The 70750-nt window shown below is 39.1% G+C and overlaps 3 protein-coding genes across 5 annotated transcripts in view; all 3 read left to right on the top strand.

Moving 5' to 3' along the window:
* Positions 1-24606, top strand: part of ALS2 (alsin Rho guanine nucleotide exchange factor ALS2) — a 37469-nt gene extending 12863 nt beyond the window's left edge. For 2 of the 3 annotated variants that reach the window (XM_082285385.1, XM_082285384.1), the window contains exons 9-34: positions 630-806; positions 2884-3055; positions 3444-3624; positions 5305-5370; positions 7814-7976; positions 8773-8904; positions 9138-9266; positions 9579-9649; positions 10003-10069; positions 10358-10560; positions 10704-10769; positions 12156-12254; positions 12763-12927; positions 15081-15192; positions 15494-15571; positions 15681-15814; positions 17708-17896; positions 18144-18261; positions 18800-18957; positions 19697-19819; positions 20314-20490; positions 20885-20930; positions 21440-21501; positions 22119-22268; positions 22524-22620; positions 23883-24606. In XM_082285385.1, coding sequence (XP_082141511.1) covers positions 630-806; positions 2884-3055; positions 3444-3624; positions 5305-5370; positions 7814-7976; positions 8773-8904; positions 9138-9266; positions 9579-9649; positions 10003-10069; positions 10358-10560; positions 10704-10769; positions 12156-12254; positions 12763-12927; positions 15081-15192; positions 15494-15571; positions 15681-15814; positions 17708-17896; positions 18144-18261; positions 18800-18957; positions 19697-19819; positions 20314-20490; positions 20885-20930; positions 21440-21501; positions 22119-22268; positions 22524-22620; positions 23883-23921 — 3174 coding nt within the window. In that variant the 3' untranslated portion in view covers positions 23922-24606. The remainder of the gene's footprint in view (positions 1-629; positions 807-2883; positions 3056-3443; positions 3625-5304; positions 5371-7813; positions 7977-8772; positions 8905-9137; positions 9267-9578; positions 9650-10002; positions 10070-10357; positions 10561-10703; positions 10770-12155; positions 12255-12762; positions 12928-15080; positions 15193-15493; positions 15572-15680; positions 15815-17707; positions 17897-18143; positions 18262-18799; positions 18958-19696; positions 19820-20313; positions 20491-20884; positions 20931-21439; positions 21502-22118; positions 22269-22523; positions 22621-23882) is intronic. The other variant, XM_082285386.1, reaches the window with a different exon arrangement.
* A 6932-nt stretch (positions 24607-31538) lies between these two features.
* Positions 31539-53099, top strand: MPP4 (MAGUK p55 scaffold protein 4; the record flags this gene model as incomplete). Its single annotated transcript, XM_082285441.1, has 21 exons — positions 31539-31572; positions 32124-32245; positions 33177-33254; positions 33955-34035; positions 34590-34721; positions 36762-36843; positions 37967-38052; positions 39057-39128; positions 39565-39761; positions 40863-40927; positions 41712-41729; positions 42750-42788; positions 43521-43541; positions 44775-44789; positions 46266-46307; positions 47107-47277; positions 48041-48121; positions 49215-49308; positions 50130-50238; positions 51782-51916; positions 52908-53099. The coding sequence occupies 21 exons, from the start codon at positions 31539-31541 to the stop codon at positions 53097-53099; spliced, it is 1866 nt and encodes a 621-aa protein (XP_082141567.1).
* A 1579-nt stretch (positions 53100-54678) lies between these two features.
* TMEM237 (transmembrane protein 237) lies at positions 54679-70492 on the top strand (the record flags this gene model as incomplete). Its single annotated transcript, XM_082285239.1, has 12 exons — positions 54679-54911; positions 56947-56978; positions 58413-58469; positions 59784-59897; positions 60279-60393; positions 60949-61109; positions 61737-61860; positions 62846-63037; positions 63960-64033; positions 64523-64616; positions 65773-65894; positions 67768-70492. 12 exons carry the CDS (start codon positions 54679-54681, stop codon positions 67833-67835), a joined length of 1386 nt encoding a protein of 461 aa, XP_082141365.1. The 3' UTR covers positions 67836-70492.
* Positions 70493-70750: the final 258 nt, after the last annotated feature.

The raw sequence follows: 70750 nt of genomic DNA, 5'->3' as shown, positions 1-70750 counted from the left end.
GCTGAAACTTCCAAATACTTCGTAACTCTGTTTTTATTCTAAACAGTTGTTTCTAGCGTTTTTAGTTTGGCCGGACCACGACCACATTTGTTGTTTCCGTATTTCCAGAGTATTGGCAGTGGGTTTTCTCTTTGTTTTGAACTTTTCATCACATTGAGTGAATAGGAAAATAACAACTTTTGGGTTAGACCACAGCCTTTCCCATGTTTTCTTGTGCTCGTCTTAATAGAAAACTAGCTGCACAGTTTTTCTGCTTAGGCCTTATGCAAATTAATGTACAGCAGATTAACTGTCTCCCAAGTTTATATAGATTTCGTGGTTAAATGTAGAGGGGAGAATAGTGTTCCAACTTTAATCAAGCTCACTTTATGCCCATTTAAAAGTAAAACTGATTTGTAACTGAAAGGCAAAAAAATCAGCCATTAGAAAGAAAACTGAAAGACTTTTCAATATATGTGCAAGGAGTTTATTTGTTACGAGACACTGAAGTTGAAAATTTGACCAGTTATTGCAGTAGATTATCTAGGCAGGTGTATTATGTACATGTGTGACTAGAAGAGTTAAGTACTTTTCTCTCCTTCTAGCTTTGGGTGACGATTTTTAATGTCTTCCTTCCTCCCAAATTTTAGGTGTGCGGTGATGGTGTTTGGACTACAGCAGCAGGACTAGATTATTCCCTCTTCTTAGCAGATGAGAAAGACTTCCAACCTGGATTATATTACAGTGGCCAGGAGACATCAAGAGAAAACAATATGAATGAAAATAGCTGTGCTAAGAGTCCAGCTTTGTTACTAGCCTGTAGTAAGGTGAGTGTTACTTCCTTTAAGTCAATACAGATCATACTGGTGCTCTTCGGAAATAGCACAGTGCTGATGGCTTGATGAGCTTTAAGGTTGTCAAGCCACATTATTGGTTCCTAGTAGTCACATGAGGAGTACAGCGGGTGGAGGGCAGAGAGGAGGCCCAATTAGTATTGTTCTCTCTCCTGCCTGTTTCTTGGCCTTCCCTTCTGTTTGAGGGACAGGGAGGTATTTCGAGTGTGTTTAATCCATTTCCTTCCATGTGTGCATGCTGCAGAAATGTGCTCTTTTATTGTGCTCTGTTTGACCACAGTCTTTGTGTTCAGTCTTCACTGCTATCACTTCAGTTTTTTGTTGTCTCTCAACTGAGGCCACTGGCTGCTCTGTTCTGTGACTCTATTGCAATATTAGGCCTCCTGTTTGTGACTGGGCAGAAGATCCCTGTGAGTTCTGCGCCATCTGCTTCCCTACCCCTCCCTTTCACATGAGTGTAAAGGGGGATCTGAGCAAAAACATGCATTTGATGTTAATGGGAGGCAGGAGGTGCCCCTGCACAATTTTTTTCATGAAGTTGAATCTTACATGTGCCTTGAGGTTGGCATGAGGTAGGAGTGTGTACTGTGACTGCATGTCCTCTTCCAAGTTGTTTGCGTATGGTTTCAGACCAGCATGAGTTTAAGGTAACAAAAGGGAAATTAACAAAAGGTGAGGGTAGAAGAGAGTGTGTCTGCCTTAGCTCCTCTGGGTATCACTGCATTGAGCAGAATAGTTTGGGAAGTGTTTTGAGGAGAGACAGAGATTTAGACCCTGGGTCTGTGTCTGTGCATGCAGACACACACACACCTGTATTCCTTCTGTAAGATTGTTGCTAGCCATTCCCTTCTCTTTAAAGGTGACTGGTAGGCTCTTGCATATGAGAATTGGTCTGTGGGTTGCTTGTTGAACAACTTTGGCTCAGTGTTTCAAGGGAGCACTTTATTTAGCAACCAAGGAAATAAAAGTAGAGCCCAAACTCTGAATTACTCTGTGGCATTGCATGTGAACCAAAGTTAATGAGGAACCACAGTGCATCAGTGGCACTTGTGCACACCTTAGGGAAGAATTTTGCTTTGAAGTACTGTGGGAAGCAAATACCTACTGTTAGTAATATTGCAGTATCAATAAGCTGGACTCTTACCAATAAATAGACATATTCCTGGTCCAGAAAGGACCTGTTCAGATCAGTCATAATTGTAATAAAGGCTTGTTCTTCTCTCTTCGTATTTAATAGGAGAAGTAGCTGATGTAATGATGCTATTTAATAACATTGTTGATATAAGCGTATTGCAGTTCTAGAAGTGACTGAATGTGGTGGGCTGTTAAGCCCGTGATTCTGTATGTTCGCCTTGTTCCCTCCTTAGCCTTGGCCACTCCCTCGGTTACTCCCTATTTGCTTCTGTACCCCAACCCCACCCAGGGACCGCCCTTGGGCCCCTGGCAAAACCACCCTGCACTCAGACCACGCTGTCTCTCTACCTCTGAACATCGTGGGGGCAAGATGTGATTAAAGCCATCTCAAACCCTCATGAGAGACCCTCCTCTACCTCCTTTACCACCACTGCGTTGTAACGCTGCTGGCTGCCAGAGCCACCTTGTGGGGCTGTCCGAAATGGACTCCGGGATGTGGTTGATCACATGGCCCTAGGAAACCCTCGCTGAGCTTTCAGGCCACAGCAGCCTGCTAGGCAGAGTCCAGCGGTTACAACAAGCGGTGCACCAACGTGAGGCAATATGTGCCCTAAGGTCACTATCTCTTAAACATGGAATGGTTGCATGAGCCACCTTAAAAGGTGGTCTGCTCATTGTCTTTAGGCTCTGTCAGAATCAGGAAAATGAACAGCAGTGGCTATAAATGTATCTTCAACTTTTGTCATTCTTGCATTAAGCCAGTATTGAATGGGTTGTTTGTAACTGAAGGTAATTAATACTATCACTTAGTGCTCTTAAAAATACGCGTTATTTGCATTACTCTATTTTTAAATTGGAGTGTAAAAAGAAAAATATTAAAGCTGCTGTTTTTTCTTTTCTCTTTTTCATCTTTCAGGTAGGGTACATAAGCAATGTGATAGCTGGCGGTGACAACTGTCTGGCCTTAGTAGACAAAAACGTAATGGGATATATTGCCAGTTTGCATGAGTTGGCTGCTACTGAGAGAAGGTTTTATTTCAAACTGAGCGAGATCAAATCTCAGGTCCTTAGACCTCTTTTAGGTTTAGGTAAGACCTTCTTTTAATGTTTTCCTTGATATTGTTTCCCCAAAGTTCCACAACAAATTTCTGTTATGCAAAATTTATAAGTAATATTTTGTCAAGATAAATCGAAAGTCTTGCTTTCTCCCCTGTTTGGATGAGGAGGTGAAGGACAGTTGCATTTAGACAGTGTACATTCTGTTACTATTTGCACTTTCCTGACGGTTTCACCCGAAATACCTTCGTTATGTGCACTGTATTTAGTCTAAAACTGTTGAATTTCTGATTCTGAATAATGTAGCCATGAGGTGAAAGTGCTGATAAAACATCTAAACAGCACCATGTTGTGATTCTCTCTGTTAATGGGTGCTGCTCTTTCATAAGGTAAGCTAAATTGCTTTCTGGTCTGTTACAGATAATTTGGGCAATGCAAATACAATCCAGTTGTTGCAGGAAATGGCAAGCAGGTTCAGCAAGCTGTGCTATCTCATTGGTCAACATGGAGCTTCTTTAAGTAGCTTTCTTCATGGAGTAAAAGAAGCCAGGAGCTTGGCCATCCTGAAGCATTCCAGTCTCTTTTTGGATAGTTACACTGAGCAAGTATCCAATTCCCTCTCATCTTGAGTCTCTGCAGGCTTAATCTACTGACTGCAACAAGCCCTGAGTTAAGGGAAAGTAGGTCATAAGGAAAGCTATGTAACTGTTGTATTGTTGTGATTTAGAAATATATGGAGAGTTTTACACAAACAAATACATTTTGTAGTGAGATGTATCTCCAGGTCTTCACCAGTGGAGCACATGGACAGCATCAGCTTCCCTTGTGTAAAACTCTGGGTACAGACTCTTCTTTGGTTGCTGCCTATAAGCCTAAATATTTATTACTTATTAAGAATCTTGTAGTATAATGTGATAGAATTACCTAGGCTGCTAATTAAAGCTACCTTTGGGGGTTTATTGTGGTTACAAAATGCTTTTTCAATAGTCATTAACTAAAGGTTGTCTTCCAGAAGGAAATTCTTCTGTCCTCGTATCTGCTAAACAGCTGTCATTGCACCTGTCACCCAAAAGCTGGAGCTGCTTTAGTACTCAGAATTAAGTTTCAATTTTCCTGGTTATTGTTTTTATTGGCTTAATGCTTTTGGGAGAGAAGGTCTATGCAGTCAACCTGTTTTCTGTCTTTCCCCTCAGTAACTTGTAGTTTCTGGACAATTTTATTTAAATATGACAGAAGTCTCATCATACTTAATACCTACAGGGTTTTGTGAAAAATGGCTTAACAGAGAGTCTAAAAATGTCATATCTGAATGTAGCCTTGGTTACCAGATATCTGAAAATATCTAAGGAAACAAAATTTCAAGATTATCAACTTCAGTAGTTATCACTTTTGTTATGCAGGAGCATTTTGAATGGACAACTAGTTGCAGTTTCTTTGAACACAAGCACAACAAATAACATTTTTGCTGGGTCAGTGATGAACTTATGCTGTATCACCCTAAAAGAAGCTTTCATCTCTGTTTATCATATAGATTGTTCATAATTCTAAATATGTATTTTCTCATTTTCTTACTTAGTCTTCAACTCGAATTTTTCTTGTAACCTGAATTTTCAGAATTGGTTCTCATAACTCAGAATAGAAAGTTTTAATTTCTTCTGCCTCAAAGACTGAAATACCTAATCTCTATTCTCATTACTGCTTGTCTTCTGCTCTTCTCTTTTGCTCCCTAATGCCTGCATGTTTTTGTGTAATGCCATGAGCATCTCTCAAGGATCAGTCAGGCAACATAAGTATAATCTGTTAAATGGGCTAAGCAGAGACCTCTTCCCTTAGAGAAAGGTGTTGGGTTTTTTTCTTTTTTTATTTTCTTTGATGGTGATAGGGAGAAGTCAGAGGTAGAATGTTGAATAGCAGGAAAAGAGAAAATTCCTATCTTGAAATTTCCATCTTAACTATAATTAGAAGCTAGCAGTACTAAGTGGGTGGAACAGGTGGTTTATTCTGTACATGCCCAAATCAGAGAGAAACAAAAATAACATTAATGTAAGCCCTCTGCATTGTGCTAATGGCAGCAGAAATGTGAACTCTAGTGATGCATGTTCAGTGTTCCATGTGGAAGGTGAATGCCAGGTGTTCAGTAACACTGTTGGTCAAGTACTATAAAACTTGTATAGTAAAAGATATTACAGATGTCATTATAAACTGTTGGACATTACAACAGTTGCTACTTTCAGGGATGTTTTAATTTTGTAACTGAAGATCTCTTTCTTCCCTATATTAGGTATTGTACTTCAGTAACAAACTTCCTCGTAATGGGAGGATTTATGCTCCTTGCAAAGCCAGCAATGTAAGCAAACCTTTAGCATTTTTTGGACATTTTTATCAATTAGCAAAGAACTGTAAATAATGGAGTTTGTATGTGTGTAGTAATGACCATGCGGAGACTTGGTCTCAGCATACTTGAGTACACTAATTCCTTTTCCTTCAGATGAAGAGAAAGTTACCTTAACTGTAATAAAAATTAAGGTTAAAATGCTGCTGAGTTCAGTTACTTCATCTTGAAGGTGGAGAAAGGAGGAAAAAAGCTTGTTACTGGAAATTCCTTCAAAGAAATATAGAGTTCAGATAATTATTTTTTTGAAAACTTTAGTTAAATGAGGTTAAATATTTATCATTATTCAGTGTTAGTATTTATTCTTTCAAATGTTGCTGTCAAGAAAATACAGAAGAGAATTAGCTACAGTAGATAATGTGAATTCACTTTCATTTGAATTCTTTAAGTTTATGCAAGTGCTTTAAAATGATGCAAAAATAACATTTCTGCAAGTGCATCTTCTCTGCCTGTCAAGGTTTCTTTGCTCTATTTCATGCATAGATGCTGTAAATGGGAGGAAGGAATTGTATCTTAAGGCCTGAGACAGTACACTTGAGGTTTCTAGATCATAAAGCTTTTTTCTCATTTCAGTAGTATTTTTGTCTAGGAAATAAAGTAATGACGCTGGATCTCTCACCCTACTGCTTTGAAGAAGTTGTTGCACTGAGGGTAATTTTTAATTTGTCTGTGGAATTGCTGCCTTTCCTTCCAAAATTACAATTTCTGTAATCTGGGAGTAATTCCGTTAACATTTATGGACCACTTTGAATGCAGTGTAAACGACAATACTGGAAGTTCTTGGAAATGCACGTACCTAGGACGAAGAATATTCTGCACTCGAGGACCAGTGCCAAAGTCTAAATACAGAATCTCCCTGCAGAGAGGCACTGAGAATCTTTTTTCATTGGTCAGGATTTTTAGGGTGACTTAGAGGAAATCTTGGTTCAAGTATAAGCTTGTTAGTATTGCCCATGCTGAATTCATCACATCAGTTGTCACTGTTGGGTGTCACAGCTTCTCCTACTGCAACTGGGGTCTCACTAGGTGAATAACACGTCAGGGAAGAGATGATGTGCAAGTTTTGTCCTGTTCCTTGCAAAGGGAAGTTGAGTATCTACTGCTAATAATGAACTCCCCCCCATTCCTTCCCTGAGGGATACTGTCTTTAGTAAATGGTTAATGGTGTCAGTCCATCTTTTATGGATGTTCAGCAGCATGAATGCATTAGGTGTAGTCCTGACTTTAAAAAAGTGCTAGCTTTAATGGAAGTCTCCATAGTTGGCAGGTTTTTGAGCATGTCCTCTAAAAGAGTAGACAGGTTGTACTGAGTGTTGTCTGTTATTGTTTGGCGCTTTTCAACTGAGAAACTTCCATGTGAGGATCTCAAAATTAAAAATAGCAAGCTGTCCAGGGACATAAATTTAAAATTGGGAAAAACATTCTCTCTTCTTTATTCCTAAGGCTTGTTCAGTAACAGACTTCTTAAATACCATTAGCAGAGCAGGACAAGGTACAGTATTTTGTGTGAGATAACATCTCAGTAACCATGTAGTGTTCTTAGGGAGCCTTCTGTGACCTCTGATCTGTTTTGCTGTCCCTGGGGCCTGCTCTCTCAGCTTCACCTGATTCTTGCAGCTTGTGGTTTAAATGCTTCCCAGCTGGATGTGTTTCAATGCATGTGTCATATGTGCCAGCACCAGTGAGCACACACATATGGCAAAGGAGAGGGAAAAATAGGTGTGCTTTCCTTTTAATGAAGAAATCCTGGATTTGTGTGCTAATGTACTGTCTTCAGAATCATTTCCCTCTTCTTCTCTGAACTAGATTAGTTCTCCCTCTTGGAAATCAGACTGAGGATTGAACAGATTTCCTGCCTTTCTCTGAGGTAGGATGTAATTTTTGTAGTTAGGGGAAGAACTGGTCTGTTGCCTTGAACAACAGGAGGGGGAAGAAATTATTTCAGTATATTTAGGGAAGTGCATTAGAGCAAAGCTAAGATTCTTTCAGGCCTTCTTGTATAAATCAACAGTGTTAGAAACTTATTACTTCAAAAGCAGTGGGGAAGTCTTTCTACCTGTTTGTTCTTTACTAATCAAGTGGTAAAGAGGAAAAAGGTGTTTGGTTACACTCCAAGTGAGCAACATAGTCAATTTTCTTCAGCCAGTTTGACTGAGCATATGAAATTAGAAGTAAAAAAACAACTCTTGTGTTGCAGTTTTAGCTACACGTCTTTACTGCTGTACTTTCTCAAACTGCATTGTGAATAGATGAATAAGCAGCATGCATTTGCCCTTATAATTTGTATTGGTTTATGATAATCCAAAAAATTATCTGGGCTCATTTACATAAAACATCACTGATGTCTGTCTTTTTTTCTTCTCTTGTCCCTCTGTTTCCCCATGGTCCCATCATTTAGAGACTTCTTGAGTAAAAACCAGGAGCTGTTACAGAAACTGTCTGAGAAGAATGAGGAAAACCTCCAGCTAGTGGAAGTTTTGAATGCTCTGTTTTTCATGCCATTTGGACGACTTCATAATTATGCCAGAACTTTGTTAAAGCTTGCCACATGTTTTGAAGTGGTAGGATGGCTTTTTTATCTATAGTTCAATAAATACACACATGAAACTTAAATCTTGGAAGTAACTGTGTGAAGCAAATGCCAGGTAATTAGAAACAGCTTATTCCTCAGAGGAGCTACCTCAAACTTGTATTTGCTGCAGGGAAGATAAAAAGATCTTGTAGATTTATTTGCACAATCTTACACCACCTGCACAGAGCACATGACACGTAGAAACTTGTTACCCTGCCAGAGCTTGTTTGTGTGCCTCAGTGCTTAATTGCAGATATATTGTTTTGATGTTTGCCTGTTGCTTTTCAGTTTCATCTGGCATCGTTGCTGTAGCTAACCCTTGCTGTAATACTCTACTAAAAACACTACATATATATTAGGTAGACTTTTACCACCCATTTAGATGTATATAATTGCTTTGTTTTGAAATAAAAGATGACTAAACAGGAATGGTAACTGCTTGTACATTTAGCCCAATATAGTAATTTAGAATATTGTTCCGGCAATTAGGAGCACTACTTCTAGTACAGCTTGTTAAGCTGCAAGAAGGTAGATCATGTAATTGTGTATTAATCATTCTCCTTGTAACATTCAGAGACCTTCTCGTGATTTTTAAAAACTTTCAGCACATGAACAGAACATGTCACCAAGAAAATAACTCTGTCTGCTTTGTTTAGTACCCAGACCAACTGTCATGCACTTAGTGCTGATTTAATAAAGCGAGCAGTTGTATTGCAGCTTAGTTGGTGGTGTTGGTACAGGCATTCAGAAACGCCCTCAGCTCTGTCTTACCTTGTGCCCTACAGGCATCTCCAGAATACCAGAAGCTGCAGGATTCTAGTTCATGTTACGAGAGCCTTGCTGTCCATCTTAGCAGAAAAATTAAAGAAGCAGAATACACCCTTGGCTTCTGGAAGACCTTTCCTGGGAAAATGACGGTACAGTGACGACTGCCAGTCCATTAGCAGCTTGAATCTATTGCTCTTAGTGCCTGTGTCTATTACTAATGCTGCTGTCCCAGTTGCACTTGCTATTTTTTCCACTTGGTGTTGCTGTAGTACCCTTTCCTTTAGAAAGGTTGGGCCTTTACTGTGAAAGACTAAAGCACCGACCTTAATCACAATCAGTGAGAAGTGAGATTGTGTCATTTTGCTTTTGACCCCTCCTGTAGGACTCCTTGCGGAAGCCGGAGCGGCGTTTGATCTGTGAGAGCAGCAATCGGGGGTTGTCCCTGCAGCATGCAGGAAGGTTCTCTGTGAACTGGTTCATCCTCTTCAACGATGCTCTGGTGCATGCTCAGGTAAGCCAGCTTGGAGCCAGGAACAAAACCTTTTCTCTGCTTCAAACAACATTACTTATTTTTCATACAGTGAAGTTTTTGCAGTGTAAAAATAAATCTGAAATTATGTGCCTTTTTAACGTTTGATTACATTGCCCTGTGGCTGGCGTGGTTTCTGTTGGCTGTTTCTTGGATCAGGGTGGTAGAAAGAGTCCCTAATGCTCAATTTTTCCTAGTCCTCAAAGAAGGGGAAAAAAGAAACCATTTAGAAAAAAAACAGGGCAGGATTAATGGATCAGTAACTGCTGATGTTTCCCTTCTCCTTTCCTACAGTTCTCAACACACCATATTTTTCCCTTGTCCACACTGTGGGTAGAAGCTCTTTCAGAAGAAGCTGGTAACGTGTGAGTATTCTTGTGATGCTGAAATAGTCTAATATTTTGGGAGAGAAGATGAGCTTTTTTTAACCAATTATTGTGAATTTGGAGTGGAATACGATGATTGCAGCACTGTCTACCCTTTTTTCTTGTTTCAGAAAATGTTGTATTTCTAGGTCTTAAAAAAATGGTGTAAACATTGGAAAGAATAAGGTGTTCGAGGGGGAAGCAAGTCTTCTTTGCTGCTGCTTCTTTTTATTGCTGACTTAAAGGGAATGCTAGCTGGGGTAGGGAAGAGAAGATACAATACTGATGCTTTAAGAAACCTTGGGTTTTCAAGATGGAATTTCACGGATTAAAATACTTTTCCCCCCATGTAGGAACGGGTTGAAGATTACAACACCAGAAGAACAGTTTGTTCTTGTTTCTTCAACACCACAGGAGAAGGTGGGCATATCTACGAATTTGACACTACTTCAGTGATGCCAATGAGGCTTTTTCCCCTACCTGTGAATCCAAACTGGGAGAAGGATTGCTGAGTATTTCCCAAGAATGAAGTCTTTCTGCAGCTGGGTGTGCAGGCTGGCTGTATATGGTGCCTGAGGGTAGCAGTGCTGCAGTGCACAGCACTGTGCTGAGCAGTGCCAGGGACAGGACTGTTCTTGCTGTAAAGGTGAGAGTCAGTACAAAGACAGGTGTTGGCTGAATTCTGTGATGAACCACTTTCTGTTTCAGACCAAGTGGCTGAGGGCAATAAGCCAAGCAGTGGATCAGGCCCTTAAAGGGACTTCTGACATGATTCTATATGGAGCTGGTGGGAATGTGCCAAGACAGGAACCTCCTATTTCTCGCAGTGCCAAATACACCTTCTACAAGGACCCTCGATTCAAGGATGCTGTTTATGATGGGAGGTGGCTTTCAGGAAAACCCCATGGAAGGTAAAAGCACTGGAATGGAGTGGTCGAAACCAAAATGAAGTGGTTGCGGTAACAATAAGTAGGCTCACTCACAGAAGGTATTTGGAAAGTGCAAAGTGAACTGATTAACTTACATATTGGCATGGGCTTGTATTTTTTTCCAGAGGGATCCTAAAATGGGCAGATGGACGAATGTACTCTGGGACTTTCCGGACTGGGCTGGAGGATGGGTAAGATATTCTCAGTACTTGTGGAGCCGGGTAAGAAATACTTTTTGTTGTAGGAGAAAACAACAAAACCTTTTTAATTAATGGTTTTGCAGTCAATTTTACTGACCTTTCTTACAACATAGTGATGCACCTTCTCTAGTGTTTTCTTTGCTATATTTCTGGTAGAGCAAAGGTTCAGTAATCTAGCAAGGAAACAAAATCATGACTCGAGACTTCAGGGTTTGGGTGAAAACTAATGAGAGTATGTGATCTTGATGATGAAGATAACTCTTACAGAGGAGACTGAAAGTAGGCTGAACGGAAGTTGTAGACATTATCATGTTATCTGGTGAAACAAATCCAACCACTTGAAAATAACTTAATGTATTATGCAGCTTTGAACTAATCTGTGGATTTCATTGCTAAGAATCTGCTTAGAGCACTGTTGAGGCTGAGAGATGAACTTATTTCCAAAGGCATTTTTATATGCATCTTGTGAGCAGACATGTCTGTACTGGGCAGGATAAAAATATGTGGGGAGTCCTATTGGCTTCCAGATGTATTTTTAAAATAATGGGTTGGAGGGGAAATTGAAGTGTGGTCTGACTGCAGACAGCTTTTTAAAATTCCTCTTGGCTATTGGTATAATGTCAAACTATAAAACCAGATTAGAGCTTTGGTCATTTGTAACTAATCCTGGAGATTTTAGGGTTGTTGGAGATGGAAATGTTGCAAACAAAGCCCAACCAGGAATAAATGCATTAGTATTTAGCTGTAATTGCTGACATTATCAAATGCGTGTACTTGTATTTCAGCATGCATGTTATAGTCTCAGCACTTAACAGTAGTGTCTTGTTGGTTGGACATGCCCTCTAGAGAACCTTCAGAACTGGATTTTAATCTCCTCAGGAGATTAAAGTCAATAAATACAGCTGTGTATCTCATTCTTTTCAGGCATGCTGAAATTGTGAATAATTCCTTTACACTAAGCATAATTGGAAGCTAGCATCTTTTAAAAAAATCTTTTCTGTAGCAATACATGTCCTCATCTTTCCCTGGAAGAGAGTGTACTTGAGTTATCAAGAGGTGAAGAAAATAATAAAGGTAGAAGCAGTCTTAAGATTTGAGAAGGCTTATGGCCTGAGAAAAATGCTGCAGTGTGGTGGCGAGAGGAGTGCTTACAACATGTCACAATCAAACAGGAGAGAGCAGTATGGACTAAATTGACCTAGTGATGCTGGAATACTTGCTTTCTCTTACAAAAAATATCATCTGTGACTGCTGTAGTTAGAGATGCACTGAAAAGGAGAGCATTCTGATTTTAGAATGGCTCTGTGATGTGTATCTGCTCCGTTAATGAAACGTATCGGTGTTACAGCTGCTTGTGTTCCATCTCTGCACTGGCAGGTATGGTGAATACAGAGTACCTAACAAAGCACTGAATAAAGAGGACCATTACGTGGGATACTGGAAGGAAGGCAAAATGTGTGGGCATGGAGTGTACAGGTAACATGTGGCACATGTGCTACTGTCATTGCAGAAGGGAGAGCAGGGCTGATGCTCTGACCAAGACTCTGTGTGTAGCTTTGTTACATTGCAGACTTGTGGTTAGCGTGGCTTATTTTCTGCTGTGCTCACAATGCAACTTGTACGGGGGTCTGTTATTAATGTCTGTTCTAATGTTGCTGCCACCTTGCATTAAGAGGGGATTCTTTATTCTGAGAGATAAATATCACCTCTAACGGCCTTGCTTGTTGGGCAGAGGATGGCTTTAAAACAACAAAGCATCCAAAGACTTGTATTAAAGGATCACTTTTATCCCAAACAGACTTCAGCTGTAGTTGCTGCTTGGTGTGGTTGTAATGCAATTCCTAGAAGGAAAAAGAGAGGGTTGATCTGTTTGGAGGAAGCACCCAACGAAACAAAACCAATCAAAAACTCCAAAACCAGCCCCGCAACAGAGCAGTCGATGACAGGACTCTTACTTGTTGTTTTGTTGTTGTTGCTGTTCCAGCTATGCTACTGGTGAGGTGTATGAAGGGTGTTTCCAGGATAACATGCGGCACGGGCACGGGCTGCTGCGCAGTGGGAAGCTGACCTCTTCTTCTCCTAGTATGTTCATTGGACAGTGGATAATGGACAAGAAGAGTGGTTATGGAGTTTTTGATGATATCACAAGGTAATGCTTCCACAAATCCTTAAAACTCAGATATGACATGCAATTGCAAAAAGAGTAGGAAAGGATTTGATTTGTTAGTACCAGTAATAGTGCATGTCTCTTTTTTTCTTCTTTATTGCTGGGCTCTCTCGGTTGATGATATAAAGAATTGGGTCTGGGAACTGCTCTTTGGTGCCGCTTCTGGAGTGAATGGTGGAGGGATTGCACTGGTTTTTTCTGTCTTGCTTTTCTGTCCTACTCCTGCCTGAAAACTAGCTCTGAATATGGTGTCTTGTTGCGGTGTTGTGTTGTGTATGTGCTGAAAGTGTTATGAATGTCATGTGAGTATTCTTTCATCTCAGGCTATAGGACTGCGTTGTTCAGTGGCAGATAATGGTGCTCATGAATTTCAACTGATGCTCAGGTTTTCCATTGGCTTACTCTGCCAGTGCAGTGGAGGGAAAATGCTTTCTCTCAGGGCAGATTACTGAAAAGATGGTCTCAGAAACAGACTTGCACTAAATATGTGCACTAAATGAACCCTGAGCACAGATCAATATAGTCTGTCTTTTAGTCGCCAATTTATTGATTGTTTTTCTGGAAACAGCTTTTGGTGAAAGCCCAAGGAACTGTTGTTGTTTAACTGATTGTCCACTTCAAAAGCCAAGCAGGCAAAAGTCTGGTGGGTGAAGGGAGGATGTTTTTCTGAAACATGAGCTGTTGTAACATCTCTAGTATTTCTGGGTGTCAGTTTTGCATCTAGTCTTGCTCAGTGGTGGTGGTTGTTCTTACACTGTAGTGCCACGATGTCTTTGCGTATTTTCCTTAGTCATTTATTTACCTAGGACAAACTAAAGAGATATCAGCTTTTCTTGCAAATCCTCTCACCTCCAGAATTTGTAAATGCCGCGGCAGTTCATGGTGAGGGAAGAGTGTGGCATTTGCTTTTTATTCCAGAGCTACTCATACATGAGAGTGCTACCCTGATGTAGTTTTGTTTCTAGTTTGGGGAGGTTGTGTGTGTATCTTTGTGTCCTCAGGATTTTTTTCTGCACTTACTCTGCAGACCAGACAAATAAGGAGTAGCTGCAGACACTATTGCCTGCTGTCATTGTTGCAAAACAATTATTTGAACAAGTGGGACTTTGAGTTTCCATCCTGGTAACTGAGCGTGTGGAATCTCTCTCCAAGGGGCCTTCAGCCAGCAGAGGCCCCTGTAGCTGGCAGGATGAACCAGACCAGCTTCCTGACACCTTATGGGGCCAGTCAGCTGGGAGAGACCCCTGAGCTTAGTTTAATGGTTGGGCTTACTTTGTTTACTATAAACATAAATTTTCCTGGGTACATTTCAAGGAAAATGCTTGGTAACAAGCAGAATTGTATCAAATCAATCACTAGTTTCCCTCTAAAAGCAGAAAAAAAGGCCTTGACAAGTTACTAGTTTATTAATTGCATGGTGAAAACATTGCATTCTCTTTCAGAACAACTGTAAAAATAGGCTGTTTCAAAATATTTGGGACTTCCACTAAGTTTCAAACAACTCTAGCCTGACTTCTGTGTGCTTATATACAGGAAAAAAAAGTATTTTAAATAGTGTGAACAAATCTGATGTTTATTTGTGAGCAATTTTTAATTGCCTAATTAAATTTTTTAATATCATGACCTTTGTTAGGCTGTTATACAGAAACTTTCTACAATATGTGTTTCCTTACAATTTTTGCACTCTAATATTTCAAAAATGTCATGTATGAATTTCTGGGTCTCCCTCCTATTCCCCAAGAAGAACAGCTTGGTTTCTTTTTATTTATTATTCTTTCAGTTTGAGTCATCTGACTTTAGGTAAAAGAAATAAAAAACTTTGGCAAAACAAAAGCCTACTGCTCAGGTTCCTTGGGGCATGCACTGGGTTTAACAGGGCTTCAGCACCATTTCAGCTCATCAACTTGCTTGGATATGGCCAATTTGAAATATGAATTGTGAAAGTTCACTGTAATTTATTTGTATCAAAAAGAGTCTCTGTTTCCATGGAGCTGGTGAAACTAAACTGCCAGACCCAAAGCAAGTGCTCTATGACTCTCTTCTGATGGTTTCTGTAATGGTTAAATGGGGCTGTAAAGCCAAAGAAGGACTATAAATGTACTATTTAGACTCTGTCCTACTTCATTTTTTTTCAGAGGAGAAAAGTACATGGGAATGTGGCAAGATGATCTTTGCCAAGGCAATGGTGTTGTGGTTACTCAGTTTGGACTGTATTATGAAGGAGCCTTCAGCACCAACAAAATGATGGTGAGTTGGACACTGGACCCTGGGCTGTAGGGACTTTACCTTTAAGTGTGGCAGCTTTCTGAGGCAGATGAGTGTGTGTTAGGCTCTGTAAAGCTTCTGTTCTACTAATCTTCTGTTGTCCATGCTTTTAGAACTGCCTTTATAATCCCTGCTCTGTTTTACCTAGGACTACTTCAGAAACAGCTTAAAATTGCTACTTTCTAAGAATTAGTAATGGGTTTTTCTAAAGCACATCTTTAGGTCTGTGGTCTGGCCTTCTGTTATAATTACTGCTTTGTGTTCTTTATGATTCTTTTTGTAGGGGACTGGAATTTTGCTTTCTGAGGATGATACAGTCTATGAGGGGGAATTTTCAGATAACTGGACTCTGAGTGGAAAGGTCAGTATTACAGTTGTCACTTGTAAACTGTTACCATCTAAAATAATTTAAAGGCTGTAATTTGTTTCCAGATGGATTTCAGTTAATTTTTTAATTATCTTTTCTCAAGGGAACACTGACCTTACCAAATGGAGATTATATTGAAGGTCTCTTCAGTGGAGAGTGGGGATCTGGAATAAAAATCACAGGAACCTACTTCAAACCTAGTTTGTATGAGAATGAGAAGGACAAGCCTAAAGCACTGTGAGTGTTCAATAAGAAATAATTTCTCATATGGTTCAGTAATACTTAGGAACAGAACTGTTGTCTTTTTTTCAAAGGCCAGTTAAAAGTATTTCTTCCAAAGAAACAGTGAGGTTTTGAAAACATTCCTCTTTATTGTTGCTCAGGAAATGAAATAAGATAAACATATTTTTATAGTTATTCTTCCTTTAATTGCTACTTGAATATGCAAATAGTGGCATGAAATTACGGGGCAGCTGATGTGCTGCTACTGTGTTGTAGCAGTCTGAAATTTTTTTTGTTTATATTGGAGCTTACTGTTAGAACCTGAGTTCACAGCTGCTGCTGGCTTCTGAGCTCCTGAGAAAGACTAAATTGTATTAGGATGGTTAAGTTAATCACAGACCTCTCTGCCTTCTGCCAGTTACTTTGTTTGCAACTTAATGAATTGTGTCATTTATTAATGCCAGTGGGGATATATTTGGACAGAATTGATTAGATCCTACACCTCTTCCAAGCAGTGTGTAAGAAAATATGAAGTTGCTGAATTGCAAAAGAGCATTTTAATAACTTGGCAAAGATCTCTTTGAAAAGCATCTATAAACCGCTCTGTATAGCAAATGCATTAGGGCAATTTGCCTAATTATTTCTGGGGGGAAAAAACCAAAACATGTTTAAGTTATAACTGATACATCTTTGAGTAGAAGAAACCTAAGTAAATTTAAAGAGGTGATAGTGAGATGTTGGTGTTTGGTAGCACCACGTACTGCTTTAGCAGTTGCTGTATGGGATTCAATATCTTGGAAGCGTGCTCTCATATTTCAGATTAAAATGGGAAACACGGCTCTAATATTTTTACGTCGATTACTTCTCAGTAGGCTTCCTGAAGCTTTCACTGGTAATTTCTTTTGACAGTGCTGACACCTACAACAGCACTCAAGTTAAGCAGGGCCTCCCTGCTGAACTGAACACTTGCAGCCTTCACAGCTGTCTGCTTTTTACCCCAGTAGGGAGTCTATGAATAAATGTATGTACATATTTCTGAGGATTGCTTGTGAAATAAGGGTTTCAGCTACCCTTTTCCACCTGTCTTCAAGTTGAAAATCTTCTGGTATAATTTCTGAAAAGACTTAGGGCCTACTTTTCCTGCTTTGTGAAACTGGCAGCATGGGGAAATACCTGTGGTGTTAGTTCTCATCTCAAATGTGCTGGAAGAAATATTAATGAAAGGTCTGACATTATCTGACACTTGATTTAAATCAAGATAGAACTGTTAACCCTGACAGCAATTATTTGTTTTGAGAAAGCTTTTCAAAGCCCTAAATTTCATTATATGTCTGAGATATCTTTATCTATATATATATATGGGAAGAAGAGCTCATGGTTTTCTTCTGGCTATAGATGATCCCTGAGCATTGTCTGGCAGTGAAAGGATGCCTGAGCTGGTTTTGCTCTCTACCAGCACATCCCTAACATGTCATGCAGTGTTATCTGTAGATGCTGCTTTAGGGTCAGAAGCTGTGTATCCATCCTTGATATTTATGTGGGTAGCTATGCTAGTTGTGCTTTCCAGGATAGTGAGATACTTGGGACTTACTTACACTGTGTCCTTGCTACATGAACGTGTCCTGAGACTTCTCAATGAATACCAGTGGTGAAGATAAGCACCAGTCCTTTGTTGTACCATTTCCTGGAAGGCTGCAAGAAAGAGTAAAACTAATAAGGTTCATAGCTGTTCTCTCATGTAGGTATTAATCGTAGGCTCTAGCTTTATTCTTAGTGATGAAACTTGGTTCACAGTAGAGACTTAAGTATATCAGCTTTTGGTAAAACAGTGTGAGAGATTAAATTGACATTAGCCATGGGTGGTTTTCAAGCTGAATGTGTTGCTTCATTGCTATTTGATTTTAACAGACCCACTCGTCATTTTATTAGGCGGAAACTTGGGATCCTGGCAGTGTCTCCTGATGAGAAATGGAGGGCAGTATTTGAAGAATGCTGGAACCAGCTTGGTTGTGAGAGCCCTGGCCAGGGGGACAGATGGAAGGCTTGGGACAACATTGCGGTGGCTCTGACCACCAACCGACGGCAGCACAAAGACAGGTTGGCTCCTGAGAATGTATCAGCAAGCAAAGCAGGGTTGCACTCTGCTCTAAACTAGAAACTCTGCTGTAAAGGTTTAGTTAAAACAACAGCAAACTCCAAGCGAAATCATAACATTACTACTCTGCACTACAAACCCTTTCAGAGACATACTGATGTTTAGAACTAGTTCAGTTGTTAATGTCAGGGGTTTGTTCCCTATTGTATGTCTCAACCTGTACAACGTCTTTGTCTTTTTAAACTGCAGCCTGGAATTACTGAGCCGCTCACATACTCAGACACTGGAAAGCTTGGAGTTCATTCCACAACACATTGGTGCCTTCACCCTGGAAAAATACGAAAATATAAAAAAATACTTGATAAAGGTATTGTGACTGAAATGCTCACATAGTAAGGCATGGCAAGGCATGACATCAAGTTCACTTTGTAATAGCTTTCCTAACTATTTCCATAATTGCGCTCTTGTAATCCATAGTTCATGCTTGCTCATCACTTCTTAATACATTGGAGTCCACAACTAAGACTAAAATCATTGACTACTTAATAAATGCTCTCTTAAAGTCAGTTTCTGTTCAGTTACTGTTTTCATTCTTCTACATTGGATCCCAGTAAAGCATATTGAAATACTTGCTAATTTTTGCATGTTAATTTTAAGACTTCTGGACAGATGACTAGTCCAAGTAGTAGCACAAATTCTTGTACTGTCTTGACTCCTGTATTTAGCTGACACATAAATTTTATAATCCAAGTGGAAATTTATTAAATATAGCTCATTTTTGAGATATTTGTAATATTTTTTGAAAGCCTGTTGTTGGGTCTCTGACCCATATCTCTTGAATTCTGTTTTTTAAATTTGTCTGCCATTGACCTATTTGACTGGCCAATTAATATCCTTCATCTCAGGCTTGTGATACTCCTCTCCATCCCTTGGGCAAGCTGGTGGAAACGCTGGTAGCTGTCTATAGAATGACCTATGTTGGAGTAGGAGCAAATCGACGATTACTGCAGGAGGCTGTCAGAGAGATCAAGTCCTACCTCAAACGCATCTTCCAGCTGGTCAGGTAACGAGACTCATTTTCAAGTCCAGCTACTGCTGAATTCATTAAAGCTGGCTCACCTATTGAAGCTGTCTCGTGTTGTACAGTTCAAAGGTGCTGGCATTGTGACTTGGTTTTGGGGGTTGCTTGTATTTTCTTAATCTTTTTAAGGAGTCTTGAATATTTTGTCAAAAATGGAAAAATGAAACTCTTCACACCTAGTGTGTTACATCCTACATCGTACTTCAAAATGTGGCTGTAAGCAGCGCATCTGGAATACAGATTTACAATTTAGTGTCTCTGGATACCGGCAGTGTGCAAAGACAGTGTTCAAAGGGTGTAGAACACTAGTGAGGATGGGGAATCCCAGGGTATTCAATAATGTTTTTACCCATATGGCATTAAAGTTCTTACCAAAGTGGATGAACAATCTTCCTATGAAGAGCTGGCTTAGATTCTTGAGAATAATTACAGCTTTAATTGTGTCCTGCCAATCTGAAAGCAGAAATACTCCAAATTACTAAGTTAGAAGCCTTGTCTGGAGGGAAGCGTTAATGTAGGAAAGGTGTCCTTGGCATTGGAGGGGTTGGCCTTCCTAAGTTTTCTTGCAGGGAGCTGGTACTGTATGTGTGTTAGCTGTGCTGTCTTAGCCCACCATATATTATTTCTGCTGACGTTTTTCTCTCCAGTCTTGCCTTAGTACTGAGATTTGTGGGAACTTGTCGAAGTGACCTCAAATACTGTTACGTGTGTTGCCGTTTAGGTTCTTGTTTCCTGATCTCCCGGAAGAGGGCAGCACAATTCCATTTCTGGCAACGGAGACAAAAGGACGGCGATCATTTTGCAGTGGGAAATCTGATTCCAGATCAGAATCTCCTGAGCCAGGGTACATAAAGGAAAAACAAATTAAAACTAACAAAGCCTTTATTTGTTGAATTTTTTTTTCCTTGGGTGGGGGAAGAAAGATAAACACACATTCAAGTGATGGATATAAGCAGTGGGTTTTTTTCCCTTTGGTTCTGATGACAGATTCTGATAAGCAAACTTCCATGTTATGGTTGGAATAAACATTTCATGCTTGTTCCATGCAATGGTTCTTTACTTAAAATTTGCTTTTGTCTGTTATGGGTAAGCAAGTTAAGGCTTGGGCCTGGGCTTCAGAAAAGTATTTGGGATAAGAGCACTGGAAGTAATTTATAATCTTTTCCTATCAGAGTTGCTATTTGATGGATTTGTACTTACATTTTTACTCTTATCCCTTGTAGAATAGGCTTGTGCTACAGGAAAGATTTGTTCCAATGATTTTCATTCAATTTTTATAGATAATTAGGTTTTTAATGCCTTCCACTGCAAGCCATCCCCTCTATTTTTTTGTTGCAGCTATGTGGTAACCAGTTTTGGCTTGCTGCTCCCTGTATTACTGCCACGCCTCTATCCTCCTCTCTTTATGTTGTATGCCTTGGACAACGAGCGTGAGGAGGACGTTTACTGGGAATGTGTTTTACGTCTAAACAAACAAACTGATATGGCTCTTCTCAGTTTTCTCGGAGTGCAAGCGTGAGTATGCTGCAGCAGTAAAACAGAAACTGGCAAAGGTTATGGCATGTAATTAGATACAGCAACTAAAACAAACCCCCAATTTTCTTAAGTATTTTCTCTGATTAAAATGCATCTAAACATGTCTTCAAGCTCATTAGAAGGGTTGAGAGAGTGAATCAAACCTTCCCTCTTCTAAAATGGGGAGGTGGAAGGGATGGGAAGGAGGTAAAGATTGATGTTGCTACAAAATCAGAGTGAGGCATTTCAAATTAGAGTTTTCTGGCTTCTTGTGGGAGGTGTAGTTGATCCTGTAGGAAGGGCTGTTGTGTCTGAGAATGTGACTTCATTTCTATAATGCAAAAAATACTTTATGACTATGTTCTCTCAGTGGACTGTGTTGGGTTTCTTGCAGGAAATTTTGGCCAGGAACTGTATCCATCCTTGGAGAGAGTAGAAAGGTATGTTCATTGGGTCTTGTTTACATGTTTTGCCCAGTGCTTCTTTCAAGAAGCTGAAGTCATGAAAAAGTGATGAAAGAATTTTTGACCAGGCTTTTTGCTTAAGATATGCTATGTTATTATATTGCCTTAAAGTTTGCCTACTACTTAAATGCTGCATTAATGACTTAGCAGGGGCATTGGAGTCGGTGATCTCCAGGGATCCCTTCCAACCCCAACCATTCCGTGATCTCTTACAGTGGCCATCAGTCCAGCTTTGTCACTCTCTGTCTGACTTGGTAGTGAATTCAAGAGACCTTTGCTTGGTCTCCAGTTAGGAAAGTGTGAGAATAAAAGTCTAGCAAGGAAATTTTCAAGCTGCTTAATTAAGAGGGTTATATCATTATAATACTTTCTGATTAGGAAAAACGTATAGTTTACATTCTTAATCATTATCTTGTTGAAAGAGTCTCAACACTGAACAGTGGGAGTGCTGAACCTGCCTGATAAATCTTACCATGATTACACAGGTATCATCAAACACAAAAGACGCCTGCTTTGCCTCTGCTGTTGAATGTTTACAGCAAATCAGGTAATTCTCTGCAATCTGTCTTTCAGTGTTTCACTGTTCCTGGTATAGTAGTAGCTAGTATACTTGACTGGGATCCTTTACATGTCACCTTTTTTGTTCACCTTTGTAAGAAAAGTCACTAAGACATTTTCCAGTTCTGAGTAAAAATGCAATTTCTCCTGCTGGGGAATGAAGTGTTGCCTCATAAACACGACTGAAAGGTGCCTGTGGGACACCATTTAGAATCAAAGGCGTAAGGATGTCTATCAAACACACATGTGAATTTTCAAAAAGCTGTGGTAAAGTGACCTGTGCAGGGGAGGCTCTTCTGTGTCTGTTATGCAAGAATTTAAGAAATTAAGGAATTAAAAATATTTTAGAAAGGAATTTTTCCCTTTTACCACTATATTAAAACACTATAAAACTGTGAAGAGAGTCTCACTTGCAGTAGTGTGCCTTGATGTGGTGATTCTAACGTAGGTACTGTGCAGCCTTGGCAGCCCTGGCTGCTGCAGTGTGAATGTCTGACCTCCTTGGGCACGGGGAGGGCCATGCTGGCCAGCAAGCTGCCTTCCTAATTTAGATGTGGATCTCTAACTGCGTGCTGTTATCCTGGTTTGCTTTTGCTCTCCAAATAGTACCACATTTACCCCAGCTGACAAGTTGAAGGTGATCCAGCAGACTTTTGAAGAGATCTCCCAGAGTGTACTTGAGACCCTTCAGGAAGATTTTCTGTGGTCCATGGATGACTTATTTCCTGTTTTTCTCTATGTGGTGCTACGAGCCAGGTAGGCACTAAGGGTGGCATCAGTCATAAGCTGAGCATAGGCAGTACAAGTACTTCTGTGTTAAACACTCCTGCTGCTTGTTACAGCATTAGTTACTGGCTTTTTGTAACTATAAATTTTCCAGTTTGACTGTTTGCTTTGGCCTGAAAAAATCTTGAACAGTTTATTTTGAAAAGGCCCTGAATTCAGAATTAAAAAACATTATACTGACAACTTTTGTTCCCATGTTCACTTTCCCACTCTCACATGTGACAGGATAAGGAACTTGGGGTCTGAGGTGCACTTAATCGAAGACCTGATGGATCCCTATCTCCAGCATGGAGAGCAAGGCATCATGTTCACTACCTTGAAGGTATGAAAATTACTCAGCTATTAAAGGCTTTCTTTGGAAATAATCAGCTTTTAGCAATAAGGACCAGCTTAAGACAATTATATGAACATTAGGCTATAATTTCTTTGACTTTTTAAATTGAATTTTTTTACTAGGACAGGCAAGGAAATTTAATGTAGAGCTTTGGATAACCTCATAATTGCAGGTACTGCTAAGAAAAATGGTGCAGTGTGCAAATGTACATTATTGAAATGTAATATTGGTTGCTGTTGAACTGTTCTAAATGCTCACCTGGAGCTTGTCATTCCCCTGCAACCTAACAAGCCTTAGTCTCCCTATAAAAATTGAAATGAAGTGCTTCTTTGGAGATTAGCCATTCCATTAAAGTTTAACATTACATCAAGACTTTCCAAGAATGCAGTTTTAGGGTAAAAAATATTACTCTGTCACTCTCCACGTTTTATCAAATATTCTTACCTTTTTAAGTATGGGAAAAGGAAGAGAGTGTGTTTGGAAGAACATCCTGTTGTACACTAAGACATTCATAATGGAAATCTGGTGTTTTGTTATCTCAAAACTGTTCATCAAGTGGATCATTGGACAGTTCAGCTGTGTGGAGCCTTTTTGTGATGTTGGTTTGGAGGGAGGCCGTTAATCTGAAATTTAAATGAAAATCTTAAACTGAACTGTTAGGTGAACATGACTGTATTTTCTGTCTGTGCAAACTACGTGATGGAAGCAGAAGTAGAATCTAATTTGCTATGGGTGCAAGTGTTGTCTGAGACATTTATATTAAGTTTCTGATCCTGGCTGACCTGACTCAGTGCATATTTGAACCAGCATTAAGAAGTGAATAACTCTCAGCAGCAGGTCAGGGTGATGGAAAGCTTTGCTTTTCAGTCTGAATGCTTCATCCCTGCATCCTTGTCCTGTAAAAAAATATTTTCTTTTTTTGAGTCCTTCTGTCAAAGGGCAAAGAGAGACTTGTAAGCAAAAATATGCTTTAATCTTGGCACAGCTGGGATCTGTGAAAGTATTTAGAGTCCCAAATCATGCTATCTTGCTTGATTAGGAGTTGGATGTAATTTTTAACTTAGTCTCCTGTTGCTCCTTTTGTTTGCTTACATATCAGAAGGTTCTCATTTGTTGAGTGCCACTGTTGCATCACTGCTTGTAGAGAGCCTTGTCCTGTTTTCTTGCATAGAAAAAAAATCAACCTTTTTGTGTATGATGCTTTGCTGTGAACTGGCACTTGTGCTAATCTGAACTTTGTTTTAATTCAGGCGTGTTACTACCAGATTCAGCATGAAAAGCTTACCTAGACCATCATTCACAACCTGCCACTGTGGGATAATCTACTCAGTGGAACTTCACTAACAACCACTTCTTCCCTGAAACGGCCCTTAGAAAATAATTGGTTATAGTTCTGCTGCTACAGATGAAAATACTCAGTTGTTTCTTCTGAACTCTCAGTTCTAAGATTCCAAAACTGCAGCCAGAAGATTTCTGTGAAGTGGTGATGAAGCTAAAGACTTGATTTGTCAAGTACCTAGCAAGAAGAAATACTTTCCTATTGTAACAGATTATTTACTCCTTTTAAATTAACCATGCTGCACAAAGGCATGGCATCTACATAGAACACCTGTGAGAGTCTGGACTGCATGGCTTCCAAAGCAGTGGGTTCGTTTTTATTATTCCTGGTTTGTCAGCAGAAACGTTTAAAGGGAATTAATTGCACCACAGAACCATTTGGTCTTCCTGAATTAAGCTGTATGTTTATTTAAGGAAATAGAAATATGTTAGTATTTATAATGGTTACCTATAGTGTGTTTGACTCTAAAGGTTTTGAGGCATCTGTGTTGAACAGCATTGCTGAATGCAGTATTCATGTGCTGTTGTGGAAATAATCTCACTGTTATGGACTTCCCTGTTTACTAGAATTGTAAATATACAGGCATTTACCATTCTTTATCTTTATGAAATAAATAAAAGGCACTGACCACTTCAGATTTTGGCACTGAATGAAATGCTGTGCAGTGTTCAGTTTGTTCACCCTGAGGCCAAATGCTCTCTCTGGCAGCCTTTGTGGTAGGAGCGAAGAAGGGTGAAGGGTGCTCTTGAACAGATGTAGGGGGTTGACCTTGGTTAACACAAGGTGCCCACCAAGCTCCTCTCTCACTCCCCTCCTCAGCAGCAAGTGCTGTCCAGCCCTTTCCCAGGAAGCAGGGCTCAGCATGCAGAGCAGTTGCCCCAGAGGTGAACTCCTGGCACCAATACCGAGCTCTTCCTGCTGCAGGGAAGCTCCCGAGCAGTTCACCCCGCAGGCTGCATTGGGGTGGCTGCTCCAGCAGGTTTGGAACTGCTGCTGTCACTCCTGGTTCTGCCTGTGCCGACCCAGAGCTGCCTCTGAGGCAGAGCTTTGGTACTTCCATGCTTCCCACTCGGAGCAGGACACACTGGGCTGTCTCTCTTGGCACTAATTACAAGGTGTTCCCACTTTGGGAAAGCTCCCTGCGGTCCCTTAGCGTGATCCTGATCATGAGCAGCTCACCTCGGAGGCTGCAGAGAACAAGTTATTTCCCTGGGGAATCTGTGAGTGTGTGTTCTGTGGTTTATGGCTAACTTCATTTGTACCAATAACACTAGTGGGTAACTAGAGTATTGTAGGTGCCAGGACTGACTCAAAAAAAAAAAAAAAAAAGGAAGGGAAAAACAGACTACAGAATGTTATAATGGCTTAATTTATGTTAGAGTGCCATAGATAACGCTAATCATATTTTGGAGTAGTGATCGTGGCTCGTATATTGGCATGTAAATAGAAAGAAACCATATGCCAAAATACTGTTGTGTTGAACAACAGCTGTAATGTAGCAGTTTTCATAGTAAAGTAAAAGTGATTGGTCTCTTCAAAATTATTTTTCGTTTTTTCAGAGAAGGGGAAAGAGTAGTTCTGGAGCAATGATGTTTGAAACTATTGTTAAACTTGCAACAGACTAGTGATAAGAGAATACAGAGAGTGGACTTCATGCTTGCAAACAATTTAGTGTTGGCTTAATTAATTGGCTTGATTTTTAAAATTATACTGAATAATTCGAGATAAGCAATAATAGGAATAAAAGGGAAGCTATAAAAAGCTAGCTTGAAAAGGGGAGAGGACACACAACCAGGAGTGAAGAGCATGATGAAGGATAAGGCAGAATTCACCTGGCACCTATATGCAGCATTTCCATGCAATCACCTCTTGGAACTCAATGTAAAAGAAACTATTAACTGAAGCCTGTAGGAACAGAACTGCCCTTCGAAAAGGGGCTATGCCGAACAGCTGAGTAAATCAATGCCAATAATTTTCATCCACAGAAGATCTGAACTCAGGATTTATTTTGCCTTTTGTGGGAGTGTAACCATGAAAAACAGACTTTTTTCCCCCCTGTAACTGTTTTGAATTAGCATTTCTTATATTTGGATATTTCAGAAGAAAGGATTTTAATATTACTCTTTTCATATGACCTCTTACATCGATTCTGTGCCTTCAACTTAAACCAAAAATGTAACTGGAGATAGGAAGGTTTTGTGTAATCTTCCTGCCTTTCAAGAACAAGGTGTATCTACAAATATGTAGTAACTTTAAAGGTGTAACTACATTTTCTGTGAATGGTGCAGCTGGGAACTACAAAACCCAAGGAATACATCTGCCTTTACATATATAAGCATAGAGAGGGAGGTATGTATATATACACTCAACCTCTTAGAAAAAGTCGTGGTATCACATGAATTTAGCTTGGCTGATGAAGGGAAGCAGACAGTCTGGGCTGGATTATTTTTGGTCCTTCTGATACATAGCTTGGTTATTAGCTGAAGAGAATCCCAGGATTTAATGTGCTTCTGACACAGATTCCACTTTACAGCCGATCTGGGCTGTGATGCGTTAGGAAATCAGTACACACCAGCTCTGATTTGTGTATTGCTGTAACTAAAAAGAAATGAGTTAACCTGCAGGACCTTTCCAGCTGGATTGCTTCAGGGTAATTACTTTTTTTCTCTCTTCTTTTTCTTTTCTTTAAATGGAAAGCCATGTATTTCCTGTGCTGCAGCAGAAATCCTGTAACCAGCAACAGAAGATCAATGCTCTGGTGTTACAGATTCTCACTTCAATCACAGGCATGGTAGCCAAAGCCAGACCCCAAGTGATGAGCACCCTATTGACTGGGAAAGTTGATGAGAACAAGAAACTATTTAAGCAAGAGGCGATGTAGGCTTTTTTATGCAAGAAAAGGGTTAAGGGGATTTGTTCTCTTCTCCCTGGTAATGAGTAGTTCTAAGGTTAGGTTTCTGCGGATTAGAAAGGAGAGGATGTCCATAGATTAGCTGGGGCAGTGAGGTTACTTGCTGTACTAACATCCAACAAATACTCTTTCCCTCTGGAAATTCTGCATGAGCTGAACATGGCGTATTCTGTGGGGTTTGCAGGTAAGAAAATTTGTACTGTACTGAAGCCATTGTACTGCAAGGATGCATTTCCCCCATGTAACTCGGAAATTTGTTTCCTCTCATAGATACAGCAAACCTATTTAAACTTCTAATATCTGTTTAGTTCCCATTAGCCAAATATTAGAGGGGTGTATGAATAGGGAGCAGGAGCTTGAAAGGGATTTTTTTCCTCTCTCCTAATCTTCAAAAACTGTACTTGTTTTTTAGAAGTAGGTTATGAAACTACCTGTTCTTGTATGTTGAGAGATAATGTAGAAAAATATGTCACTGATACGGGACTGTAAAACAAATCCTTTCTTTGAACTACCTAGCCACGTACTTCTGAGTACTAAGATTTAGTATAAATACGGTGGTTGGTTGTTTTTTTAAGGGGTTTTGGTTGCTTGCTTTCTTCTCAGTAAGCCCAAGCTGCTGGCAATAAACAGCTGGAAGTAAAGCTGGCTGCCCCTCATGACTGCAGTGTGCTGCATCAAGTGTTCTCTGCGTGCTGCTGTTTTGGGAAGTGATGTTTTAGCGGTTTACCCTGTGTAAACAAGGTACTCACACCACCACTGCAGCTCTAAGGCTGTGCTTTAGAGGGAGGCAGAATAAACCACCATCAGGAAGATCTGAGTACAAAGAGCAGTAGCATAAATTAACTCGTATGCAGGTAGGATTCTGTGAAATCTCACAGAATGCTTGGTGTGAACATAACATTTTTTCTGTCTTTTTCTTGTAAAACTCTACTGCCTCTGACTTGCATTAAGTGGTGCTTGGGTTGAGATAAGGATAAATGGTTTCAAAGGCTTAAAATAGTCAATTTATTCCACTAATATGTTGGGTTGCTGTTTTAGCTAAAACACTTTAAAGTCTCAAAAAGTATACAAAAAGTAAGGTGGTTCTTTACACTGACTAGAAAAGGAAGCTGACAGACTTCAGTGATGACACTGGCCTAATTAAGCTTATTTAATGCAGAACAAAAAAGTCTTGAACAGGGCATGTGGTTTGAGTTGCTGAATATCTCTCCTGTGGCTTATTTGCAATGAAAGCTTTCTCAGAGTATTTCCTACTCTCAAGCTAATTTGCAGTCTTCAATATGCCAAATCATTAATTTTGGCAAATTTAAAGATAGGAGTAGTTTTCCTTGTAAAAAAGGAAATTATTCAATTAATAATTGAATTATTAACCAAAGTGTATAAGAGTAGGGGGGTGATGTTCTGGATGTCAGGTTCTCTGGTGTTGTCCCCTTTACAGGCTTGACAAGATGCAAAATTGTCCACTTAAAGTCAATTCTGAAACTTCATTAAAAACAGGGCTTAGGTTCCCTTGCAGCTCTAGCCTTGTATCAATAAGACCTTCTGGTCTGTCTGACAAACAGGTTCAAGGAATTTCATACTCTGCTGCTGAAGGAAGCCCTGTAGCCCAAATTTGGGATAACAGAGGCTTGTAGACATGAGGTGACTGTTTGATTTTGACTCAAATTCTCGCACAGTCAGTGTGGATATCCAGTTCTGTCTCTAACAACAGGCAAAGAGAGATGTCTTCTATTAATGAGCATCTGTAATTGCCTGCAATACACGTGAATGGGAAGGCCCTTACACTGCCTGGGAGATTAGTCAGGTAAGCCTTTTAGCAAGAATTTCCATCTAATTTATTTAGATCCTTGGATGAGGAGATGCTGAGCTCCGGCCTTATAGTCTGCGTAGATATGTCTTTGGAAATAAAGGCACAGTAGTAATTCTAAGTTTGTTTGAACTCTGACCTTTGCCCTTAAGCAAGCAATCCAGAAGGTCTCTTTCTAAAGAAGTAAGATACTCCTCCTCTCTTCTGATAATGACTTTTTCAGCATCTGTTACTACTGACAGCTTCTGAAACCAGGCTTCACAGTTGGAAGCTGCTTTCCTTTTGTTGTGTGTAAATATGAAACAGCTACTAATTCATGGCTGAGGTGAGCTGTGGTGTTAAGAACTTGACAGATTTTAATGTTAAAATGCTGCTTCTGTTAGTGCAAGCATAAACTCTGTAGTTTAAGATGACAGCAATGGATGGAAGGGTTACTGCATGTTTATTATTATTCCTAGAACTCTGAGAGCTGTAGCTGAGGGTTTCACCCAACAAGGCAAGCAATCGCCCTTCAGTAGCTTTCCCAGTTTTTTGGGAAATCTGAGGTTAACCTTCAAGATAAACTGTGTCCAAAATTTCTAAACACACTCAAGTTGCTCTCACATCTGTTCTCTGTGGAAGCTGTACTGATACCAGATGCTGCATTATAAATAATAAATAATAAATAAATAAATAATAAAAAATTAATCTGTCAGTATTTTAAAGGGCTAACGATATTGCTTGTGCTTCAGCAGAATCTGAAATATTTTAGCATCTCCAGAAATGTTGTTCTTTGTTTCCATTTGCTTTGTCTCGATGAAGAAAGAAACGGGTTTTCATGACAGATTTATATGTCCTGCTTTGTTAAATCCATCATTAGGCAGATCAACTAAGCTTAAAAACGGGGAAGGCAAATTCTTAAAGGAAAAGAACCGAGACCATTGAAAAATATTAAATAATTGCAGCTCGAACCCCAGTTGTATTGGGTGAGGATCAAACTATATTTCTGTGAGTCTTTAAAAGAATAATTCATAATTTTAAAAGCAGTCTTCAGATTAGAATTTCAGTAAGATGTGTCATTGAGTATTCCATAGAAGTAACTTGAAATTAATTGTCCAGACTCAGTAATAAAATGTTTGAGTCATAATCTCATGACTTCTGATTTTTTTTTCTCCCTTAATTTCTACTGCCTTTTGAAAGCAGTTTTATGATTTAACAGGAGAGAGAGGAAGCATGTTCTAAAAATAAGTATTAAGTGCAGTAAAAGTGACAGTAATGCCTTCTGCTTTTGTAAGCAGATCAAGATAATACTTTTCCTGCTTGTACCTTTGCTGTTTTCTATCTACAGAGCAATCTAGAGGAAAATGGCTGCCTTTTTACTTTATTAATCCAGGGGATAAACTATTGTGTATTTAGCAGAATTTGGTAAAGCATTCAGTGAGTCACACTGGGGGTCGCTATTGGCTGAGGTGCTCAGACGTTTGATGTTAGTTTTTTTAATTTGTAGTCCAGCTCATCTCTTGAGTGGCCAGCTGAAATATTTAATTCTTTAGGAGTAATCTACAACACTGATAACCATGACAGTATCTTTAAACTTGTATCAAGTGTGATTTGAAGTTAAATCAGATAGGATGTAATGAAGATTTTGAATTACTTAAGAGCTTTCATACACAGATTCTTGATGCTTTAGGGTATAAATGCATTGTGTGGTGTTCCCTGGGGAATTTTCATAATACTTTGAGAAGAAGAGTTCAGAGAATTCCCTGAAGCGATCCAGTATTGCATTGTTTGCCATGAACAGCAGATTGAAGAACTTCTTCCAGTTTTAATTTAAGAGAACATTATAGGTTAGTGATAGGTTATCACAGAATTTTAAGGGAGAGAAGGAATTTGAAAGAAAATTTTAGAAGGCTTATATTTTATATGTGGAAAGGTCATGCAACATGGATACATATTAATTAGTAAGTGGTGTGTTCCTGCATTGGTTAAAAATGCTGATTTTAATATTTAAAGAAACAAAATAAGGTAGTATATGCGCTTTTTATAATTAAAGAAATCAGCAACCCATCTTTAGATTAGCAAATAACTTCTTTGATTCCATCTCTAAAAGTGGCAACCTATTGCCTGAGAGAGATGATGATACCAGCAAAGTAATTTGAACCAAGAATTTTTATCTGGGCTTGGGTTTTTTGTGTTTTAATTCACTGTGAGGAAATAGAGAAAAATAATGAAATCTCTGTGGAACAAATCCTTCAAAGACCTTAAACTCAAATAATGATAGAGACAGGGATCCCCTTTTTCTAAATCATGTCTTTGGTCAATTAAAATTCAGTAGCAACTCCAGTCTTTCACTTTTAATATTGTGTCAATATCAGGAGGAATTAAATGTAATGTGTCCTTCAAAATGATTATTTTCTAAGCTATATTGATATGAAACAAGATTTAAGTCTTTAGAAAAAATTAAGACTTTCCATGGTAGTACACTTAAGCTGGAGAGCCAGAAGATGGACCAAACAGCTTTTTGTTTTAGATGACTTAATGAAGCAAGCAAATGGTAATTCCATAAAGATATTAAAATGTCATATTCCAGTTGAGGTTTGTGTGTCTGTATTTTGGATGATACTGGGTAGCTGAATTTACAGGTGGGACTCATGTATTTAATTTATTTTTGACACCTGTTGTGCACTTTAAATACAAATTATTGCCCCCCCACTTTGTTTTAAATTCTGCTTTCTTATCAATGTAAGATACCTGACAGTATTCTGATATGAGGGTACTCTTTTCCCTAGTTCAGCATCTATCTTTGTGAAACCAACGTGGTGTGAATGCACTATTCAAAGTGGGTGGAATATCCTTGAATAAAGGAGAAGATGGAGGTGCCAACAGTCAGCAGTAAAGATAATGGTAACTTTTGCACCTCTTTTTCAGTTTACTTTCTTTTGAAAAAAGTTTTATTCCTTGATCTCTGTGACTCTTCTTCCATTGAGTCATGAGAGAGATTAATGTGTCTGAAGTATTACTACTTACTAATTGGAATGATTCTTGATGTTCAGTGGCGGTATGCAGTTAACTTAAGAGAGCATCAGAGGAGAATACCTGGCATTTGTTTCTGGCTTATAAAGCCAAGGAGTTTTTTGTTGTTTCACCTCTTCTCAGTAGGAGGTATGAGCTTGAACCCAAACTGATACATGTGAGATTGCCTGTATGGTTTTCTCACAGGTCAGTTGCAAATTGCTAGTATTGACCTTAACCCTGCTGGCTAATAAATGGTAAAATAACTCATGCAACAGAGTTGGTTGCCAGAAAAAAACCAAAGCAGACAGGAAATGTCTGTGCATTTCTTAGAAGTACAAATTGAGGAGAGGTGCATTTCAAAGGCCTGGGTCACTGTTTGGCTTTGGTTGGTCTTCTTTGTGTACTGAAGTGTCTTGCGCTTTTCTGTTTCTTGGGCTCAGGTGTATCTCATGTTCTGACTCTAGCGCTGCAAGAACTCAGTTTGCTCTGTAAGAGAGATGTCAATGGCGTTGGCATGTTGTATGACCTGCTCAGATCTCGCTGGCTGCAAGCACTACTAAAGGTAAGTTAACACACAGCTATGAAAACAAAGGTTACCTAGAGAACAATCTCTAGGGAATAGCTACTTGATTTTGCCATATCAGGACAATAAATGCTTATTTACATGAAGTGCTGATAGTTCTGATGTCAGTCCTAACATCAGCAGTCACAGTAGACAAAACGACTTTTGCTTTAAAGGAGAATAAAGTATTCTCTTCCAAAATGTCCTAGCCATTAAAGCTCTTCTACTTTACATGTCCATGTTAAGGCCAGGGGACACAGACTAAACACAACGTTGCTCAGCTGTCTTTTCTATTCTTAAATTTCTGTATGGCCATGCATCCCACTTCTGGGCCTGGGACATTGTATTTTTTTATTTTGCAACCCACTCATCTGATGTGTAACTGAAAATCTTACATAGTTAGAGAACAAGTTTTGACTGGTGTTTCTATCTTGGGAAGAATTTTATCTCTGAGACAAATTCTGTACAAATTCTGCTTTTCTAAAAAAGGTTTTAAAAATCTTTACATTTTAAAGAAGAGCTTTTACTAGATAAGAATGCCCATACGGGCATTTTAAATACAGCAATTTGTTTTAAGTTAAATTTACTTTGCTAATTATGCCTTCAACTAGAGGAAGAAAACAGATTACAAATCAGAGAATTGGCTCTATCAGGCTGTTGACCTGTGTAGACAGCTTTTCTTCTAGGAAAATTCAAAACCACAAGGTAACTGGCTAGCTAGCTGGTAATACAGAGAGGCATTGAGTTCAAGACTAAATTCCAGATGCATTAGATGTTAAGAATTTAGATTGCAGACTCTGGGGCTATAGTTGGACTGAGAAGTTTCCACAAATAGAGTGTTGTCCATTGCTTATCAAGTATGTATCTATATGATCATGTGAACTGGTCAATGTTATCATTGCCTTGTTTTGTCTGTCTTGGCATGAAACAGATTTATGAATGCCTCCAACATTATCTTGGAAAAAGACCAGCTCCTGTCACGCTGCAGGCACGTGCATTGAGTCGAGAGGTGAGACTGTGTATACAGAGTTTATTGCTTTACTTACTCATACCAAATGAACACTGCAGATAAGTGTTCTGGTATTTATTCTGTGTCTCAGGTCTAAATACAGTATATAAACTTGAAACTCTCCTTGCACATCTGTAAAACTGCTCAACAGCCCTTACTGTGATAAGAGGGGGGGCATGAGAAATGGGCACAGCTGTGGTTGCTGGACTACACGAATCCTGGCCAGTGTAATGAACAGAAACATTAATTGTTTAATCACTGACTGTGTATTTTTCTTCCCATGTAACTGTGTGGTTCAGTGTTATGGCTACAATCAAGCAGCCTGACATGAGGCTATTGAAAAGCTTTTTAGATTTTTCTAATCATAATAGCTGAATTCTTAATCTTTTAATTAGTGGGAGAGTTAATGACGAAGTAGAGAAACTGCGACTAGTGATGAAATTGGTTGAGGGATGGGAGCAAAAACTGATTTAGAGCACATGGCACTGTGCCTGAACTAAATTAAGCCTGGCTGAGTGTAGTGCAGCTGTGGTCATATTGTCCAGTTCTAGAGCAAACCATATGGACATCCTCTGAGTCATATAATGTGGGGGAGCTTAATACTGTCTCCATACCATATTCCTTTACATTCAATGTAGAGCTTTCTAAACTAATTGTCCTCTAGAATCCTTCTCTGTGCTTTCTCTCTTACAATTATCAGGTGGTAGAATTGCTGCGTGAAGCCCCTCAGTCAGGAGAGATCAAAGAGCTAAGACGGCTACTGCGTTCTCCACACTTAAAGGCAAGTCCTGCGTAAGGAAAGAAAAAGTTTGCTCATGGAGCTCTCTGCAGTGGGAATGGAAATGCATGGGCAGCTGTTCACAAGAACTGGTAAAGGAGCCAGAAGAGACATAGTTAACTAATGATGAACTAATCTGATCATGAGATCAAATGTGGACTGTGTATCAGAAGTACCTGCAGTGGGCTGCATTTTACTTAAGGCTGTGCTTGAAAGATGTTTCTTACAAAGTTTTAAATTATGGGCAGTTAATACAGACATATAAAACCAAACTTTCCTTGAAATTGCAAAACCTGCATTCTTAACCCAAGAGCTCCAAATAGAAATATTTCATCTTTTGTAAGTTTTCCACAAGAAATAGAGGAACTGTTCTTAAAATTTCCATGGTTTGATTTTCCTGGTGGAAAGAAGAAAATGTCAGTGTGTGCAAGGGATTTATATTCACACAGGAATACATTCACTGATTTCTATTTTCTGGCCAGTCACTGTTTAAAGTTCTGCTACTGTATGATCTTTGCTTATGGGTTGGTTGGTTTGCATGTTTTCATTTGTAACAGGCCTTGCTATCTGCTCATGATACTGTGGCCCAGAAAGATTTTGAACCAACCCTTCCACCACTGCCAGACAACATACCTGAAAATGAAGAAGCTATGAGGATTGTCTGCTTAGTGAAAAACAACCAGCCTCTGGTAAGGGAGCTTCCTTGTGTCTGTCAAGTTATTTTAACTTAGACAAGAATTGATAATGCATCAGATGCATATTGATTTCTTCCCAGGAATGTCATGGGAATTGTGTGCATTCTTGTCCAGATTTTACAGAATCACAAGAATTGTTGAGATTGGAAAGGACCTGAGGAGACCATCTGGCCCTGCACAATGTGGGTATAACTAGAGCAGGTTGTTTGATGCCTTGTCTGCTCAGGGTTTGAACATTTGGCAGATACATTCTCATTATATGAGATAAAACCAAACTGGATTGAGAGTTATTCCCATGGCCCAAACAGAAAGGAAGGGAGGAGAGACTTTGAAAGTTCTTTAGAAATCATTTGTACTTATTAGCAGCAACAATTGTATAGTTTAGCTAATCTGTTTTAGGAAAAGATAGCTGTAATATTGGAGATAGAAAAGATTTCTTACTGTCAATCCATGAGGTTATTTTAGTGTGATGGAAGTTGAAGACATTGAGGATTTAGTACTAATACATTATGACCCTGGAAACTACAGGCCTGTCAGTCTCACTTCAGTTCCTGGTAAAGTTATGGAGGAGATTATTCTGGGAGGTATTGAAAAACACCTGAGAGACAACACAGTCATTGGTCACAGCGAGCATGGTTTCATGAGGGAGAAAAGTCCTGCTTATCAAACCTGATTTCCTTTTATGACAAGGTAACCCACCTAGTTGATCAGGGGAAGTCAGTTGATGTAATCCTTTTGGAATTCAGTAAAGCTTTCGATACTGTCACTCAGAGTATCCTTCTGGACAAAATATCCAGCACACAGCTGGATAAACACATCGTGCAGTGGGTGAGCAACTGGCTCATGGGTAGGGCAAAAAGGGTAATAGTGACTGGGGTGACATCAGACTGGGGACCTGTCACTAGTGGGGTTCTGTAGGGGCTCCATCCTCGGCCCTGTGCTCATTAACATCTTCATGAATGACTTGGACACAGGACTGGAAAGAATACTGAGCAAGTTCACAGATGATACAAAACTGGGAGGAGCTGTTGACTCCCTTGAGGGCAGGGAGGCCCTGCAGAGAGGCGGTGACAAAGGAGAAGGCTGAGAAGTCACCAACCATGTGAAGTTCAACAAGGAAAAGTGCTGGATTCTGCACCTGGGATGGGGCAACCCTGGATGTATGGACAGACAGGAGAATGAGGTGCTGGAGAGCAGTGCCATGGAAAAGGACCTGGGGTCCAGGTCAATAGCAAGTTGGATGTGAGTTGGCAGTGCCCTGGCAACCAGGAGAGCCAGGCATATCCTGGAGGGCATCAGGCACAGCATCACCAGCCAGGCAGGGGAGGGGATTGTCCCGCTCTGCTCTGCACTGGAGCGGCCTCACCTCGAGTGCTGAGGGCAGTTTTGGGTGTCACAATATAAGAAAGAAATGAAGCTGTTAGAAAGTGTCCAAAGAAGGGCCATGAAGTTGGTGAAGGACCTTGAAGGGAAGCTGGATGAGGAGTGACTGAGGTCATTTGGTCTGTTCAGCCTGGAGAAGAGGACATTGAGGGGAGATCTCACGGCAGTCACAACTTCCCTGTGAGGGGAAGAGGAGAGGCAGACACTCATCTCTTCTGTGCGATGATCAGTGACAGGACTCGAGGGAGTGGCCTGAAGTTGTGTCAGGGGAGGTTTAGGTTGGATACCAGAAAAAGGTTCTTCACCCAGAGGGTGGCTGGGCACTGGAACAGGCTCCCCAGGGAAGTGGTCACAGCACCAAGCCTGACAGAGCTCAAGAAGTGTTTGGACAATGCTCCCAGACACATGGTGTGACTCCTGGGGATGGTGCTGTGCAGGGCCAGCAGTTGGACTCCGTGATCCGTGTGGTCCCTTCCAAATCAGCGTGTTCTGTGATTCTGTGGTTATTGCTATATCCATGTTGTGGTAAAAAGGCTGTATCCCTCAATGCCTTTTTGTCAGTGTGACAAGTGTTCAGACTTGTGGTATGAAAGGAAACTTACCGGGGTCCTTCAGTGATCAATGTGTTTTTTCTTTGTTCTTATCTGCCAGGGTGCCACCATTAAACGCCATGAGATAACAGGTGACATAACGGTTGCCCGTGTGATCCATGGTGGGCTGGCAGACAGAAGTGGTACGTGGAATTTGAAACAAAGGGATACATAAAACTGAATTTGAAATAAGACATTTGAAGTAAGATAATAGCTTCTGCAATTAATCTTCCATTATAAAGCAAGATGATGTACATATGGGAAAGCACTGTTAACAGTGATACATTGCAGTGACTTTGATTTGGGCTTCATAAATTTTCAGATGAATTTGCTGTTTTAGACTGAGTTGAGGTACAAATCCCGTTTTTATTATGTATTCCTGGCACCAATACCTGGTGCCCAAATTGCAGTGTAGTATGAACTGCAGCTCATTCCCTAGAATGAGGAGAAATGGTAAACATCAATAGTTTGTGATTCTAGAAGATAATTGGCTTTGAGGAATAATATTTTTTGGCACTAGTCTACTAAACACTTTGCTTAGCACTAGTAGCTAAGCAATCTTGTGAAGAGTTTCCTTGGAAATGTTACTACTTTGTCATCCTAGAATTGAATGTGTTCCATGTCCCTTAGGAAATGTAATGTAACTAAAATGTAAAACATCAGAAATAAAATTCAACTGTAATCATTATCAAATAGCTCCTTTTAGTATTTTCTGGCCTTTGTATATAGAAGAAAACCCAACTTGCAGAAAATAGCCGATTAAGTTCATAGTTTGACTAATGTTGTAATTGAGTTAAAGGAACATGGGAAAGAAAACAATATTGTGAAGACTTTACTGTAAAGGACAGAGAGGAGTTCCAGGATCTCCCACTGCACCTGGAGTTTTTAAGGGTCTGATTCCATGTCTCATGGTCTATTAATATAGAACAGGTTCATAAGTTACTTTGGGAAATGGAGCAATATTAAAATGTCTGTGCTAATTTTAAGGCAAATTGTCAGTAGATTGTAAAGATGTCGTATGAGGGAGTGGGAAGAAATAAGAAAACTGAAGCATGCAAGCTTCTTGCGACCCACAGCAGTCTGCAGTCCCATCCAGGGGCAATGCAGCCCGAATCCAAAATGCTTTCCTGCATACCTGGTGTATGGAAAATTTTAATGCTGACTTTCAAACTGTGGTATTTCTCTGTGACCCTGCCTTGCCTGTCCAAGATAAATCGTCCTGCGATAAAACTCCTGCTGCTGTTTTCATATTTGTTTTCACGGTAGGGTTGCTGTATGCTGGAGACAAACTGGTGGAAGTAAATGGAGTTCCTGTTGAGGGACTTGAGCCTGAGCAAGTCATTAATATTCTGGTATTTAATATTTTTAAAATTTCTACTTTGTACCTTAAGATTATTTGTATGCTCACTCTTTTACACACTCTTGTACAGGAGAAAATCTGAATTTTCTGTTAAAAATTTCAGGCTGTTTCCTTACTGTGAATGAAGCTCACAACTGCTCATGAAATCAGAATACATGAAACCAGAATTAAATCTAACTTCTGTTCTGGACAGAAATTTTGTGACCATTCCACCTGCAGCTTCTAGGAAAAATACTAATTTTTTAGTATTTATCAGTGAAGTAGACTTCACTGATTCATAATTTTTCCCCAAGTGCCACTCAGTTAATATTCCACAAGAAAGTAGAGGAGAGCTGCTATTGTAATAAGAGTCTGTGTTACAAAATGCACTAAAGCAGAGTGAATGAGCTTGTAAACTACACATCTCACCTTGCAAAAAAAGGGCACTGTAATTACTGTTGTCAAAATTCTCATGAAGAAATCTGTTGAGATGTCCCTATTGTTTGTCACTTTGCCCACAATTTTCCAGGGTTCTTGACTGCTAAGTGTTAAGTGCCAGCCAGTGAGGTGTTTCTATGTGTAATCGTATCAAGTCTATGTGCTATTGCCCTGGCTGTACCGTTACTAGGTATAAGAAATAAAAACTCTATTGGAATGCTTAATTATTAAGTGATGTTCCTCCCTCTTTATATCATCCATCTATCAGACTCTGCTGCTAATTTAAATAAAATTTCAGTAGAAAAATTTGGTATGAATTAATGTTGAAATTACATATACTTACAGTGAAACATAGGTTACATTAAATTAAAAATAGTTAGCAAAACTTTGATGTTTCATTCTTGAGTTTCCTTTTGGAAAAAATACAGTATTGTCACATTGACTCTGTCTACCTGAATTCTATCTGTAACACAGACATTACAGTAGCCTCAAAACCATGCTGTGTCAAGCTTGTCTTGCCTATGTTTGATTACTTGCGTTGAATACCAACCATATTTTAATTCTTTTCTAATCATTTAGGCCCTGTCTCAGGGGACAATTATGTTCAAATTAATTCCAGTTTCCGATCGGCCTGTCAGCAACCAAACAACAGTAAGAAACATTCTTTTTCTTTTTCCAGATTGATAACAGTAGTGCCTAATTGTGTGATACAAAGACATGGTGTTGCCTGGAAGTTTATAGCAATCCCCAAAGTGTTACCTTGCCTTTATGGCCACCTCTCAGCTGACATCAATATGTTGTTGCTGAAGCAGTAAAGACAGTAAGTGAAAATGTTATTGTGTAATGAAGGCACTTTCAGAGTGATCTACAAGTTGAAAGTCAGTTCTTTTCATAATGTATGAGACAAATGGGGCTTTTTCTTCATTTAATGGACAGAGGGGGTTTAGGGCTTGATCTGGTTTTTAAAACTTGACTTCATCATTAGTTGACTGAAGATGCAGCACTATCTGGCCCTGTGATTGTAAAGCTCGTGTTGTATCTGTTCTAAACTTGGCTTCTGCTTACTCTTGTGTATTTTCTTTACCAGCTTTATGTGCGAGCAATGGCAGATTACTGGCCCTTGCAAGATCCTGCCATACCATGTGCTGATGCAGGTTTGCCTTTTAAGAGGGGTGAAATACTCCAGATTGTGGACCAGAATGATGCTCTCTGGTGGCAGGCCAGGAAGGTTTCAGATCTCAGTGCCTGTGCTGGACTCATACCCTCAAATCATCTTCTTAAAAGGTAAAGAAATCATCATTTTCCTGATTTCTGGTTCAAAAATTAGCCAGTTATTCACACTTCGTTCTTTAAAATTTTCACAAGTTTTGTAGCAGTATGATTCAGATCTGACAATCATCCTTCCTCTTTCTTTCTGATCTCTGACTTGCTCTTTTTCCCTTAAGAGCACCTGTGTGAGAACGAGCTTTTGAAAGCCCCTGTATAATCTCAAATTGCCATTTAGGAAATTTGCAGCACTTGTCCAGTCTCCATGCTGATTGCTAAGACATCTAGGGGAGTGTAGCAGCTGAAAGATGTGTGGAAATTGAGGGCCCTGACTATTAAAGGACCATCATGTATGATGAAAACAAAAAAAAGCAAAGGGAGGAGCGGGATACTAAAAGCATAGTATTTTTTTAAAGCTGTCTTGTGATGCATGAGTGACCTCTTCAGCTTTGGTCAAAGCTGAGTAGGCCAGATTAAAAGAAAGGAGAAAAAACCCCAAACACTCAAGGAAGAACAAGGATCTCTTGCTTATTATTTTCTGCATAAATATTACTTTTTACACTACATGCTTTCAGAATCAGAGTTCTTACACTGCTGTAGCAAACTTTTCAATTTGATCCTTTAACCACATGTCCTGTGGTACCCTCAGGATAACAAAAGGCCATGCAATAGCAGATGATAAACTTCACTTTGCAATATATGTATAAACCTACCTGTGGTCTGTATAATGCAGGTTGAAATCAAACTGGGTTGTGACTCAGGCTGCAAGCAAGAGGCTCTGTGTAGTAATGGAGGCAGTAATACTACTACCCCTAGCAGTAGCACACTCTTCTACTTCCAGGAGTCTGTACCATGCTATGGCTTATCTTCCTGTACTTTTACATACACTCTTAATACTTCTGGGCTGCTGATTTGGAAATTCAAAATAGTTCTGATAGCATGTTGGTTTTCTTTCAGGACTTTGCAGTGGGCTAAAACACTGGTAATGTTTCAGTTCTTGCTGTCTTCTCTCAGTTCAGTACTGATTGATCTTACATGTAAACAGTGAATCTGACTGGAGCATAATGTGCTTGTGGACTGTTTTGTTTCTTTAACTGTGATAAATTTATTTCTATGTAGGAAGCAGCGAGAATTCTGGTGGTCTCAGCCCTTCCAGCCCCATCTCTGTCTCAAATCATCAATGTGTGAGTGAAAAATTACTTGAGTAATACAGTAGGAAAGAAAGATCTTGTCTCTGTTTCAGACATACTGAAATAGAAGCTTATACAATTCAGCTTAATTCAAAGACATTGTGTCTGGAGCCATATTGTAGCCTTAGAAGTGTGTTAACTATCCCTAGAAAAACAAATACTTGATGATAATTGTACCTGGAGTACTGATGGTGGAGATGGTTGTCTCCAGCATACTTGGGATCTGACCATAAGAGAAGCTGTGAATTCAACTTCTTCTAAAGTCTCTACGATCTAGGAGCTCACTAGGTCAGCCAGTTCTCTCTAGGAGAATTGGCTCTAAGTCTTGAAGTGACAATTGTACTGGCCTGGCTTTCCAGGGGCACAGATACCAGCTCTGCACTGAAAAGTGCCATACAGTGTTTAAAATGTTTCTTTGCCATCAAAGCTATTGAGAGAAAGATAGAACTTCTTTTCTTGAGGCCTAAGAAAAGCTATGCTGTCCTTTAATTTATTCATGGTAACAATCCAGAAATGTTACCCTCTGCCAACTATAACTTTCTGTAAATATGCAATTATTCCCAGAAAAAGAATGTTCTTCCTGTTTCCTCTCTCCCTGTTTTCTTCTATGGTTCTTTATGCAAGTATAAAATTTTTCTCTTATGATAAATCCCAGAGGGAATGTGTTTCATTCCCTAGGATTCTTCTTGCACTGATTGCTTTGTTTGCTAGAGCTGAGGCTCTCTTTCACCATAATTTTATTTCATTTTAACTGCTTCAATGGATATGCTGTGAGCAGTAAGCACTGTGGAAGAAGGTAGGAAATCACATCTGGACAGCATTGCATTTCTGTACCCGGAACCAATATAACACATGGTTTTACAGGCTTTTAAAAAAGTTTTTGGAAATGAGGCATTTTGATAAATACATGTAGAAGAAGCCCAAGTTCTTGGCATTTTGTGTGCTTAACATAATTGAGATCCAGTCTTTTTTCAGCTGAAGTAGTAGATGCATGCATTGTCTTAAAACAAAAACTTTAGCTGCGCATTATCTGTCAGGGGAGTGACCGTTTTGATGGGTTCTTTGAGGAAAGAAAGACAACGTTTCCTCTTTCTCTTTTCTTCTCCCGCTTTCTCTCCTGGAGCAGCTCCAAGAGAGTATTTCTTTAAAGGATACATATGGGCAGAATGTGATTGACAGATACTCTGAAAATTGCCCTGTAACTGGAAAATAGCTGCTATTGGGCCTCTCTGGAAGGGCGTGCAAGAACAAAACACAAACAGTGCAGTATTGTGAGCCTGTGAGATTGCCCAAGCTCATGTGATCACATTTCAGGGACAAAAATTGATGTGGTCTTGGGATTGAGAGAGAGCTGAATTGATCTTTTCCTTTTCTTCCTTGTAAAAATAATAATAAAATCAACCAAGCAAAGCACTTTCCTTGAGTATAGCATGTTGGAAAGATATTTAAAAGCTATAGGACAGAAAATTCTATTCCCTCATGGTAATACTTAATAAATAGATATCTACTGGATAAACAGATTGACAGCCATGTTAAACCTTTCATTATTTCAAGAGGAGAATTCAAGTTAAATGCATTTGCCTCTCTGCCACAAGCCCTTCAGAGCACTCACTTAAGAAGAGATTTTTGCTCACTGTAGACAAGGAACATCAGTAAATTGGAGTTAACAGTTAAAATCCTTAAAGATGTCTAAAGGCGATCTGAGTTTCACATATCTTATTTCTGATGTCTGAGTTCAGTCTTGTAAGATCTGTAAGGCTGTTTTTCCTCCTCAGTGTTTTTCTGATTCAGATGAATTTTTTGTGTTAATCTGTAGAGGACGACATGCAGATTGATGAAAAGTGTGTGGAAACAGGTAACTGAATTCACTTGCGATTATTTTATTTGCCTCAAGGCAGTAGCTAGTTAAAAGCCTCATTTGCTAGATAAAACCACCCATCCTCCTAGTGAACTTAATGGTAGAAAATTCTATTTTTCATACCCTGGAAACCTCATCTAGTATTAGTGTATTAAAATGAGCTGTTTGCAGTTCTGGCGTACAGTGCTTATAGTCAAGTGTTTTGACCAGCACAAAAATATCTGCTTGAATGAGATCCAACCTCTTTGATTCAGGTGTTGAATAGTGGCTGCTGTAATGTTACCATAGTTTTTTGCCTACTGTATGTTTAATGCCACATATTTTTGTGGTCATGGAGAGCCCACACAATTCATTGTCAAGATACTGATCTTGGGACAACAAGGAGCAAGAATAGGTTTTTACTTGTAAACACTAAGTGTGAAGATTGGTAGCTTGAGTTGTTCCCTAAAGCAGTGCAGTTCATTCTTCCTTCTTCAAGGTAATTCAGAAGCTCTCATGGAGGGATGTGATCTTGTAGGGCTGTGTGAAAAGAGATGAAGCAATTAATTCAAGTATGGTGAGCTGTATTTTGCCACCTCAGGGTAGAGGGAGCTGGGGAAAGTATATGTGAGTATATATGAGACCGACAGAAGCTGGAAAACTGATTTCTGATTCTGAAATCCATTAGAAAGAAAAGAATTAAATTTTGAATTTATTTTAATATCTTTGCTATCTGGATTACTAAACAAGATGAAGAAACATTTGAGTCAGGTAAGTTCCTCTGACCTTAATTCTAAATTCCTTGCTATTGTTCTGCCAGAGACAAGCGAGTGTCTTGCAAAGAAGCAGGTGGCAAAAACCAAAATGCCACTTTAGCTTCAGAAGCCATTCTGGCTTGAAGAGCCATTATGTAAAATCTTGTTGCTTTAAGTCGTCCTCTTGCTCTCTGATTACCTTAATAGTAAGGTTTCTGTCCTCTTATCCCACAAGTGTGAATGTTTCTTCTCGTGCATCAGTAGCAGATCTGTTTATCCAATCCTTATCAGCTATACCTGTGCAAGCTGTGACAGCAGGGGCTGCACTGATGTCAGCAGATAATTGGATTACCTTCGGTAATGTGGAGGCCTGAATCCCCAATGCCTGTAGGAGTTGGTGTGGTACAGAGGAAAGCTGCTTCTGGATTCCTGATTGTGGGCATGGCTGGCATACAGGAAAGAAAAATGCTTATAAAATTCATTATTTATGTATTAAAAATAGAATCAATCAGGACTTTTTTTTTAACCAAGCTGATATGGGGATTTTTTTTTTCATTTAGGAAGCAGCTGTTTATTTACAGCATCTTGATAGTTCTGCAAAACTTAAGTCTTCTAAAATAGATAATTTCTCCCCTAAAATAAAACTACTGCTAAACCTCTCATTTGAGGTATTTGTTAACCTTGTGGAGAAGAGTGTCATTCTACCTTACACTTGCTCTTCTCCACAAGGTCCCGAGTTCTTCTGCCAGTTCTTCTTTCTGCACCTTCTTCTCTTATCACAGGTGGTTTGTTCTCTTCCACCTCTCAAGCAATGCCCAAGGCTTTTAAGGCAGAACCAGCAGGTCTGCAGGGCAGTCTTTTGTTTTCATGCTAGGATGTTTCTGATAGCTGCACTTGGGGATTACTGTTGCAAATCCTGATCACTGCTCAGTGCTGAGTCAGCTCTCTGCTGTAGCCACAGAGTCAGAGGAATAAAAGTGCAAATATTTGCTATCCTACATTCTACTTTAACCACTAGCTGCAGATGTATTTTGCAGTACAGTACTGACATAGATGCTGCAGTTGAGTCTTGCATTCTTTGGGAACTGAGAATTCATGCTTAAAGAAGCATATTTTAATGTTTGCAGTACCTGTTTTCTACCTTCCCTAAATGTGTTGGACAATGCTGGTTGGATTTTTTTTTTAATCATAGTATAGACTGTCTTCTCAAAACTAATTGTTTTATGTCTGTCTCTATCTGAATGTGCAGAGGAGCTTAAAGAAGGTAACACTAACTGTTTTCTCCCTGTCTCCTGTAAGCAGTAAGCTAATAGAATTTATCTGTTTATTGCTTTACCAGGAGCTATCACTCTTCTTGCAATACCCAGTAGCTGAATTGCTTGTTCCCTGTAGGATTCTACACTGCACTCCATACCATAGAAGAGAGTGTAGATAAAGCAGGAATATTTAAACATATTTGAATGATGACTCAAGAGACCTGAAGATAGAAATTATATGGGCATGTGTCAGCTGAACAGTACTCTGAACATTGCCCTGAATGAGCAGTTTTGTGCCAAGTAGCTTTTTCCATAGTCATGAACTAGTTGTTAGTACATATAGAAATGTAGGAATAAAACTGTATTGTAAAGGTACAAGTAATGAAGAGTGTATAGATGTGAAAGAGCAATTAACATGCATCTAATTTTGTTTTAATACTTCCATGCTTATAAGATAACTGTAAATCAAAGAGTCTAGAGCTAAAAGCATTTCAAAGCTATGAATATAATGTTTTTCCTTGGAACGAATACAGCTTTTAAAGACATGCCTGTGTCTTCTGTATCTCACTCCTGCTTTAACAAGGCCTAAGTAAAGGGAGCACACAGCTTGGATAACTACATGCGTGATTAGGGGAAAATAAGGAGTTCTTTTTGAAAAGAAAACTAAACACTGGCACCATTTTTTCCCTTGGTTGTTTTCAAACCACCTCTCTCAAATAGTTTCTAAACTTTCTGAACATTGATTTATTGGAAAATTGGTATGTTTGAGCCTTATATGAGAGATTTAATAAAAAAAAATACATACAGAGTTTTAGAAGTCTCACCTGAATAGTGAAGTCTTTATGAGGAACAGCATGAGAATGAGGACAAAAAGAATTGGAGGAAACTGGTTAGGCTCACATGTTGGAGCACAAATATCACTGATCCAATGAAGAAAAAATAAATAATAAAATCAGGTCTTCATTTTGCCTGAAACATCTGAGCACACACAAGTTGCATTTTTCAAACATGCTATGGGGCAGAAACTGAGTTACAAATTTTTTGTTTCTGATTTTGAGCTGCTGACTTGTTAGTTATTGTTTTAACTAAGGAGTGCTTGTAAGAAAGATTTCACCTGAAAAGCTTTAATTATGTGGAGGTTTTTTTCCATTAATTTCAATTTCAAAACATTGTATGGTATCTAGATATTTTAGGAATGAAACAAATAGAATGTTAAAATTCAAATTTAATTTAGAAAATACCAAGACTTTCTATTTTTATTTTTTCTCACAATGACCCTTTTGAATTGATCATTGGTCATGTGAAATATTTTGGTATTTCATATTCTGGAGTATCATGTTTTTAAAATTATATTAGGCATCATACTGCCACATATTTACTGAAACCCCTTTTTTCCTTGGGATCAGCAATAATTGTTAGCCATCTAACTTTTAAGCTTTCCCTGTTCTTTTTTATTTCATGAGTATTTGTTCTTTGTATTCTAGAAGAGGAAGAATTTGGTGAATTTGGTCAACGAGTCTTTATTGGTATGCAAGACTAAAGATAAGTAAAAGCTTGATCCAGATTAAATGCTTGTCTTAAGTTAAATAAAATACTTTGTTCTTTATATCACCTAAAGACTTACTAAATGGATTACAATCTTACTCTGTTTTCCAAACTTCAGGAAATCTCTTTCCTCCTAATAATGCTCAATCTCTCCATTTAAATTTTTCATCCTGTTAGGTTTCTACAGAGACTTGGCCGCTGCTATTTAAACTTGACTTCATTATTCATTTTTCTCAAAAGTAATATCTGTCATCCACTGAGAATAATCATGAGGGCTTTCATTAGAAAAGTACACCTATAGGTGAGGTTTTCAGAGTTGGATGGTCAAGTGGAGCAACAAAGCTACCCCTGTGGTTATTAAACCATAGTGACCTTTAAAATACACATTCTGGAGGCTGGAGTAAATGTTCCAGACTTGCCTCATGAGAGCAAACCACCTACACTATCAAAAAAAGTTCACCTGTTCCCTAGAGATGCCTCAAGTAGTCAGAAACTTCTCCTTCAGCCTGTTTGGGGATCTTTTGGAAGTCTTTCATTCTGGGCTAGTTTTCAGATGACTTTCAGTGGGATTTTACCTACTCTCTAGCTGTCATTTAATGCTCAGAGATTCTACCAAGCTGTCATATCAAGTGCAGCAATGAAATTCACTAACCTTCACCTGGCAAAAAGCTCAAAAAAGGTAGTATGTTCCGTGGCTTAGAAAGAGGCCCTCTTGGCTAAAGGAGTAGTTGCCTATATCTCTGGTGTATTTTCTAGTACTGATGCCTCTGCCCCTTGCAGCTGGATTCCGCAGAAGCATGCGGCTGTGTCGCAGGAAGGCCCGGCTCAACCAGCAGTCCTGCTACTCCCGGTGCCCCAGCAGCTGCTACAGCACCCTGGCAGCTCCCTATGAAGAGGTGGTCAGGTACCAGCGGCACCCAACAGACCGGCACAGACTGATTATCCTTGTGGGTAAGAGGTTAACAACCTTCACAGGCAAATGGCACCCTCTTCTGCCAGAGAAGAGGAAACAGTCATGCACAGTCTGATCCACGGGGATTTCCTGCTGCTGATTGCAGTGGTTGCTGACTGTGTAGGCAGCTCTCAAAGCAACACTTCAAGAATTATTGTAATTTGACCCCATTACTGAGGTTAAAGTTTAATGTAGGTATCATCTTCTTTGCTTGAGATAGTTTAAAAACAACAATAATAGAGTCCTTAGAAGAAGCCATACAGTTACAAATGCTGTGTGATAATGGATTTTATTAGAGAAGTGGTTCAGTTTTATATTCAGCTGGGACTGAAAATTATGAGAAAACATTTGTAACTTGATAGAAAACATATTTACATAGAGGCATTTCTACAACCAGTGTTAAATGCATAAATATGACAGTAATAAGAACATTTAACTCCAGACTAGAACAATCTCAATCATGGACAGTATAGAAAGATGCCTTTAATAATGCTTGTTATAGGACATACTGTATTAAGTGGGCTGCAGGCTCTCAAGGAGACTTTAATTGTAGTGACTGAAGGGAAGCTGCTGTTCTGCACTGTTCTATGGTCCTGATAAAGCAAACTGAGTAAAGGCAAATCCACTATCCTAAGTCTGGATGTATTTGGTAAGTGTTTTCTTTTAAAATAGTACTGCTGAGTTGCCTCCTGGGTATGGCTATATTGCTGGGGAGTGATTTGTACCCCCTCAGTAATATTAGTTGCTCTTCCAACTTTCCAGGTCCTGCAGGAGTTGGTGTGAATGAGCTACGCCGAAGGCTTATCACAAGTAACCCACGAGAGTTTCAAAGTGCCACACCTCGTATGTAATGCTTTTCCTCTTTCCTCCACTACCCCAATCCAAACATGAATAGGAAATGCCAAGTACCTTCCTCTTGCCTTTGTGCATTCATAAACTCTTTGCTCTATGGCTGTTTCTTCAGCTCTACTGAAAGCCAGTATTGTTTGCTTTCATAAGGGTTCGTTTAAAATACTATCTATCTCATTTTAGCAAATCAGCCAAAGGTATTTTCAAGTTCCAGCCTCTGAAACCATTAAAAGCTTTATGAAGGTGAAAGTTATGTGCATGATTTGGTTTAATTTTGATGTTTGCTTTTCCTAGATTTAAAAAAAAGAACGTTTCTTGGAGATACTTTAAGTTCTTAGGGTTTAAGTGCTCAGATATGACAATGAAGACAACAGAAGTTGGTGCTTAATAGGCTTTGCAGCTTTCCTTATTAGCCTTCTAGTCTCAGATGAGACTTACGCAGCTTAACTTCTGACGTAACAACTGAAATTATTTCTACCTCTGCTTATTTGGTTCTTGTAATTTAGATAACCAAACTGGAAATTAGGGATCTGAAGCTAGCTGAAAATTCAGGACTTTGTGCTTAAGATCCCAGATATGGGGAAGGTGCAAGTGTGGAAATTATTTCTACCTCTGCTTATTTGGTTCTTGTAATTTAGATAACCAAACTGGAAATTAGGGATCTGAAGCTAGCTGAAAATTCAGGACTTTGTGCTTAAGATCCCAGATATGGGGAAGGTGCAAGTGTGGGAAGCTTGTGGGGCTCTTCTGAATGAACTTTAAAATTTTTTGCCTCTGAGGAGTAAAAATAGTTGTGCAACCAGTTCCAAGGCAGTTCCTGATTGCTTTGAATCACAACTATTTGGATTAAACTACCCTTCCATTCCAAGAAATACAGTTGTGTTTTGATAACTTTCAATGACTTGCCACTGGCAAACCATTACAGTATATGGGGCTTTTGCTCTGGATTAACATATGGAAATAACTCATATTATTATTTATTAAAATACTGATTGATAGTTCTTCATGAAGTTCATTTTCACTTATAAAGTTACAATAATTTAGTTGCAACTGTTTTTTTTGTGTGTGTTGTTATATCTTCTTTCAGACACCACTCGAGTTCAGAAAAGTTATGAAATGAATGGTCGTGAATATCACTACGTATCAAAAGAAACTTTTGAAAACATGGTGTATAGCCACAGGTGAGTAGGAGAGATGAATTACATTTTTATTACTTAAAATGCAGCATGATCCAAGAAAATACAGTTTTGTAATTAGGTCCCAAGTCTGGGCTCCTCCACTCTTATTGTGTATGTTTGGTGTAAATCTGGGTCAAACTACTTGAGACCGTTTCTTCCAAGACTGTGTTCATACAGTTGCAAATAGCTCCTCCACAATTAATCTCAGAATCCTTCTAAAAGAACATGGGCTCTCTAGTTCTGAGCTCATTAGATGTGCTTGTAATTTATAAGTCTAACTCTCCTGGAAACCAGACTGCTTTTGAAAATTTAGCAGTGAATCCCACCTGTTCCTGACCTATGACTCCATTGCAGGATCTCTGCTGTGTTGACACATGAGTAGTTGAACTGTAAGGGCTAAATATTCAAAAGTGTCTGCTCCTTTCTATGCATCAATAATCTGTCTACAGCAGACCAGCTCAGCACCACAGAAGCTACACTCATTGAGCTGTGCCAAGTGCTTTGAGATCTTCAGATTTAAGAAGTTATTTGTAGTATGTAATTGACAAGGATTGACAAGTAAAATCACAACCTCTCATCATAAAATTCATAAAACCATGATGAGTAAAAAATGCATGTTTTGGAGACATTGAACTGTAATGGTTTTAATTTTATGCCCAGTGTAGCAGGGAAGAGCAAAGATGTGAAGGTTCATCAGTGTTCACTGCATTTTATGATCATTCAGTCCTGATCACTGGATTATAATTAAAGATTTCACCTTTAAATTGAACCTTTTTGAAACTCAAATATTCTTTCACTTTCCTTCTTCCTCACCACTGTTGCAGAATGCTGGAATATGGGGAATACAAAGGGTACCTGTATGGTACCAGTATTGATGCAGTGCGAACAGTCCTTGATGCAGGAAAGATCTGTGTAATAGATTTAGAGCCACAGGTGAGTGGTAAAGGGGCAGGGAATCTTCTGGAAGGAAAAATAATTTTCTCTACATTCTTGAGCCATTGGAACATGTTTGTTGCTTTGTCTTTTCACTTTACGGTATGGTGCTTATTAATAATAGATTATTCTTTTCATGTGTCTTAGGGGGTGGTGGTGGTACTACAGTGACAAGTATGTTGACAGTTCATTTTTTACCAAGCCAGCAGCTGCATTATCAGTTTGGATGGTATGGAAATGAGTTTTCATACTTACTTAAAATAAGGATTAGTCTTTCACGTGAAGAGCTGTAGCATGGGATTTCTTCCTCCTCCAAGCCCTATTAGTTGAGAATTCTGTCCTTCTGTTAGCAATCTCAGAACACCCTTTGGTAAAAGCAGCAACAGTTAAAGTAATCAAGCAAAAGCTGAAAATTTTAGTGTGTCTTTGTGCCTTTATTCCTATCCAGAAGTTACAGCTGTTAGTAACCTGCTTTTTCACTTAGATGCTATTCACTTTTCTTTTCCTTCTATTTTTGCATTGAATTTGCTGATGAAGATAAGGCTAATAAAAGCCTGAGCTTGTAAATATCTAAGATACTTAGAGCTGTGTCTAGCAAAATCCTGCTAACCTCTGAATTACTTGCATATTTAGTACTTAGGAGGTGTTTGGGCTGAGCTGTTTCAACATCTCCTCTAACTGAATGTAAAGAGCGACCATAACTCAGTAATTCTTGGGTATTTCCCTCTAATTATGCAGAGCCAATGTGTCTGAGCCTTAGGCTGGCAGGGTTTTGTGCTGCTTAAAACAGAAATTAGGTTACAAGATTTGTGGGGTACTACTCAAAAACTGAAACTGCTGTAAGAGGCAGATTAGGTCACACCTTAGTCTTCACATCTAAAACTGTCCTCGGGTTTCTTCTGTTACATTTTTAAGCAAAGGAGAAAACGTGGGGTGTTGGGACTTGGGATGTGTAATTTTGCCACTTGAAGTAAGAGCAGTGAGGTAGCAGAAGTAGTGCTGAGTTACATACTTTATTTTAAATCTGGTGGCTTGACCAATTTTACATGCTATGATTTTCTTTTGCTTTTCTTTTTTTTTTCATTCCCTCCACTGCCCTGCAGTAATTTAAAAATACTTACTAGCATTAGGAAATGTTACACAGTACAAGGAGTTCTGAAAGCAGGATATTTTCTTCCAGTGTCGAACAATAAAGAGGTACTTTTTCCAAAAGTAGCTCCCTAACAGTTAAAAATGAACAGGTTTCAAATGCATCTTTTATGTGGTTGATTGTAGAGATCTGTTAATGACACTGCTCCATCATCACTGGTATTGAAAGCATCTCCTAATAAGGTTACCAAGCAGAATTAAGTGATTGTATGCTACAGTTGCTTAACAATGTCTGGTCCAGGGATTATTAGTGAGATCTTCTTCAAGTAAGTGTTCCTGAAAAAGGTGTCTCCTAGGTCTGGAGATAAAAGCATGCTGTAAACAAATGGCTTTTTATGGGAGTAAAACTGGGATGAACACACTTGAAATACTTCATTTTACTCTTCATTTGCAGGGTATACAAATAGCCCGGACTCATGAGCTAAAGCCCTACATTATATTCATCAAGCCACCCAGCATAGGTTGCATGAGGCAGACTCGTAAAAATGCCAGGATCATTACAGATTATTATGTGAACATGAAGTTCAAGGTGAGATTTGGGAATAAAAGAGATTGAGTTTATTAATCTGAGATTCTGTTATTAGAACATAATGCATTCTACTATGTTACGATGTTAACTCTTAAAAAAATACTACTATGTCTTTAGGATCAAATCTAATTATTCTTACCTTTTTCTGTAGATTTTGTTGGGATTTCTTTCCCCCCCTCCAGATTGGCTTTGAAGCATAGGAGTTGTAATTTGTATTTAGGGGGCTGAGGCATTTTGCTTCAAAATGCCTTTAAAGGAGAAGGTATATTGCATATTTTTGTTTTAATTAGCTGCCTTGTGCCAGTATTTGAATCAACATGTATACTTACTGTTTGCATTGAAATACTTGGAATGTGCTTCCTTCAGTAATTTAATAAATTATTTTTTCACAGTTATAAGAATGTATTATTATTTCATGTATGCTTAATGATAGTATCAATCCTATACTAAGTTCTGTAGATAAAACACAGATCCTGCTTGCAGGAAATGCATACCTTGTATTTAGAATATATACAGCACTTTGTCACAATTGTTTCCACACAAATCATAATCAAATTTAGCATCTTAACATTTTGGAGACCTCAGTCTATAACTATATGGAAATGAGTCATGATTGCTGTGACAGAAAGTAACATGGACACTGGCCAAATAAACTAAAATTTGGAATAAAACCACAAGCATTAGTAGATTTGCCTTCCAGTCCTTAACATTCTCTGCCAGCACTCATCATTAGAATAACTTTTTTAGGTAAATGGAGCATACTGAGACACAAGGCACTTCCTTGGGAAGCATATGGCAGGCAGCTCTGTTTTTCAGACCTGAAACTGACTGTAGAAGGTGCACTTTATTACAGCAAACTGTAAATGAAATAAAGTAGACTGACATTATCTATTGACCTCTTGTTTATGTGGCCCAAGCTGTTTTGCAGATGCTGCGCAAGTATGTTTCTCTACACAACACTGAAGTTTTCTGGACTTACTCTGTCTCACAGGAAGAAGATTTACAGGAGATGGAAGATTCGGCTAAGAAAATGGAAGCTCAGTTTGGTCAGTTCTTTGATCAAGTGATTGTGAATGACAATTTACAAGAGGCATCTGCGCAGCTGCTGTCTGCAGTACATCGTGCACAGGTCGAGCCGCAGTGGGTCCCTGCGGTATGGATATGCTCAGACACTCAGCCCTAATTCTGAGCAGCAGGCAGCTTCAGAAAGATTACAGCTTATGTTTTACTTCAAGAATAATCCTAATGTCAGGATCGCAAGAATTTATCTTTGTAAGTGAGGGATTTGGAAGAGGATTAGGAAAGAAGCTGCTACGGGAGATATAATCATACTATGTTCTGTGTAGCTCTTGAGCTTTTTATGTTACAGTTGCATCCACTTTTGTACCAAAATAAAGGAAATATTGTGAGCACTCAATTACAAGAATAAAGAAAAATCTATTTTGTTGCATGTATCTGCATTATTTACTTACACGTAAGTTTAGAAAGGTCCTTTCCTTTCTTTGTATTATGCTCATTCTGGTACTGTGATGCCTCTACATTCTGAAATGGTATCATTCTTACAAATGAAATTAAGTCAGAATATGGTTTTTTTGCATGCTGTCTGTGAGCAGAGTGTTATTTATGAAGGTACTGGTTTCTAATCAATAGATTAGATTGGCTGCTAATAATTTTTACCTTTTAAGATCGGAGTGGTGTTGGCATAACATGAATTACTCCAAAACCCAGTTATCTTCATTATACATGTAATGTATCTTTTCTGTTTCATCAACTCAAGTGAGTACAAACTGGCAGAACGTGGATTTACCAAAGAGGAAAATCGTCAGAAACCCTTTCTCTTGTTGCTTTGGTCTGTGGTAACATTCTCTCCTCATCAAAGGGTAAAATGCTTGTGGCAAGTTAAGTTCCTCACTCTCTTTCCCTCAGATTTGTAGTTGTCTTGCTCCCTGAGGTACACAGATGGTTATTTTGTTGGCCTACCTAATCTTGGAGGAAAATCAACAAAACCAAGTTAAGCACGCTAGAAAGAGATTATTTAAAGTCAAATATTACAGCCCTCAGGATGCCTGCTTGTTCTAGAGCCAGGGCTTGTATTCCCTCTTTAGAGTTAAAATGGGAGAGACCGAAGCCCCAACATGCCATTGACATGGGTTAAGTACTGGCGGAGGGTGAAACAGTAGCCAGCTCTGCGCTGCTGGTCCACGACCAGCTTCCCCTCTTCTGCCTAGTCCAGCATTTGTCGACTCTTTTTGCCTTTCTTCCATGTGTTATTTCTTTTTTGGTGGGTTTTTTGGTATTTTGTTCTGGTTTCGTTTTTTTCCTATTACTGTATAGAACTTCATTTAGCAGTTTGTGACCGTGGCTACAAGCTGAACTAGTCTAGAACCCTTTCTCCCTTGCTTTTGCTTGTCTGCAGCCCGAGAGACGACACCTCCCGTTCGGGGCCGAGGGGCTGGGTTGGCTCTGCTGAGCGAGCCGCGGGCGACAAGGCGCAGCCAGAAGGAAGCGGGAGGCCGGACCTCCCGGCGCTGTGGGGGCGCAGGCGCGGGGCGGAAGCAGCAGCGGCTCCTCCCCGCAGAGCCGGAGCTGGGCGGGCGCGGCCCATGGCGGCGCGGCGGGCGGGCCCCAGCGCGGTGAGGGGGCGGGGGGGCCGGAGCGGGCGGGGGGCGCGAACGGTTCCGTGGGGCTGCGGCGCGGGGGGCCCGGCTGTGGGTTTGGAGGGCGGCGGCAGCCTGGCCCGCCTGAGCGCTGTTGCTGAAGGGATGTGGCGGGGCGCTCCCCGGCAGCCGCTGCTCCGGGGAGGCGGAGCTGAAGGGCGACGCGGGAGGGGAGATCTCCGGGAGCGGAGATCCCTGGTAGCGGAGCACCCTGGTAGCGCGGCTCCTACATCCCCGCTCCGCTGCGGAGGCGGCGGTGCCCTCCCTGCTGCATCCCGCGGGAGGGGGGATGTAACCGGCCGCAGGGTCGCACGTTTCTGCCCATCTTTGCTGCGGAGGCAAGCAAGCATTTCCTCGTGTTTTTTCATATAAATCTCTCAAAAGAAAATCTGCAAAGCTTTAACAGATCTGTAAAGGCTGCTTCAGTGTTTTTAAAGCATCGAGGACATTTAAACCTTTTCTGCTCTGCATCCTGGAATGGACAGCCGGGGGGCTGGGTAGTTCGTTTTTCCCCGAGTTTCCAGGTGCGTCCCACCTGTGGCCTGGCTCAGGTGTTTGACTGAGGCAGTGGGTGCCTGGTTTGTGGGAATCTCGGTTTCGGGAGCACCGTTGGCTACGTTAGAGCACTCAGCGGCTCTTCTGTCAATAACAAAATGTCCATGGGAACCTGTCCCCAAACTCACCCTTTCTAGGAAGTTTGGAGTGAGTTACTTCCGACTCTGTGAAATAGACCAAAGTTGATAGCTCTGTGGCAGAGCTAGGGACTGTCACACGGATGGACAGATGAGTATTTATCACTGGCTACTAGCATGTGGTTTCCTTTGTTGCAAGGAATAAATGATACAGAAGTCAATGCACTTCCCAGTTGTTTTGTAGATGGTAATAAAATGGAGAGGTATTATACAATACAGACATACTATGGCACAGGCAGTGAATGCTGTATAAAAGGTTTGTAGGTTTTGTTTGTTTTTATGGGGTTTTTAGCTTTTAGTTTTTTAAAATACCAAGTATTTTAAACATTTAATATTTACTGCCACAAGAATGTTGGAAACAATAAAAGCAATGAGATCTGACCTTTACCAAGATGTTTTTCCCTTACAGTGCACCAGTATAGTGTGACCAGTGTGGAGATACTTACAGCTTTTTACCAGCCAGAACAGGCAGCAACAGACCAGTCCCCACCAGTTTGCTGGGTGCCACTTAGGGTGTGCAGTTCTCTACCTGTGTAAATGGCGCTGTCAGTCTTCAGCATGGCCAAAATCCAAGTGGAGAGATTTGAGGTCTAATCCTACAAACCCTTCCTTGCATGAGGCATCTCATTTGCTTTGGGTAAACAAACCAAGGTAAAATTTGCATATAGGAACCTGTACCAGCATGCAGTTATGGGTTTTTTTAGTGCAAGTAACATTTGCTGTTGTGGAACAACCTGCCATTGTTTCAAATGGGTGTAGTTCTGGGTCCTGACCCAGGGGCAGGAAGGTTCACATCCAGCTAATCCTGACTGCCTGAAGTTTATTTTTAGTTCAGAATTAGCTGAGGTTCAATGTGAGCAGCGTGGGGGAGCATAGACCAGTTCATAGTGCCTCTTTCAGGGAACGACTTCAAATGATATGGGAAAGAAACAAGTGGTAAGTTTGTGGATCCTTGAGTCTTACCAGTCTTACAGCCCTTTTTATTTCTGGTATTAACTGAATTTTCTGAGCATGGGAAATACTTCTTTGTGTATATTCTTTCAATATAATTGTGTAGTACAAAACCTGAAAGTTAACTCCTTTTTCTAGATGAGAGAAAGGTACGAGCTCAGTTTCAGATTATTATCAGGAGATACTTTTAGATTTTAATTGCTTGACCTGCTGGTAAATATGTTCAAAATTATACAGAAAATTCCTATTTTATAATATTTAAAAGTATTTTCATAAGTGAGCTTACGTCCTTTTATTGTTTTTATTATTGTTCTGAATTTACATCTTCATTAATAGAAAATACTTAGCTCATGTTGTGTACTCTACAATTATACTCAATGCTTAAATTATTGCAATATTTTGATATTTAAATAGAAGGACTAAAAAGCTTTCTAATAAAGTGGTACCTTACATGAAAAGTGAAAATTATTGAAGCTGAAATGCAAGCTGTGCCTCACAAGCCGAGGTTAGCTGTAGTTTCCTACTGCAGTGCCTGTCAGAACTCTGGTAAAGGCATATTATTCCAGCATCTTAAAAGAGCCTGCTTTTATGTAACATCTCCATCAGGAATGTTTGGCCATTTAGGAGGCATACAGAGCAAAACATACCTTGGATGTTCTGATCTGAAGCTGTTTTCTGAGGGGTGGTTTCATACTGACAGAAGTTGACTTTTGTCACTCTTGTCTTTCAGTGCCCGCCTCGTGCCCTTCCTCCAGTGCCAAGGTAAAATCATTGCATTCTGTGGAACTGATCATGATGCTGTACTGCAGATTTTGAAAGTAATAACATTAAGAGAAATAAGTTTAATTAACATCTGAGTAGTAAAATTGCTTCTCTTGCTAATTTATTGTCCCAAAATGCTTTACAAGGAATGCAAGGAATTTAGAAGTTTTACAGAAGCCAAGAAATTTTACCATATTGCCTCAGTTTTAATACTTATGAGAGCTAAACCCTTTAAAATGTTTTAGATAAATATTCTGGTTTTACTGTCTAGTATAGTTTAATTGTTGTCCTTTTTACTCTTCTTCCTCTCTCTTTCTTTTATTTTGGGTTCTTTAGTTTATTTGAATCACAAATCCTTTAAAACAGGGATTTCTGCAGTTAGACTAGATATTCTTTAACAGGGTTATAGGTATCTATTAGTTTGATGTAGCATAGAGAAAAAATTGGGCTTTTTTTTTCAGTGTGGAAGGAAAAGCAATTATATAGTTTTTTATGACATGGTACTTCAGAATTCCTTCAAAGTACCTGAAAGTAAATGCGATGTTTATGATTGTTGACAGATAGTGTCTTTTTAGTGATGTATGGGCTCAAATGTTTCATAACATTTGCTGGTTTGTTATATATCAGGCAGTAAGACAAGTTTTAATTAGCCAGGTGATTAAAGCTTTTAATCTGATCCCCAGCTAGGCAATCAAGAAACTGTGCATAGTCACTAACAAGTGTTGAATGTTGCTGATTGCTTCGTACCCTTAACCCGTTGTACACAACTGCTCATAAAGAGGAGCGGGGATAAGAAAATGAACCATAAAAGCAGCAGTGTGAATTTCACGGTTGTGAATTGTAATTGATTCAAAATTAACTTTCTTTTCATCTTTTTACACTGCTCGTCAACAACTTTTCGTCTTCAATACGAAGTGGAAACCAAGGTGAGTTATTAAAGAGAACTACAAACATTAGTAGTTCCTTTTGGTGCGACTCATTCTCTCTTTAAAGATAGAGCCTTTTCCTGCATGCAGGCTGATTATTTAAACTGTGCTGCCATTGTTAGAACTGTCGTTTTTCTTTGCTCTCTTTAATGTTTGCTGTTTCCATTAAGGTAACTGAACTGTTACTGTGCTTTAAACAGTAAGTTTATTTTTCAGAGCATTATTCAGAGTATTTCAGTTTATCGCTTAACGCACATGCGTGTGTGTATTGAGCCTTTGCTGCACATAAGACTTCTTACCCTGATTTCTTACCCTGTTTTCCTACCATCTTCTGTACTCCTCCTTCTTGTGTGAACTGGTGAATTGTTGTTTTACCTGTAAAAGACAACGGACGTCGTAATTTGTAAAAAAGAATCTATTTCTTAACTTGCAATAGGACGGCTGTTAAAAAAAGGAAATGGAGGTTTCTCCTTCCTGTGCACCCATACTTCTGTTTTATGTCCTGTAGATGAAATTCCACTGAGTCGTCCCAAAAAAAGGAAACCCAAAGGAAAGACTCCATTAGGTAAGGTCCTTCCAAGACTGAAAACTGTTCTTTTATTCCTGCTATTTTTTTCTTTCTAGCTTCTTTGCATAATTCATTAAATAGTAATTTCCAGCTGTAAGCTGCTTATGCTGAGTGTATTAAGCACTTGAATTTTTGAATGAACTGAAATGAAACTCGTTTAGCAATTTGACTCAATTTCAGTTCTTGGCCAAATAAAGTCACAAGTTTATCACTCCATTATCACTGAAGAGCTGATTCTCAAAGATGACTAGCATCAGAGCTTTGTATTTTTACAAGAAACAGATCGGCAGAACAAACATATTGTTTTAAGCAAGATTGTAAGTCTGATCTATTTTGATAGGATCTAGTGGATTTCTGTAAACAGTTGACATGGGTCCATGTAAAAGTTTGATGAGTAAACCTCCTTTATTTGCTTAAAAGTGAGGCCTCACTGACAGACCTTTAAATACAACAAGTAGAGCTGTTGTTAGCAGGATATCCTATGGATTAAGTTTTGTTTACTGTTTTTTTCAGTGAGCTGAAAGATGGTGCAAAGTACACCTTGACTTTTGCCATTACTTTGCTGGTTAATTTTGCATTGTAGCACAATAAAGGTTTATAAAAGGTGGGTAAGCCTGAGCTTGAAGTGGAAACAGATTCAGTTGTTACCATAAAAACTGCAGTCCTTGAAAGAGCTATTAAAAAATATGTGTGATGTAAAATGGAGAAGTAATTTTGTCTTTCTGCATCTGATCATGCAAATTGATGCTACTGCACTATAATATGAATTTATGTTAACCTCTCACAGAAATATAATTCCTCCAAAGTATAATAATTCATGTCTTAGACTGGAGTAAATATCCTTCTGTGGTTTTGTTCCGCACCTTCTTTATTCTTGTGCTGTATTTTTAGCATTTAAATTTTCCTTTGATGTGATGCCATTTTGCCTTAGCATATATCTGTGTGGATCACCTTGTAAAAAACTGTTAATTTTTCCTTGCATTATAATCTTTGCACATAGAAAAGAGAAATATAGAGGTTCTTCCCTGTAGTGGATTTTTTTCAGGCAGTCCTCTGCTGTATGCCCAAATGAGAATTGTGCTACTTCTTGGGTACTTAAATTCCCTCCTGAGCATGGAACTATTACAGTGAAATACCTTTGTCTATTTCTGCTTCTCATCACTGATTCCCAGCTCCTATATTTCCTAGCCAATGCATTTTCATCTCAGTTGTTTCTCAGCTGGGCAACAATGTAGGAAAGGGCAGCTTTCTCTTGCCTGTTTCTCTGTGGCTCTGAATTCAGGCTGCTGGATCTTTTCATGTGGTTTTTAGATGGCATTGTGCAAGCAGCGGTTCGTCGGCAGTCTGAAAGCAGTGAGCCCCTGACTCCTGAACCTCCTGATGCCCCTCCTCAGAGAAAACGCAAGAAGAAGAAAGTACCTACTGGTATGTGAAATAGTTGTAGATGGGAAAGAGCAGTAAATAAAACTTGATAACACAGTAATATGACTGGACAATGTGTATTTTGGTTTAAAACATTTAATGTGCTTCTTTACTTAAAACAGCTGAAAGTAATCTCTGGGTGAGTGGTAGCTTAGAGTTTCACTTTCCGGTTTCAGATTGCATGGGGTACAAACCTCCACAAAAACCATGGCAATAGTGTTTTGGAAATTATATAATACTTTATATCATTCAAAGCTCAGAAGATCATTGCTTTTCTTGCCACTCTTTTTATATAATAACTATTTACGTATTTAGGTGAATGTGTTTCCATTTTTATGAAAGCTCTGAAACTTTCATGTTGGGTTATTTTTTTTTAATCTTCAGATTCGGAGACCTCTTTTACCCAGCAAAATGTGGCATCCCTATTTCAGAATGGAAATGGCATGGATGTCCCTGAAGCTGAAGAAACGGTGATCCGCAAACAGAGAAAAAGAACAAAGTGAGACAAAACTAGTATAGCTCAAAATTTGGAATAACTGTGACAGTGAATGTGGCTGAGGAGCATTTTACATTGTCATTTTACAAAAATGAAAAATCTTGAAGCCCACAATACCATTCATCTGTGTGCAGTTCTTTCCAGGGTTAAGATCTAACTTTTTTCACTTCTTTGTTCTATGCATACCTGAATGCATTACAGCTCTGAATACATTTTCATGAGCCTAATAGTTCAGTCACAGACACGAAAAAATTAGAATATGGAACTACTTTCTCTCATTCTTACTATCTTAATTTTATGAGAGTTAGTATTTTTTCCCCAATTGTTCTAATATGTTCTAATTGTTAATCTCTTATGGAATTAATCTTACAGTTTTAGTCAACTAACTCCATGAGAACCTTAGTCCTTAAAATTATAAACAGGGTAATATTATACAGGTCATAGTCTGATCAGTTCTTACCAGTCAGGTTAGACGTATTAAATGTTCATAGGAGCCTTTGGATTTTACACATTACTTCCTATTCTTTCTGTGTCCCATTGTGTGTTCTGTGCCAACAGGAAACCTCGGCCAGCTGAAATGCACAGTTCCAATGAGCTGGAAGTGGAGGAGGAAGACATCATTGAAGATGAGCACAGAAAGAGCCCAGATCAGCAGCCTGTGTTTGCTGCTCCCACTGGAATTAGTCAGCCTGTTAGCAAAGTGTTTGTTGAAAAAAATAGTAAGTTTTTCTAGTGATTTAAGTAATCTAAAAATACTCTTTTGATTAAAGGAAGAATTCTTGTATCTAAAATCCAAATACTGTAGTATTGGGAAGAATTTTTTTTTAAGTTTTCCAAAACAAAAATTTGGAAATAAATATACATGATAGTTTTTCAACAGTGAATGCTAGTGTTGCTGTGCTCGTATATTTGGTTGAATTTTTTAATTCCATGGTGGGGGTGAAATAGGTTTCAAAGTACCCAGCTGAGCTCTTTTGACTTAATATTGTCACAGTACCTTGAGAAGAAATGATTACTTGCAAAAAGTCTTTCAAGTGGAAGTCTTTTTGCAAGGTATTGGGGTTTTTCTATTGTTTTGTTTGGGGTTTTTTTGTCCCAGGGAACACTGAGTAATTTCCCGAAGTGCTTTGCACGTTGTTAAATCCATAGCCTGGCCCACCAGGATGCATCACTCTGACCAGAGGAATCCTGTATCAGTGTAAGCTGACAAAGGGCAGGAAGTGGGGAAAAAATTTTTTCTAGTGGGAATTCTGATGCTTACAGCTTTTTAACATTAATAAGTATTAATGAGAAATTATGAAGAAAGGAAACAGAGCTCTCTAAAACTGATTTCCTTATCCTTTCAGGGCGTTTTCAGGCAGCTGACCGTGCAGAATTTATTAAAACCACTGAAAACATCAATGTACTTCTGGACGTGAAGGCTTCATGGACTACTAGAGATGTTGCCCTCTCAGTGCACCGAAGTTTCAGGTGAAAGATAAATATTCCGATGTAAATAAACATAAATCAGGGGTTTGGTTTTGGTTTGGGTTTTTTTTCCTCCCTGAAAATTAGTGTCTTTCCTCTATAGTTGTGATATATTTTTATTTCTTTTGGATATTCCTAATAAACGGTGTTCAGGATGCAACAGGTATAAAGTTTATCCATCCTCTTACTGATACCAGCTTTTGGTATTTGTTGTCAAGAGAATGTATTTCTAGTTTAGACATTACCTGTGAAATACAGCTTATAAAAAGAATAACTAAGAAAGCTGTATTGCAAAGATTCAGACAAAATCTGAATAGCAAGAGATTGAGCTGATAACCAAAATCTTAGTCACGTACAGAAATGCATTAGAAAATAAGACTGACCCATCACGTGTATCACTAGAATAAAAATACCTGAATTCAGATAGTTCTCAAAGATAAATCCTGGTTGGTGAAAAATAGGGAGGAGTGAAATTGGACTGGGGGGATAAGCTTGCACCTAACAGCAAAAACATTGTGTATTTTTTTAATAGGTGGTTGTATTGTGATAGAGAATGGGAAGATACCAGCCATTTTCTTCTTTGGTTTTTTATCTGGAAGCCTGTGCTTCCTTCTCAAGCTTTTCCTTAGCAATGAAGATAATGAAAAGATTTCTTTGGGGACAAGTTAGAACATTGTGTAAGTGTAAGGGGCAGTGGTCTTGGGAAACTACAGGCAGCTACAAGTGAAAGTATTTGATTCCTGTAGCTCTAATAAAGGGAAGGCAAAACATCTTTGTTTTCTTTAAGCTCTCAGGTTCTGGTGCACTCTGTGAAGGGAGGAAGCAGAACTCTTGCTTATAATTTTTAAAACTAGATCAGAAAAAGCACTCAGAAACAATCTCTGAAAGGCTTTGAAAAGCGGAGTTGAACAGATGGATTCATAGGCCTTTTCTATCTGTAGCTAATTCAAGATGTTAAAACTGGTCTAATGTTCTTTCTTCCATTCAGGGTGTTTGGCCTCTTCACCCATGGCTTCCTTGCTGGTTATGCTGTATGGAACATCGTGGTTATCTACATTTTGGCAGGAAAAGAGCTTTCCATGGTTTCTAACCTGCTTGAACAGTATAAGACAATAGCGTACCCAGCTCAAAGTTTGTTCTATTTGTTGCTGTCTATCAGTACAGTCTCAGCCTTTGACAGGTAAAATATATTTGTATTTGAAAGGTGTATATAATTTGTGTATAAGATATTCCTTTCTCCTTTCTATGGCACGTTTTGATTTGCTGTTGATGATTTAATTGATATGCTTAAAGAATGATTTTTGTTATGGCTGACTGTACAAAGAAAGGGTGTACTTGTGCATCCAGACCTTTGGTACTCATTTCTGTCCAGTGCTTGCACCGTGCTTCAATGTGCTGCTGCTGTTTGTGTGATCAGGAGGTGAAACAAATATAAGAGCTGACTTGCTTTTTGGAGGTGGGACTGTGAAGAGGGGTAGAGAACAACTAATGTTTCTATCAGGCTGCTTTTCATATGAATCCATTCCCTAGTCAAGTTTGAAACATAGCTGAGTGAACAGTTTTCCTGGCTTAGCTGGGGTTTCTGCATTACAGATTAAGGGTGGGAATGAAAAGAAAGAAGCTCAAAAAAGATAATAAACTAGACTAGATTCATGGATGTTACAAATGTTTCTTTTAGTTACAGGTAAAATAAGCCAGGAGAGGAGTTGGTGCTGTGGAAAAAAAGGTGACTTTTTTTTCCTAGAAGGATGGCAGGGAGGAGTCCCAAGTTTTCACTGCAGTGAAAGCAGTTACATTAGCATGGACACTGAACTGAATGGCAAGGATTAGAGGGGACAGATGTCACCATGTTCTCCCTGTTTCAGGAAGTCTGCAGTGTGAAAGCTACAGACCTCATGGAACATCCTCCTTTGTTTCAGTCTTTCTTGGAATTGGTATAATGGGGACCATTGCCATGTGCGGGATGTAGTTGTATATTAAGACACTGTTACAGAAGCAGAAAAAATACCTTGCAAAAAGTAAAAGAATGATAGAATACTTGTTAGAGGAACAATATGATTGTCTTACTAGGCTATGTTAATGACTTTTGATTTTGTTACCAGGATTGATTTGGCAAAAGCATCAGTTGCACTGAGGGGCTTTCTTACCCTAGACGCAGCAGCACTAGCTGCTTTCTGTAAGTATTTTGAAGTGGATAGAAAGCTGTCCAGAAAACATGGTAAATGGAAAACTCCTCCACACTCTTTTTAGTGAAATCTTCCTCCCAGGTTATTTTCTGCTTTAGAATAAATTACTTGCTCAGTAGCTGATAGTAGCAAAGGCCATAAACAGTTTGTTCCATATTTTTTAAAGCATTTGCAATAGTAGCATTATTAGTAAGGCTGTTAGTGAGATATTTCTTTTCCATTTCTCAATACAGAACACAAACCTAACAAAAAACCAGGATCACAAGATGCAACCTTTGATGTAGCTCCTGGATTGCAAAAGTGCAGAAACCAGACTTTGATGTGTCAGGGGAATGTTAAAGAAGAGGGAATGAATTAGAGGAGACTGTCACTGGAGGCAGTGGAGTGAAAGGAAAGAAAATGTAGTGATTAGTACCATGTCATGATGAGACAGCATTTTGTGAGTTTGTATCTGACACTACTAATTCCATTTCTTCCAGTGTACTTTGCGGCTCTTATCTTATCCTTAAGTCAGCAGATGACATGTGACAGAATCAACCTCTACACACCACCTTCGGAAAATGGCAGTATCTGGTAGGAAACAAGAAATCACTTCTGTAAATTATAACATAGCTCACTTAGGGACCCTTGTCAAACTGGCAGACTGAAGCAGTTGAAGATATGTAAGAAATTATTGGTGAAGGATTTTATTTCTGAACCTGCCTTTGTTTGAGCTTGTCCTGAATATTTGATATTTTCACTGAAAAATAAAAACTCAAGGATGAGTTTGGTCACATTGGTTGCAAATCCATTGTACCTCAAACAAGAGTTGGAATGATGCTGGAAATGTCATCTGGCAGGAACCTTAAGAATCTCTTTTGCTTGAGAAGTGGGACCCTACTGAGGTAACCATTTTGGGTTCAAGGGCAGGACATTCTGTAGACAGTCAATACTGTTTTTGAAGGAGTCTGCCACAGATGCACGGGCATAGCAGACACAGCTGGCATTTAAATATAAACCGTTGTTTCATGTTAGGTGATCCCATCCAAAACTGTTACTTTCTGAAGTACCTATTAATAGACTTAAATTCTGGTAGCATGAGTTTTTAAAGTAAACCAGGAGAAGTAGAACAAAGGCACATGTGAAAGTTTGCTGGTTTGGGCAGTTAGTTTTGGGGGGGACAGGGGTTTAGGGTGTCTATATAAATATTTGTTGAGTTGTTTATTAAAAAGCCTAGATTCTCTAGGCTACCATAACCTGTTACTGGTACAACAGTAAGAAAAGTTTCAGCTAGTGTAAATCTTCCTTCTTAAAATCCTATCTCATCCACCCTGCAGCATCTGTGCACAAGTCCTTGCATTGGCTTCCACACAGATTTACTGACTCGCTGTTCATGCGCCTTGCTGACTCGTGAGCAAGTGCTTAAAAATAAGGTTGACTGGTGGCATTTTGTAAAATTTGACCATGCATTTTGATTTTTGTTTTCTTTCTCTTGACCAAGGAAAGGAATTTTTTGTTGAAATATGCAAATGGACTTTCTCAATGAGATTATGGGGTTTCTTAGCTGAGTCACTGTCTTTGGTAATTGTTCTCTTTACCAGGCCTTTGCAATGCAAGACCATCATGATGGTACAAGTAGCTCTCTTTTCACATCTGGCTTAGCAAACTTGTTTTGATGATATTCTGTTGAAATTATTATTGTAACTTCTAAGTACCAGTGACGGCTGATGGTTTGATGTGTCCTTCCCAGGACTGCAGGTACAGAGGAAGAAATTGTTCATTCATGGGTTGTGGTGAATCTCGTAGTGTCTGTTCTAGTTGGGACAAGTTGGATCTTCTTGTCTTCCCGACCAGAGCTAGACCACAGTGAAGGTAAGAAACATTAATAGGCAAAATGTTGTTAATTCAAGTTGGTTTTTTTAATGTGCTGTGCTCTGCATTTGGTGTTCAAGCTAGTTCTGAGAAATTTTGTAACTGAGGAAGAACAAGTATCTCCTAGCAACCTTCCACAGCAAATGCTTCTTAGGATGTTAGTGTCTGTGTTTAGTTTTATAAACATAACTCAGAAAGAAATGCTTTATTATCCTGTCTGAAGCAACATGAATTTTGAAACATTACAGAGTGTCTCTTTTAAATGAAGAGAAAAATAATGTAAAATACTTTAATAGTATTTTAAATATTTGAAATGTGTTTATTCCACTCATGCCTTAGAAAAGTCCCTAATGTTATTAATGTTCCTTCTGCAAGTGCTTAATGTGTTACAAGTTCAGTATTGTTTTCAGTAGAACATTGCGGTAGGCTTTGACTCCCAAGCTTTGAAAAGTCAGATTTTTGCTTGCAGAACAGGACTTCAAATGAGGACTGCTTGTGCTTGCTCAGGCTGGAGGAGAGGGCAAGCAGGTTCTTCTCATAGAAGAAACTTGGCTAGAAAGTAGGCCTTCTTCATTTTGTGTTCCACCTGGGGTCCAAAGGTGTGTCATAACTCAGCATCCCTGTCAAGTGCATGCAGCCTGTAACTTGAAGGTATGCTGTACATAAAAATCCTAAGTTTCAACTTAAAAGTCAACAGATATCCTAGGAAAACCATGAACTGAAGCACAGATTTGTGTTTGGGAGACTGAGGATTCAACATGCCCCTTCAAATTACTTTCGAATTTTAATGTACAGGTGTCTGTATTTCAGCTGGCTCCAGTTACTATGTTTATTTCTAATAACTCATTTAATGAGTTAAAAAAACCCAAACAACTAAGTGGCAGCCTTTACGGTCCTCAATGTTAAAATTTATAATAGATGCTTAAATCATATTTAAACCCCATGTTTTAAATAATAAAGACTTGCTTGAGGAATCCAGTGGCAGAATTTTACTCAGGTTTTGATTAATTTTTTTGGTATTTACATGTGCCTACTAAGATTGGAACACCACTTCAGAAATTTCTAGAGAGAAATTCATTAGGACTTAGTCCAAATAGCAGAGAAAGCTTAGTCTGCTAAGGATGGGGTAGCAAATCATGTGGCTCTCAAACTTGAGAGGATAAACCACATTACTGCGTGTACTGTAACTACCATGCTGCCAAGCTGTTGACAAACACTGGGCGATATGCTGGATGTGCAGGCAGCAAGACAGAAAGCACTCTTGTGCTGAGGTGCAGTATAGGTAGAACCCAGACAGGACAAAACTCTACCCTCAGCGCACAGAGCTGCAGAAGGGCTACTTCATGAGATGCTTGGTGTGCATAGCCAATTTCTCCACAAGGAGTTCTTCGCTGCTGACCTCGGGCTGTTTCCCAGGCCTGAGGTGCCGTGGTGACAGCTGTGAGCAAGTACCATTCATGCATGATTCTTCCTAAGCCAGGTTCTAGTGCTGCTAACTTAACACTGTGAAACACAGAGCAGAGACACCTAAAAATGAACAAGCCTCTAAACAGAAGTCTTCCTTCCTGAGTCTGACACTCTCAGAACTTTAACAATCCCTCAGTCTACTTCAGAGTTGTGTTTCAGTCTCCATGTTGAATGCATGATGGTGCTACACATGATCAGCTGCTAACACTGTCACCAATTCTGTTAATTTTGGGGAGCAATAGTTTTCTAAAAACATTGGTGGCCCTTCCCATTGCAGAGTTGTTGATTATATATTGGAATTAAAAGCAGGAGGCTTGGGAGAATGCTAGGGTGCTTTTCAGGAATAATGGAATTGTATTCAGGTGAAAGTTTCAAAGAAAACATAATTCTTCCCTTTCTCTTTTAGAATTGATGTTTCATTCTGAAATTGAGGAATTTCCTCAGGGAGATGTCATACCCAGAGTCCAGCCATAAGTGGGACAAGAATCTGCAAATATTGTAGCTCTGACTGATGGCTCAATATGTTGTGTATTATAGCTATGTATTATAATTTTCATAAAGAAAAAATGTATTTTTATATTGTATCTATTTAATGTTGATCTTTTTATATGTATGCTACTGTTTCCAAATATGATTGAAAACTTTTATACTTTGCTTTTTATTTTACAAAGCAGATTATCCCTAGTGCATAAAATCAAGGTAATTTTGTAAATATTGCTACCTACATAGCCAAAGACACTAGAGGGATGCAGAAGATCAGGTTCAGTGCTTTTTTTACTGCTATACAGTCTTCAGCAACCTACTTTTGTTAGTAATGCTGACAGCAATTAGCTTATCTGATTTGATTAAATATTTTCTAGAGATTAAAAAAAAAATCTTATGACAAAAGTAGTCTAAGGAAAATTTATAACAAAACAGAGTTAGGAAGCATAAACCCCACCAAGTTAGTAAGCTTAAAATAATCTACATTTATTTCTCATAAAAAATATTTTCTAGAATAAAGGATTAAATTGACAGGGATTTTGTTTAACAATCCATAGAAGAGGACACTTTTTAAATCTTCATTTAGTTCTCTTGACAAAGATCTTGATGATAACAAGTTCTTACAGGTTGATGTAGATACAAGACGAAGAAGTTTTAATGTTGCAAGAGTTTGGTCAGTTAAATACATCTTCTAATCCAACAGGGTGTTTTTGTGTTGCCAACAGGATGTATCCATGTCCTGTAATTTCTCTGCAGTCAGGAAGTGTAACTATTACAAAGCCACTCACAAGAATAGTGTTCTGATTTCTCCTTACCTAGTATGGCAAGAGCAGTCGTTTTATTCACTGCTATTTCTAAACAAACTTGGATTTCATAGATGTTTAAAATGTTCCTACGTCTACCTGTTTTGATGGAGATCGTTTTCTGCCAAATTGTTGGTTTGTGATAGGATAGAATGGGAAACTTCTTCCTAAAATTACAAGAAAATGCTTATTAAAGCAACCCAAAAACTCTGCAGCAATCCACCTTCTGTGCAGTGACCTATTAGTAACTGTGGCAGGTGGTGGGTTTTGCTGATGAGAACTAACATCCCTTTTCCTTTATAGTGGCAAATGAAAGCATTGCAGATACGAATAAATACAGATATATTGCAGGACGAAATGATCTCCTTAGTAGACACAGACAAGGTCTAGTTTGAAAACCAGTTATCAAGAAAACATCACCTAAAGCCCCAAACCTGTTTGAATATGTTACTTAACATGTTGATTTTGCCTTGTTTGATGCAATATGTGTGTCTGTGGGTGGTTGTAAAAGGGGCACACTTGTCAAAAGTTCAGTGAAGAATTACTGAACTTTTTAGTAGTGAAGTTAACAGTAGCCAAATAAGACTTGAAAGGAAATGTCAAAGAGCTTTCAAAGCTTTGTGTGCTAACTTTCTTTGCTGTTACCTGAGTTGCTTCAAAACAAACATGGCAATGTGAATAACTAGGGCCCTATTGAGGACCTTTGTTCTCTTGTGTCCATTCAGCAAATTTAAGTTACTCAAAAATTCAGTGTTCATGACATCTTTTAAATGCTGTGGTAATCTTGACAGGGAGAGAAGAGAGATCTACAAGAACTAGAAGATGTTCTACAGCTGTTGGTTGGATTCTGAGGCATTCAGTTTGTTGTGGGAAGGAGCCCTTAACCTCTTTTGTAAATTGTTATGGCTCTTGTGTCTGTATTTTTGTAAAACTAGAACTAAATTATAGCTGGCACTGCATCGTACATTAAAATGGAGAGATTCAGGGTACTGGGCTCCTTCAGTTGTGCACTGGATGTTCTTGCCATGATTTGGCTGTAGGAGATGGAGGATGAGACAGGAAGTGTTCCCATGTAGTTTGCCACCACACTTTCTCCTGATGTTGTGTGTTTGCTTGCAGAATCACTGACCTCCTGAAGATGAGATTATTAATGGCATGGCTACATGACTTCTTTCATCTTGGTATGGTCAGAAGTATAATTTTGCCCATAAAATATGGAGCTCAGCAAAAGTGTCCTAAGGCATCACATTAGTACAGGAAAAACTTGGGTAACATCTTGGCTTGATTTCTGACATTAATACTAGGAATTGGCCTTCCAACTATCCCTTGAACAAAGTGATGCCAGCCAAGAGCCAGATTAATTCTTATTGTGAAATATAGTAGTTTTTAGATGGTTGAGCAGGGATTGAATTAATGAACTTAATGTGAACAGTATTTCAAGCCGGGCTTGCCTTTCCAGTGAATTTTTTTAGGAGGGTCCGAGTATATACATATTTAAATTAATGAGTTTTGAGGTTGCCATATAAAAACAATAAACAGTTTTACGGCTAATTATCTATTTTACAAAATACTTTTCATTCAATTAAGCTTCACAGGGGAATATGAGTTTAACTGAGCTTTTTTTTTTAGTTTCTTGGAAAGTTTTAGAACAAGTTTACAAAATTGATGTTTAATTATAGAACATGCAATATTTGTAGAAGCCTTAACTGAAATGCCTTTGTGCATTTCCATATCATCGTTTTTACTGCATTTGTGTTAATGAAAAAAATTACAGATATGTTGGTGCCAAGTTCTTGTTTTTACATATATGAAACAATTAAACAATTGCTGTAAACTAGATAGAAATGATGGTATTACTTTGTCTTGTTTCCAGTTGTTTAGTCTGTTTAAAATAAATCAGTCTGTCTGAGGATTTGGCATGGGTGACTGGGGTTGTCTGGGGCTGCTCCAGACTTGGGTGGACAAAGTCCGGCCTGATCAGAGGCTGGACCCAGTGGGCCTCTGGAGGCCCTCCAAAGCGAAATTGCTTTAATTACTTAAATTGTTGTAGTTATTTAAAATTTGGTTAATTTCGACTTGTTTTAAATGTTAACTCTCTCAAGG

This window comes from Coloeus monedula (assembly GCF_965178545.1).
Source record: "Coloeus monedula genome assembly, chromosome: 7".
NCBI lineage: Eukaryota > Metazoa > Chordata > Aves > Passeriformes > Corvidae > Coloeus > Coloeus monedula.
This window is presented reverse-complemented; position numbering and strand designations above follow the sequence as displayed.